Genomic DNA, 72089 nt, shown 5'->3' with positions numbered 1-72089 from the left:
GCTTCTATCAATATTTTGGACATGTGAAGGAATAAACAAAGCTCAAAAATTCTTGTACCTTGCCCATAAAATTATGGAAAAATATATGTCCAAGAAATTTTTCAAGTCTTCTGGTTTTTGATGAAAGAGTGAAGTTAAAATTGCATAATTCACAGTCATCAGGAAGGTCTTGAAAGATCGAAATTTCTTTATAACAAAAGGAGGACTGACATACTCTTTCTGTAGAGTCTCGGATGCATCAGGCAATTCAGAGGGAGAACATCATTAAACACTTATTTTCTTTTCTATTTGCATATGAATTAAGATATCCAACTTCTATTAACTGAAAAGAGTACATCCTGCTATTCTTGGAAAATGCATACATTTTGCCTAACAGTTTTGTAATAGCACTCTGAAAAAATACTGTTTGTGAAAAGCTATTTACTACCCTGTTTCAGAGATGATTTTGCATATGCAATGAACACAATAGGAATGTATTTACTGCAACAAGCAGCCATTAATTATATCTTATAGGACCTAAGGTCACCATTCAAGTTTTGAAAGCCTCGTTTGCTTTCTTCTTGTTGCATTTAATCAATGAATGAAACTGTCAGCACTGTTAAGATTAATGCTACATTTCTGCCTTAAACATCTTCTGCGAAGCCAAAGCATGCTCAAGATTTAGCAGACCCTGTGGTAAGCTTTCACAGGTACCCCTTGCCTGTATCCATAACATAAGGGCATCCAGGAGATGTGAACATACTTGGGAACTAGAGAGAAACAGGATGATGATTTATTCTTTCTGTTGAGAGAATTGCTGAAAGACAGAAACAGAAGAAATGATGCCAAGTCCTTTCCAAGTGTGGATTTCAACATGTTCGGGTGGTTCAGCTTATCAGAAATGAACTACTGTATAATGATCTGTCTCAAGCCCTCCCAGACAGGCCTATGCTTGTTTTTTTATTATTTTTTAATCTCATAACGTAGTGGGAATATGTAGACATTCTTATACAATGGTGACATTTTTGGCAAGAGACATACCTTAAATAAGAAACAAACCAGAAGCAGGATAGCTTTATAAGACCTAGCATGCACTTGATCTAATTTGGAGCATTCCCAGTTTCAGAGTGCTCAATTGAGAACTTCTATTTGTGAGCACTGGAATTGCAAGCCAGCTAAAATATCTGGGAAATGTTTCCCTTTATTGGAAAAGGAATACCCGATGATGGTGTTTTCCTCTTGTATACTTGTGTTGACAATGGGAAGAGCCCCTCTCAGTTTTTCATAGCTAGTCTATATGATTAACATCCTGCTTGTGACTGCTTGATCTCATCCAACATTAAAGAAAACTTTCCCTTTTTAAGATACAAACAGGCTGCATTAGAGACCCATGCCAACGCTATTAACAAGGAAGGATCAGTTGTGACACATACAAGTATTCTTTTAAATATTATCTCTTTTTTTGAAGCTTCTTGTATTAAAAAATGTTATTGCTGATTGTAAGAGAAAGCTCATCAGAAAGTCAGAAATAAGAAAACAACTTTTTCTCTTTTGAGGTTGCTTCATTCTTGCCAAATGACAGACTCAGCTGCTGATCTCTGCAACCTCGACTTCAGAAGCTGGAGAGTAATCCCATCTCTCTTGCATATGCACAAAACCTTTTACACAATCATGCCTCGTGTGCAAGGAGATGGCAGTTACACATTAAAAAGAAAACAATCCTGCTCATATGCATATGTAAAAACAGCTTAATAAGCCAGTAATGCAAAGCTGCAGCTTTCAGAGCTATGAAGGAAAGACAAGGTCTATACCTCCTTTTCAAATTTGGCTGAGTATGTCTGAAAATCTGACTTCAGGACAAAATTTCAGACAGGGTGGGTCTTATTTTTGAGAATCAATACTGTGAGAAAATGCAGAGGTAACACTTAAATGCAGACACGTGCATTATCAAGAACTGCAACTAAGAAAGTGTCCTTCCAAGTTTTCACCTGATATTTTCATTTTGACATTTCCTGTAAGGCAAGAAGACATTAAATAATGCAAGTCCCTCTAATACTGAATTTCATTACTAAAAAAATTCTATTATATTTCATAATTAAAAGCAGCAGCAATTTTTCTTCTTGATGCCCTATATGGATGATGTGGCATCTATTCAAAAGAATTATTCAGGGGAAGGTTTGGCTGGGGAGATAAACATTACCAAGTGAGTTGAGTATTGTAGAAATCTCAGCCATGAACTTCTTTACCTGCTTTGCAATTTTGTGCTAGGAAGCTCTTTCATTTTTTGGTAATGCTATTTTAAAATACCTCCTCAGTGACATCAGTTCAGGAAAAAAAAAAACACAACACTTTGTGGTGAAGACTAATGGAAAAGGGAAAGGAGATTGGGAAGAATGAGGAAGGAGATTACAATGATTAGCAGGATACAGAACACAGCTAAAATTATGCTGTAACATTTTATATTAGAGAAATAATACCTGCAGGATGAAAGCTGCTAGAAATTAAGAGCTCCAAAGAATGGTTTCATTCAAAAATAAAGCTGGTCATTGCAGACTGCTGTCTTCCAGCTGACAAGAGAAATGTATTACGGATTGACAATTACAGAACGTTTTTGAGTGCAAGTTTGTGTTTGTGTGGGATAAACAGAAAAGAGCTTTTCATAAAACTAATGTGTCATTAGACCACAAGACTTCACTATTCTATTATTATATTAGATTGACACATTTTTCATGTCTTGACTAGACTCTCTTTCCTTGTGGAATAAATCCAAAAATCTTACAATAATAGGTTAATTATAAGACTCTGCTGAGGACAGACTAGATTTCATTGCCTGTGCACAGCTTTCCTTTAGCATGAGCAGTGCATAGGCATGTTCAGGCAGCACAATTTTCTGCAGGGCTGCAGCTGTGTTATTGAGACTGGTTTCTAAATAGATGTGCTCTCAGCACGTGCTGACATACAGGTCACGCAGACCAGGATGATTATTAGATATTATTCAAGAAGGAAGTTTTCAACTTGCAAACAGCTATGTTGGATGCTGTGTTTAGCTTCATTCTGTGAATAAGGAGCTTTCTCTGGTCTCCTCTATTACATGCTCATTTAAATAGACTAAAATTATCTGTCTAGATGCAATGAGTCTCATTGCTGCCAACATGACAAAATACTACAATCTATTCTTCCTACATTTGGGCTCACTGACTTTTCACAAGTGCAGGTAGAGGTGCCTTCTACATCTTTACTACCTTCCAACTCAATAATGACATTTGCCCTGCTCACACCTTCAGCTGAGGAGACATTGGGAAGAGACACTTGCCCAGAGATTTTACAAAGTCCAAAATAGCAAGAAGCTAGGTCTTTTTCATGAGTGAGGGGATCTTGAGGTTTCTTTTACAAGTTGGTGCCCAGACACAGCCAGTGAATTCAGCTATATATCCTGAAAATGCTTTACATGCATATATCTTTTTAAATCTGTAAACAGTTCCAGACACCAGACTTCAGGGTTCAGGCAGTACAGAAGTGTGGTCATTATAAGAAATAGTTGAAACTACACATCTTGTATATGTACATATATAGTTTTGAGGATGTCCAGGGTACTGTTCTAAATACAGATGTTTTCTGAAATCAGGCCTTTATTACTCTTATTCAGGAAGTACAAGAGCCCTAATATAGGAACTCCTACCCATACTTACAGTTCCTTTTAAATAATATATATAAAATAATCTATGCCACATGAACATATGCTGGCTGAAATAAAAGTGTATACAATAGTTACATGCCTCTATCACTGGCCTTTGGAAGCAGCCTCCACATAGGTTCTTACATATAGGCAAACTGTAAATTCTTTCTTTGTTCACAGGAGCAAAGTTAATTCCTAAAGTTCATAAAGAACAAATAAAACTAAAAATGTTAGAGACCTACCTCCTTTGTGAACTCTAGAAAGCTACATCTCCATTCTTTCTATAACCTGGTTGTTAGAAAAGGAAACACAGAAAAGGAAATTAGAAGATGCATATGTTACATTGTCTCTCTCTCATCCATTTGTCATGTCATGTACCTCCAGCTCACCTCTACTTCTTGGTATACAGGAAGTTCTGCATCTGATGTCTCTGCCTTCTTTATCTATAAAAATATGTAAGACACCAGTAATCAGAGAAAGGAGCAGTAACCTGCATTGTCACGGTTTTACAATAGTGGCATCTCTCCATGGTGCGGAAAACTCCATCTTTAAGAATTTTAAAAGCATTAAAGAATTTTGAGCCAAATTATTCAATTTCTTTTTGGGCCCAAACCAGTCAGTCTAAAACCAGTAGTGGAGTAACGGACTGCAATAAGCTCTCCAAAATGTAGATTAAGCATGACTACAGAAACTCTGTTTGAGCAAAGTAACTTCCCAATACACACACGGCCCAGGTGGCGATCAACATAGCCATTTGCTAAGCCATCTCCACCCAGATACCGGAGAAAAAGAAAGCAGAGAGACACAGGTATGCCAGGTCAGGGAGGCAAATCGAGATTAGTGTAAAGCACAGTGAGGCAGACTCAAGAACCACAGTACTGGAAGCTCATTTAGTCAGAAAAGGTTTACTTGGTAAACTGCAAATATACACATCCAGCTCGTTATCTAATCTATGTTCAGGTGGAAGAAAGGAAGCCCTTTGCACAGCTCTATCTTGTTTTCCTGAATATATCCTGAGGAGCATTCTTATCGCTGCAGGTTGGAGAAATCTTCCCTTGTGCTCTCATCTGCCTATTCAGAAATCTTTTGAGTTTGTTGTTGCGAAAGAGACTAATATCTGTTTCAATCCAATCCTCTATCTCTCTGACTGGTCCTGCAAACTACTTAATTAGAAGACCATGCAGTTCAAACTCCAGCAATGGTAGAATTTAGTTGCATTTTAGCCTAGAAATGAGGACACTCAAATTAGAGCAATTGTCTGAATAATAATTTTTTTTTGTTTGTTCCACTTAATATTCAAAATCAAAGTGAAGTGGCCTTTAAAAGACAATCTAATATTTATAGCGTGTATGATTATAAAGCACTTATGATCAAAATTATGTTGCAGATGTTCATGTGGGAACTCAGCAATGCTGAAAAAGTCCAAAAGGAAGCAGAAAAATTGAATATAAATTGGACACTGACCAGAAGATCCTTTATATGTAAAAACCTTTTATGCAACTATGTTTTTTTGTCAGAATGTGCTGACTCTAATTTCAGTTCTCCAAATCTGAATATTAAAGTGCCTCAAAGAGAACAGTTACTCATTTATATGAAATGCAAAGGAAAAACAGAGTCTAAACTAACTGCAAATTCAGTAGGGCACATCTCCATGTCAATCAAAGATTAAGGGAAAGCTTAATCAGGATGTAACCACACAGTACTGTTGAAGGAATGTCCAGTAACACCTGAGCTGTGGAACAAGGTACATATACGTATACAGAAGAAAGTTATTCTGGCTCAATCAAGAGCAATGCTTTTCAGGCCTTTTTGACAGAATGATGTGAAAATGCCTTCAGCTCCTGGCAGCAGTGCACCACATCAGGAGAACTGAGAGGACCATATCAGTGAGTGGAGGATGGAGCTAGTTATCCCCTTCCTGCTCAGCCACAGGTTTCCTTGGCCTCAAAAACCACTGCAAATTTCTATATAAGAATCTGAGCACAAAATGCATAACAGCACATACTTGTGAAATGCTCCTTGAAAATATAAAATCCCTTCTTAGAAATACTGAGATTCCCTTCAATCCTCTTTTTTCTTTCTGTGCTCTCCTCCTCCCATAGGGTGCAACAAGGATGCACAATTTTTGCAATGAATTAAACTACATAGATAAAATAATACAACAGAAACCATTTTATAAGACCACAAAAAAGTATAGTATGGAAGTTCACTTGCTGACAGCATATTTCCCCCCAGCCCCATATAAAAAAGAACTTAAATCACCAAAATTTACAATGTGCCAAGTCATATCTAGTTTTCCTAGAAAGGTACCTAACAACCTGATTTAATCTATCTCATTTCCTCTATGATGTTTCTCTTTCTTCCGTTTGACAGGTCACAGATATATAACATTAACCTTAGGAAAAGCCACCTTGATAGGCAGCCAGCTTGGTCAGCACTGACAGGGGAATGTGGTAGAGGACTGAGGGAGTAAAGGCTGCTCCACTCACACTGCAAATTATTACAGGTGACTACAACCAGTTAATCTATTCTGGCTCTGTAGCCAGTGGCCTACAGGCAATGTTCCATGGAAACGAAAGATTATGTTTATACTGCAAGGTGACTCAAGCAATACCTTTTGCAAGGGAGCAGTGACTATTACATAATCTTGGGAAACTTCACATCTTATTCCATCAGAAAAATGTATACCCAAAGCAAGAGAAATTAACCTTGTCACTTCAAAAAGTATGTATTTACAGTATATCGGATGCACTGCAGCACAGAGACTCAAAAGTAAATTCAAAAAGTGAGCTCTACAAAAAATTCAGAAAAATGGATTTTATTCCAGTTCTCAGGCTGCATGTGAAGAAAATAGTGATTAGATTTAAATACCAGCACTATTACACAGAACTGGCATGGACCTGATGAAACACCTCTTTGTTATTTAGCGGTGCAGTTATTTTACAAAATTAGGCAAGGAAAAGACTTGCCAAGAAAAATAGGCTGATGGGAAGCATAAAGCTGTAACACTCCATGCTGTGACTATTTTGGGCCCAACAGAGATAGTTATCATAACTGAGCATCTCCTCATTCTGGGGTACAGATACTTCCTTTCCAGAATCTCTCAGAAGCACAAACACAGAGTTCAAACTTCCTCTCCCAATCTATGTTCAAACTCTATGTTTCTAGCAAGGTTTATCATAAAACCTTTAGTTAACAGTGAGCTTCAGCAAATTCTTTTTTCTGGTCTGAATCTTCATATGAAACCTGAAGGTAAAAAGCAAACACATGCATCTGCTAGCCTGAAGAGTCCCTAGGTTTGCTTTTCTTGTTGCTTTGCATCTTGTGCAGTCATTATTGTGAATACAAAATCAGCATGATAATGAGCAATCAGTTGAGTGATTCCAAAAATTAAGCAGCAGAATGGAATAAAAGTGATAGTAGAACAGCCAGTGTTAACACTGAAATAAAAAGGAATTTAAGGAATTAGTTCCAAACCTGAACTTCACTTGGTGCTCATTACAACATCTGAGACCATATTATCATAACCTGTATTGTTAATTACTACCTAGCCAATGGAAATGAAGAAATTTTAATTCTGCTGAAGATTGCTTAAGTCTGAAACATACCTTTAAAGCAGAATGATAAGTATCAGACTGTGAAAATATTCTGAAGAGTTATCTTAAATGATGACACCACTTCCCCTTTTCTGCTATGATTGTTTCAATTTCTAAAATATCCAAGAAACTGTTTAAGAACTTAAATCTTAATGCATGAAAAGCTGCTTTGTTCACCCACCCTGAGGCCTATTTGTGGTACACAAGAACTTTCTACTATCATAAACACTAGCACAAAATGCAGGGTTTAATTGCAAAGTAATTAAAGAGTAGAACATGAAATATGTAGTCACTCTGATGATTTATAGCTTGTTTCAACAAAACACCAAATATTTTTTTTCTTGCCTTGAAAATATGATGGTGGCTGATTTCTGATGCAAATTGAAAGACTGTTAATTCAAAGCACTCTGTTTATTTCTCTATAACCTAAAGCAGATGACATTCAAAGTCAAACATAACAAGAAGTGTTAGTAAGCATAAACGCAGTTTGAGTCTGATGTGTAAATAACTTCACTTCTAGGTTGACTTTTCATATACAATAGTTTCCACTGAAATGTATTAGGTCATGAATCTGTTTTTGAGCCAAAGGAAAACAGTTATCATCCTCTTGCTCACACTGTTGGCATAAGAGAGACTTGCAGCCAACATTTCCTAACTAAATCTGGAGTGTTACAATTGGTCCCACAGTGTGTGAAAGAGCTTCTCTTCCACTACATCCAAAGACCATGCTTTTGTCAAAGCAGTCTACTTGTGTGCTACTACAATGATTTCAGGCTTTTCTGATTTTAAAAGCTGATTGTAATTTATATCTTCACACTGAAGTTGATTACAACCTGCTGTTACACATGGTACTCAACTCAGTCATCTTCTCCAATCATTAACTGAGCTAGGTTTAGCTATAACCCTGAAGTGGATGATGGAAACCATAATTGTTTAACAGCTTTGTTTTGAACAGACGATACTAAGAGCCTGTGAAGTAGTCAGCTTCCTGGAACTTTGTTCGTTTATTAGCTATCTTATGTAAGCTCAGCTGACCTACTGAAAGCAATGGAATTTCTGCTCCTTTAAACTCAGAGAGACAGATTCAAACCCTTAAATTGTGCTCTTTTTTTTCTATTTCTTAAATATTTTCTTAACTTGAGCACCCTGGGTGTTGATCCTGCTGTCACTTCTCATTGTATTAGCCCATAGCAAAGCTACAAACATCATAGGAGTTACAGCTGCTGCAATAAAGGTGCCAAAGTTGTAGGCTGCTTGTAATAACTTTTAACTGCCACCATTGCTTCCATGGGTAAAGGTTATTGCACAACCACTGCAATCTGTAGTTACTATTACCCCAGTGTGAACTAGAAGCTACTGCACAGCAAATTTACCATCTTCCTTAGCAGATACAAGACAAAGTCTTTTGGTAAAATCACGTATTTGTAGCTAGTATACCATCTTTTCATACATCAGTCCACTGCAACACCTCAAGACATCATTTGTTATGGTATCATGTGGATTCCATAAAATTATTTTCAGGGGCATATTCCCCTTGGAGAAAAAAATGGAAGTTGAGTTTGTCAATCTTCCCATTACGCAATAGTCTGACTAATCTGTAATATCTGAGCACCTTTTTCAGGAAACAGTAGTATGAAAGGCAATATATACACTTTAGGAAACTTATCTGTAAGAGCTAATAGTGCAGTCTATCAAGGAGTTGTATTTCCACTGGTAAGAGAAAAGCGAGCTATTTTAAAACTGGATAGTCAAGATTCCTCGTTTTGTAGCTGTCTGAGGTATGAGACTGCCTAGCCTGATTTCCTATTAACACTGGCCAATACTTCTATCAAATTGTTCTTGTACTGAGTCTGCACAAGTCTGTGCTTGATGGAATTCTTGATTTGATAACACCAAGAAATAAAATAGGTGTCTCTCCTAAAATGAATTTTCCTTAATTTCATGAAATATAGGTATGTAGACTATAGACACATTCACAGGGATTTCCTCCAGTAATTTGAAAGGAACAAATAAAATTTCAAGACTGTTATATAGAAGTTCCACCTTTTGCTGACAACAGACTAAGAGCATTGCAGCTGGTGTTAATGGTTTTCGGGATCTATTAGTGATGCAATGTGAGGTCGTTCTCTTCAAGAGATCTGTCACATGCTACACTGTATGTAGATGTTTGCCCAAAGAAGAGCAGCACAAATGCTAAGACTACAGAAGAAAATGTGTTTTAGTGTTTTTTCAGTGGAGAGGAAATAGGAAGGGTATGTGCAACCCTAATTAATTACCCAGGACCTTTTTGCCACACCTTGGAGAAGGTTCTGCAGAGTCAAGTCTGCTTTGCCCTCAAACCTCACAGCTGGAAAGTGCTTTTGGTTATTTCTGTTCAAATGAAGCCCCTGAGACAGTGTTACTGTATTGGAGCTGAAAGTGCACAACTGAACTGGTAACTACTGACAGCTTCAATAGACAGGCAGGGTGTTCAAATATTAAATGATGTTGTATCTAATGGATTACAGCACTGATCAACATAAGAAGGGGATAAGAAATAGTCTACAACTTACTCTAAAGCCCTCTGTTTTGAAAACATTAACTAGGTAGCCATTGTAAAGAGCTGGTGATGTAAATGAACATATCCATTTTGCAAATAGGATAACAGCTGCTAGTGCCACAGCAAGGACAAAAGCTCAGGAACAATTCTCTCAGCGTTACACTCCATTTCAACAGGATTTCTCCACACAGAGAGAGCTAGAAAGAAATTGCCTGCATAAATGTAGCATTGTGCAGAGTCAACCCACATCATCTGGTTAACTTGTAAGTCAGGGCCTGGCAAATTCACAGCAGTATTTTTATCAGGCACAATACTTCAAAGGCAAACAGCAGGCAGAGAATGTGGATTCAGGGCTCTATTTCCTATATATTTTTTATTATGTTTATATGTTCTGGCTTTGCAAGCTACTCCCATTTTTAAAGAAAGATTAACACGTTATTTTGTCCCAATTACACATGCAACAGCATTAAAGTAGGTCGGTGACACTTATTAGAAACAAATGAATGTTTGAGTGTAAACAAATACTTCCATTTCTGGTGGTGCCCCTAGGAAAAAATATCTACGGGTTTTAAAAGAAAAAAGGCACTTCTCTACTGACTTACATTTTGAACATAAATTTGTCAAAATCTTTCCTTTTTTCTCAATGAACCTAGAAAGAGCCCTTCCTGAACTACAGAACCTAAATTCATTTCCTCTCTGAGCTATATGGTGTTAAGAAACAAATTAGAAGCAGTAAGACTATTTGTTTTTATACAGTGTGTAGGAGTAGAAATAGAATTAGATATGTTTTTTATAAATTTACTAGTTGCTTACAGCCCAGATTTAATTTTTTATTCATTCCGCAGCACTGCAGAGATTAACAGAACAGGCACAATGGTGGTTTATGACTGACATGGCACACTGAAGATAAGCAGATTTGTCTAAGAAAAAACTGACAGTCAGTTCTACTGAAAACTTCTCCACTCAGTCAGTATTGGGCAAGTGAGGCATAAACAGAGCAAAACCAACTCTTTAAGTAGCCATGTATTTATTTTACAACCTGCTCACCCTGCCTGCCTGCTTCCTCTATTAGAGCACTTTGCTGCACACATGAAGAGCTCTCCTGGAGGCAGTTACATTTATGGACTGCTCTCTGCTCGCCTTGCAGCCAGCAGTGGCACAACCATCATTCATTCCTAGGAAAAGGGAACCAGATGAAGAAAAACTACTCTCCCTGAATGCCCCCATAAATTCACATGGAGAAATAACTGTGCAGCACTACCCAAACCCCTTAGTTTTATTAATGGCCAGAAGACAGTATTTCTATCGGATAAATCTTCCTAGCTTCACCTACTGGTCAAAATGGGACATGCACCATTTTGGCCAGTTCCACCAGCCTCCTTATTACACATCTTGCAAAATACTAAATCACATAGTCTGCTTCACAAGACTGCTTCCTGACAGAAATAACACTTTCTGAGAACAAATAAGTAATGTGGGAGGCTGAGCACCAGCACTTCTTCCCATACTTAAGTACAAGTCCAATGGCCCTGAAGAAGCAGTAGGATAAACGGCAGGGGTGAGGGGGGGAATCCAAACATAACCTGAAACTTGAATGAAATGTGAAGTAGGGTGGGCTCTAGTTAAATGACAGCGCACTTGACCAGAATACGGGTTGTAATATATATAGACTGAATGAGTACCATAACATATACTGTTACTTTCTTGTTGGACAGTTTTCCCTGTCTGTAGTATGGTGGAAACATTTACCATCCCACATATGTGCTCTGAGGCTACCAACATTAAAACAACTGGATTTAAGTGTTACAAGAACTGTAGGCAGATCAGACTGGTGGCTATTTGCTTGTAGCTGAACTGATTTGGATGCAAGTGTTTCATCATGATGGAAATGAGCTGAACTCATCACATTTAAAAAACAATAAACCCCTTAGCAGCTGTACCAGAGTCCTAAGTGCAGAGCTGAAAAAGCTAGGCGTCAGGTCTATGGGAGACCATGCATGGTCATTAGTGTGTGTGTTTTGCAGGTAGGAAATGACTGACACAAACTTCTGTGTCAGGAGCGAGGGAGAGCACAGCCACTGTCTTCTGCAGGTTATCTAAAGAAAAAAGAATATAACACATTCAAACTGAAGGCGAACCAATTCATGAGCCAAGTGCATGACTTAGGTGTCCCAAATGTATTTCAAGATATATTAAATATAACAGGGTTGCTTTCCAAAAATGAGCACAGATGCAGCAGTGATTTCCCATCTTTTCTGCCACTGCATTTTCCTGGGCTTCCAGTGTCACTGCTCAAGCAAAATCAGCTGTGCTTTTGAACTAACCTGCATTGTAAAGGGGCTAGTGGTGGAGGGGCTCCTCATAACAATCATGGGAGTAGACAGAATCAGCTTTACTGCTCAGCTTTGCAAGGTTATGCTGTAGGTAACATGTTTCTTTCCAGCCTCGATGCAAAGGGAAGCATGTGCAGTTGTGGTAACAGTCCATTGATCATTCCCCTCTTTCCTTCCTCAGCAAGAAATTCTGAATCAGCTAAGTTCAATTTCAAAGACACCAACACCCCACAACTTTGGGGAAAACAGGGAGCCAGACTACAGAGAGACACCCCAGGGAGTCTCCCCCAGATGAAGGGCTGTGGTTCAAATGCAGCTGTGATACTCTTCAGTGGCTGATCCATCCAGGAGAGTTACACCTCCCCTAAACCAGGCTTTAAAAGTTGCACTGCTCAAACAACTCCTTGTTTGTTTTTATGAAGCCTGCAGAGCATGAACGCTGTGAGGGTATTATCCAGGTTACTGAAATGTGATGTTATTAGCAGGAACATTATAGATTCATTATTTTTACTACAGATTTTTAAGTGGAAGGCTCATTATGGTATTGTTTTCAAAAGCTGAGAACAAGTTTGCAACTCTCCAATGTGCTCCACAGGCTTTGATCCATTTTCTTTTCTTTGCCAGTGAGCAACATATTCTCCTAAACTGAGATATATTTTTTTTTCTTTTTTAGAGGAAGCTGTGGGAGACAGGTTGGAAATGGCATCAAAACACATTTTCCACAAGAATAATGTGAAGTCTATCTTGCACAGCTTAACATTTTTAATCTCTTACATGCATATACCTTACGCCAGGAATAAAGTTAAAATTATTTGTTTACCAAATGGTGGCAAGCCTAAAAAAGCACAAATAGATGAACAGATACTCAAGTGTCTCCTTAATTACAGTTAAATATAGGAGAACAAGTATAATTTCAGCCTTCAATACCTGCACCTGGCACTAGCCACTTCAGAGCTTTGTACGATAAGCACTTTGAGCATCAGCTTTCAAATGATCCTGGAAATGGAATTCACGCATAATGTGGATGTCCCAACCACTGCACTGACAAAATCCCTTGTGCTACTGAAGGCTCTGACAATGATCTACCTACTTCTCTACTACTTCTTTATGTCTGATTAGATGTTCTGACTGAAAATTATGGCCAGATTCAGGAAGAGAAGAAGCTTCTACAGAGCAAATAATCTCTTCTTACCACTGAGTTTCAGGTCGTTTTGACCACAGGGGACACAGGCCAGTGATGCCTTGCATATAGCGATAAAATGATAAATTACAAGAGAAATGTAACAGACTTCCTGCCAAAGCAGCAAAATGTAACTGTACGATAGAAGAATGGATGGTTCTAGGTAAACCAGAGATGACTACTTTACAAGTACCCTTTGCAGAAATATATCATTGGGATCAGTGCAGCTGGGATGAAAAGTACATGAAAACCTACATTTTTTACATGGATTTGCAATTTATAATGGGGACACCAACAATACATATCAGGTCATCTCACTTGTCACTGAAATGAAGTCACCTGTAGAGTGGAAGGTAGTTACCAATTAGGAGCAAATAATGACATTATAATAACAGCTTTGAACAATGAATTTCGAAAAGCCATAAGGGGAATTTTAGGTAGCCAAAATGTAATTATCCATTTGGAATTCAGCCAGATACACACAACTCTCTGAACTCTGTGTTTGCTGCCAATCTAAGTAACATCACATCCCCACAATTTGCAGCGGCAGGACTGCTAGGTAGATCACAGATTAAGCACTAGGTACCTCATGAGCTATTTGTAGGATGGTTATAGCAAACCCTGCTGTATGGGAAGAAAAAAGCCAGAAGAGTATCAGGCAGTGTGACAAATTCTCTGATACTTTGAAGTCAAGGGCAAAACCTTTATCACACATTAGAGATGTAAAAAGTTACTTGGCATATCAACCTTCTTGCAAGCAACTGCAGCCATCTGGCTTTCTTTCAAACCTCCTGCCCAGACAGCTCCTTTATTTATATAGCCCCTGGGGAACCTCACACATTTCTGACAGCTCCAGCAGACGGGTACTTTACCCTTTCTGTTCCTATCTGCCTGTATCTGTGCTTTGGCTCACAGTAGCTTTCTGTTTCCAGACAAGCTGAAGCTGGAAACAAGTGCCAACTGAATCAGATCATTTCAACAAGACACACTTGAAGCTATGTTCTCCGCACTTAGCAGGCCATCTACAGTCCTCTGGGCACATGCTCTCATTCTGTTTTCCTGCTACTACTGGGTTTTCCACACTGTGCTATTCATTTGAGGAGACAAGCATATAACCCATGTTAGCAACACTCATTGGAAAGAGGCCCTCAGAGTCCATCCAGATCACTTCACCTAGTTAGTGCTGTAGTCTATGATGCTGTTTTCATCCAGCCTGTTCAAGCACCTTTTAAGAGAGCAGCATAGTAGACAGTAGAGCAAATAAAACGTTCCTCAGATCCTGAATTCTTTTCCCTACTGACTTATTAGATAGAGAACAAGAGATTTTTTTACTAGTTTCTCAGCATTCTCAGCATTTCTCAGCATTAGAGAGCAGACTTTGGCCTCTTCAGGAGCCTGCTTAGTAAGGTTCCATGGGATATAGCCCTAGAGGGCAGGGGGGGCCCAATACTGTTGGCTGATATTCAAGGAACACCTGCTACAGACTCAGGAATGTTGCATCCAAACTAGAAGGAAGTGCAGCAGAAGGGCCAGGAGACCTCCTTGGATGGATAAGGAACTGCTGAGGAAACTTTGAAGGAAAAAAGAGGTATATAAAAGGTGAAAGCAAGGACAGGTGGCCTGGGAAGAATACAGGGATATTGTCCAGGAAGCCAGGGAACAGGTTAGGAAAGCTAAGGCCCAGTTAGAATTAAACTTGGCTAGGGATGTGAAAGACAACAGGAAGGAATTCTATAGTTACACTGCAAATAAAAGATTAGGGACAACATGGGCCCCCTCCGGAAGCTATCAGGAGAGCTGGCTACCCTGGATTTGGAGAAGGCTGAGGTTCTGAATGACTTTGCCTTGGTCTTCACTGGCAAAAGCCCTGACCACACCACTCAAGTCTTGGAAGCAGACTCAGGGACTGTGAGAATGAAGACCTTGGGCCCACTGTAGCAGAGGATCTGGTTCGAGATCGTCTTAAGAACCTGAATGTACACAAGTCCTTGGGACCTGAGGAAACCCATCTGCGGGTCCTGAAGGAGCTGGTGAATGAAGTTGTTAAGCCACTGTCTGTCATTTTGAAAAATCATGGCAGTCAGGTGAAGTTCCTGATGACTGGAAAAAGGGAAATATAACCCACATTTTTTAAGAAGGGGAAAATGGATGACCCAGGGAACTACAGACCAGTCAGTCTCACCTCTGTGCCTGGAAAAATCTTGGAGCAGATTCTCCTGGAAGGCATGCTAGGCCACATGAAAAAGAGCAAGGTGCCTGGTGACAGCCAGCATGGCTTCACTAAGGGGAAATCCTGCCTGACCACTTTGGTGGCCTTCTATGACGGGGCTACAAAAGTGATGGACAGGGGTGGAGCAGTTGGTGTCATCTACCTGGACTTGTGCAAAGCATTCGACACTGTCCCACACGACATCCTTGTCTCTAAATTGGAGAGACATCAATTTGATACATGGATCACTCGGTGGGTAAAGAACTGGCTGGATGACTACATGCAAAGAGTTGTGGTCAATGACTCAATGTCCAGCTGGAGACCAGTAACAAGTGGTGTCCCTCAGGGATCAGTAGTGGGACCAGCCTTAACATCTTTGTCAGTGACATGGACAGTGGGATTGAGTGTGCCCTCAGCAAGTTCGCTGATGACACCAAGCTGTGTGGTTTGACTGATAGGCTAGAGGGAAGGAATGCCATCCAGAGGGACCTTGACACACTTGTGAGGTGGGCTGATGCCAACCTCATAAAGTTTAACCATGACAAGTGCAAGGTCCTACACCTGGGTTGGAGCAATCCCAGGCACAGCTACAGGTTGGGCAGAGAAGAGATTCAGAGCAGCCCTGCGGAGAAGGACTTGGGGGTGTTGGTCAATGAGAAAATGAACATGAGCCGGCTTCAGTGTGTGCTTGCAGCCCAGAAAGCCAACCGTATTCTGGGCTGCATCAAAAGAAGTGTGACCAGCAGGTCAAAGGAGGTGATCCTGCCCCTCTACTCTGCTCTCATGAGACCTCACTTGGAGTATTGTGTGCAGTTCTGGTGCCCTCAACATAAAAAGGACATGGAACTGTTGGAACAAGTCCAGAGAAGGGCCATGAGGATGATCAGGGGACTGGAGCACCTCCTGTATGAAGACAGGCTGAGAAAGTTGGGGCTGTTCAGCCTGGAGAAGAGAAGGCTGCATGGAGACCTCATAGCAGCCTTCCAGTATCTGAAGGGGGCCTATAGGGGTGCTGAGGAGGGACTCTTCATTAGGGACTGTAGTGACAGGACAAGGGGTAACGGGTTAAAACTTAAACAGCAGAGGTTTGGACTGGATATAAGGAAGAAATTCTTTACTGTTAGGTGCTGGGGCACTGGAATGGGTTGCCCAGGGAAGTTGTGAATGCTTCAGCCCTGGCAGTGTTCAAGGCCAGGTTGGACAGAGCCTTGGGTGCCATGGTTTAGTGTGAGGTGTCCCTGCCCATGGCAGGGGGATTGGAACTGGATGATCTTAAGGTCCTTTCCAATCCTAACTATTCTATGGTCCTATGATTCCTTTCAAGGAACAGTTTGGGCTTGAAGAGTAGTAGTGAAAGACAGAGATTCAGAAGGGAAAATATTTCACTGGGAACATATTTCCTGCTATCAAGATTAGAATAATAGTTGTATCATTTATCACCATATAAGATTTATGGATCCTTCTTAATTTTCCTGCTTGAAGGGATGAAGATTTGGATTACAAACAACACTTAAAGATTCAGCCCCCTCCCACCACAGCACAGCCAGCTTCAGAGTTAGAGCAGATTGCTCAGGGCATCATCCACTCAAGTTCTGCATATGTTCAAGGACAGAAGCACCACAAATACCTCTTTAAGAAATTCAGAGACATGTAGACCAGAGGTCTGACAAGGATAAAAATTCTTGTCTGTGACTGCAATAGCTCTAGGGAGATACCCACAGCCAAAATACCTATATTCAGATTCTAATCTTCCTTTAGCTGGAAGAAAAGGTGAGAGTCCTACAAAGGCTGATTTGAGAGAATATGAGATAATGCAAGGAGCTTGTCTTTTCTAATTATGTGCACTGTCTAGTAAAATGTTCCTACCAGGTCAGTGCTTTAAATTAAATATCTATATTTAGGAAGTGTAAATATCTGGCAAAGGATAACTAACAATTTTCTAAATATCAGGATAACCTAGGAAAACCAGCACCATCCACTGTCACTATAGCACTATTGTTGCTCAGAGATGACACTGATGAATGTATTTAGAAAACTCCCCCATTTCATATTGCTTCCCTTGCTTTAAACATCCAAGACAGTCACACATAGAAACATAGAATAGTTAGGGTTGGAAAGGGCCTTAAGATCATCTAGTTCCAATACAAACTGCAAAATATAGGTGCTTTGGGAGAGCTGGACATGACCTGAAAGCTACAGTTTTTTATTCATTTCACTAAACTTTTAAAGTAACTCATTAATAGAGCCACTTGAAATTGGACAAGGTAGTAGAAAAAGGATAGGAAAAGAAATCGGGTATTCTTCTCTCTGCACTATAGAATCCATCCATGTTCCAGAAAGGCACAGATTAAAGGGCAAACTTTTCTGCAGCCATGTTGCAATATGACTGTAGTTTGTTATGGGTAGGGTGCCCTTATTTTTAATTACTAATGCAATACATATTTTTAGGGCTGTTAACCTTAACAGAATGTCTCTAATTAGCTACCGCATCAGAAGTAGGACACTTAGATTATTTCCAACACAAAGTACTTAAGCTGTAGTAGAATGATTCAGCACAGTTTTGTTGGATTCAAGGATTTACTCAGTCAAAATTTAACATTCAGAAAAGTATGATACTTGTTTTGATTCAGCAATTAGCTACATCTTTAAGGCAACTCTTTTGACAACAAAGTTTTCATTACGTTTATCTAAAACCAGCCTTTTTGAAGCAGACTGCCAAATTTTTGAGATTTATTGAAAGCTGAGCTACTGAACACAGCCAATATGAAATATGAAATTGTATACTGGGGTCAGGACATGATCTGAATCAGCTTGAAACAGACTTCAGGCCTGATAAAACTGATAAAAAATGGTCAGAAAAATCAAGACTATAATTTTTTCATTAAAAACAACAAGCATTTGAAAAGTATGTAAGAAAGCTTTGAGGTTTAATCATTACCTATTATAACACATCTGTGAAGCTCTACAAAGGATTGGTGACCTCAGGCCTGATGGGAGAAGACTCTGAGGGATCCAGTCATCCCAGCTCCGTCCCCCTTTGGCAGAAGCAGAGTACACGTTACAACATAGACACCAAAGCTCTGAAGGGAGTTTAGAATTTAAGTTTCTAAGCTGCATTACAGAGGGTGACTTGTTCCTACATGATTGGTAGTAAGGGTAAGGATTAGAAGCAAAGTTAACCCCCCACACCCTAGTAAGTGCCAAATAAATAGTTTGAGGGTTTTTAAGCTATTATTTTATTGTCGGCAAACAAGAATCAAAGCTACACTCAGGAACAGTGGGTGGACTATTCAAACTACAGCAGCACAACACTCATCATTTCCTGGTAGAAACCTTTTCCCCTCCTCCTTGAACAGTCCAAGCTAATCAAGCAGAAACCAGACATGGCCATCTCAGCATATTCTGTACTTTGCCTCCGCACTGCCCAGCATATCACTGATGAAAATAAACCAATATTTTTGAGAAACACCATATTTAAGAGATGTGATGGCAGAGTTATGTTAAGGAGAGCAAGAAGTTGCAATGCAGTTATGCTGCATCGTTTACTTGAAAAAACTGCCTTCAAGTCCACTAAAACTAATGGTGTCTGTGCCACTAAAAGACAAACAATAAATACAGAATGTTACACTGTGTGGTTTTCTGCATCAATTATTCCAGCTGGGGTTTATTATTAGATTTTATTTAAAGGATGGCACAAGTCTTTGAAAAAGCTAAATGGCAAGGAAGCAAGACATTATAGAATATTTTCACTTCCAGGAGCCTGATTGCAAAGCAGTATGTTCTTTCAGCAGTCAACACTGCAGAGAAGTCAGTTTATACATCTTCGATTTTTATGTGGGCTTTCAAATGGGAAGGATGACTTGTGTTAAATTTGAACAAGAGATTGCTAGTAGCATTGCTAAAAGAAAACACCCAGACAAAGCTCTACATTTGCACTTGTCATCTAGTGTCCTAAAGGTCAAATCCTGCTTAGGTCTCTCAGAGAGCATGGCTGGATAGGTGCTCCTGTCTAAGTACCCAGGGAATCCGAGTTTCTGTCCTACAGTGGCAGCAGCATTCAGCATGGTTGGTAATCTGTGCTGTGGATGAGCTCCAGATGCTACAGGTCAACCTCAGAGCTGCATGGGAAGTTCACAGGGCATCTGTAAGCCTGTCTGGCTGCTGCACAGGTTATGGTGAATCAGGTTTCAGCAGAGTTTACTGCCAGGCATTTCAGGAGATTAGGAAACTATAACTGAAGCTATATTTTCAAGTGTTCTTGGCAGTGTGTGGCTCTTGCTGAGAAACCCCTAGGAAGATTTGCAGCAGAGCCTGAAGCGGCATCTCAAGCAAGTTCCTGACAATATGCTACCTTCCCAAAGAAGAAAGATTTTCTGGATAACTCTGTCATGCCTTAATCACTGACTGTCATTCACCTGACAGCACCCCAAAATACAGTTAGATGGAAGTTAAAGAAACGAGGTTGAGTTTTCAGCAACATTTCTAGGTAACACATTGAGAAAACTGCTTCGGAATACACTTCCTTCTTCCTTCTCCAAAGAGACCAGAAAACTGAACAGATATGAGAAGCTAAGATACAGAACAGCAACACCACCTTTCCTGACCTTTTGCTGCTTTCTCTATGTAATATATACTCCTTAATAGTCCTTTTAGTTCTCAAGCTCTCCAGATGGAGAAGACTAGAGGAAGAAGATGCTTCTGAGTAATGAAAGCAAACTTGCAAGCAGGCTAATCTTAGGAGCTGCTGCCACTACATTTTCCTGGGCATCTGTCAGTGTATTCATCCATGCTTCTCTATTGCACAGAACTTTCTGTGCTCTGAGGAGTGTTAAGATGAGGCACAGTAATGGCCCTTTTAAGCAAAATGCCATTGCACATGCCTGGGTAAAAAGGAAGATGACAGCAGTGACACCTATTTGGTTTTCTGACATGAAGGTTCATGTCTCAGTGGATTTGTGCCATACATGGACACCGTTTATATTTCTGGGGGTAAAAAATATAAAATAATCTTTTTCCACATTATCCACTAGGACTGAACTCAAGCTCTCTGACTGAAATAACTTGAAAAACACATTCACAGTTTTACAGATACAGCTGGAAAATGGCACTGAACAAAAATGCCAGGTTAAATGACAGATTGAGTAGCTTGGAGAGGGTGCAGACATGGATGTTTCAACATTACATTTCTCTTGATTTTTAAGAGAAAGTCAGTAATTTTTAAGTAGCAAACTGAAAACTTGTGGATGGAATCAGAAGGAAAATCTCAGTCTCTCTGTTCATCCTTCCTGTTCACCATTTAGGAAATTAAGTATTTCAAAATCCATTTCATATTCTCAGTCCTCATCTATGAAAATTCTCTGCAAAACATCCTGCAACAGAAAGAGGCTTCAGGGTCTTTGTGCCTATTTGGCAGGCAGTGAACTTTTCAACACAGGGAGATTTACCATTACAGTTTCAGCAGCATAACCACTTCTGGCATAATTGTTGCATAATGATTTTGTCTATTCCATATGAAAAACCAGCATGCTTGTAGTTAATAAAATTCTAGCCTTCATTTCAGTCAAAACTACCAAACTAAGAACAAGCTAAGGTAAAATTCAAGTTAACATTTTCTAAAACTGTTATACAACCTTTCTACCTTTTAGTGAAAGTAGGATGTTTTGATAATGCCTCCTCTTATGATTTAATAGCCCTCTTCTGCATTTGTACAAGCCATATGCAGTATAATAGATGTCAACATTAGGGACTAGATTGCCTTTCCTATATAACACACATCTAGGAGGTACCAATGTACTGTGCCATTTTCACTTTCAAATCTCCTCCCTTTTTCCAGCATCCAGAGAAATCAGCCTTGTAGCATGCTCCAAAAGCCACTAAACTTTGGTTCCAACAATTCTGTCATAGCAGTAGGAGGAATGTAGTCTCCAAGGTTACTGGGACACAAGTAATTTAGAAATTTCAAGCAGCTCATTGAATTGCACAGGGAAGAGATGTTCCCTGCAGGAAGCAACACTGTGAAAGCAGACAGACATTGTCTGCATTAAACGAAATTTCTGAGTGCTCTGCAGAGTCAGCCCAGTTCAGCAGCACAGGCTGGGGTCCGAATGCCTGGGCTCCCACAGCAGGGTCCTGCAGACCTCTTGACTGTGTGGATGGAAAAAGCTTTGCAATCCCCACGCCTGGGGCTCAGAGCTGTTTCTGAATGTCCAATCAGACACAGTGCAGACACCAATGATGCTGTACTCGTGCTTGTCATTGCAGGATAGCATTTGCAATTAGATGCAGCAGCAAAGGGGACTAGCTCCTTTCTATTCCAGTCATACAGCTCTCCCGTGCAAGAGATCAATTGGTTGATCATTTTCTCTGATGCATGCAGCAGGGGCAGGCTTGAAGATGTTTTCTGACCTTTCCTGTCTCCAGAAAATACTTTAGGGTGCAGCCCAAATATCAGAATTAGTGTATATTCCTCCATTTGTAACAGAATGAGGCAGGTAAAGGTCTGATCTCAGTTACCCAGGCAACTGCAAACAGCACAGCCTGCTCATGCTCATTAGACATCTTTTTTTCAAAAGCATTCAATCCTGGACTCTGCAGTGCTTCCAAGTAATTATATTCATACGGTGCATATATGCCGCAAAAATAGCTTCTTCATTTTCTGCCAGCCAAATTAACCATGAAAACAGACCAGTTTAAGGATGTAATTATTATAGACTAATTTGGCAATCTGGGCAGTCACTATTACCTCAACCTGGGCAGCTCCATCTCCTGGGATTTCACTTGCCTGAGGCATTTTACAAAGAGTAAAACAGCTTGGAGCTTACACTAGGCAAGGCAGGGAGGAAGGGAAAGTTACAATGGAATGGGCCCTTCTTTGAGCCTCATTTCTGCAAACATACTGCTGTAAATTTTCAGCAGAAGCTCAGAAAATTACTGGTACTGCAACTGGGAAAGATAATCAGCCCCACACCAGGAGCTGGGATCAAATGTCTTCAGAGCTTAAACAGCTAATTAAATGATCTGGACAGTCCCAGCTGAACTGCATTTTAAGGAGGAATTGTCTACAATGTAGACAATGTCACTCACCCCAGCAGTAGTAGTCAGACTTCAAACACTGGCATCATAGCTGAGAAGCTATTTTGCTACTCAGCAAGTTGCCCTCTTTGCTTTCCCTTACAACTTTTCTTCCTCCAAAGGGCCTACCTTCAGCATCCTCACCTGCCCACCTCAACTGGACCACAAGCATTCCTGCTTTTCCCTCAGCCTCTGAGGACCTGCTTAGGCACTTCAGAAGAAAACCAGTTAAAAAAGGTTTTTCTCACTTTTTGCAACATGCAGTTAGGAGAGTAACAGACCTGCTGGAGTTGGCTGGGAGCAGCCCCAAATGTAAAGGCAAAAATTATACCTTGATTAAGTGTAACAGTTGCACTGCAGCTTGTAATGTTTGAAAATTAATTGCTTTGAACACTAGAGGCTAAGGATGCTAAATTCATAAAGACTTACAGTGTAGTTGTGAAGAAACATCCAGGACAAGCACCTAACTTAGGCAAGGTTACAGTGTTCAGCAAAGCAATGATCCTCTCTCTTTCCATGGGCTGTGGGAGGCACTTAGCCCCTATGTCTTGGTGGCGTAAATTCCCTATTAAATTCCAGTACTACTTAGCTTTAACAAGAAAATTTGATTTTCTTTTTTTTCTCTCTCTGTTAATGACAGGCACAGAAAGGAAGGCATATTATATATGCTGCTTAAATACAGTAGGTAAAATTTAGTAAAAATATAGCATTCGGAAAGAGCACGTATGGATTGACAGGTTAATGCCTTGGTTGGATAACCTCACATGCAAAATCTCAGCAACTGAAAAAAAAACCAATGAGCCTCCACTATTGCACCATATTATGGCAGTGATGCACTGTTGAGGACTACTATAACTTTAAGGACACTGTTATGAAAAGAATGGATATCAATAATTAGACAAGATTATTTTTAAAGGCAGGTATTGGTAACCCATTTCGGCTCCTCTATCATCGAAAGCAGCAATAAACGTTAAGGCACAAGGAGGTCTACAAACATTAATTCGTTCTTTAGGTTAGACCTGAAAGACAGTAACATTGAAAGCCATCAAGACCATTTTTGGATGGCCCAAAAATGAGGACAAACGTGGATTTTAAGATTTGAAAGAAAAAAAAGACACCTTAAGAGATAATAGTGATGATAAGTCAATGTATATAAAGCAGAAAACCAAGAATAGACAGAGCAGACAGAAAATGTGAATAGCAGCTACGGCGAGTGTTAGCCAACTGATTCTCCACTTTTTGTCTGTCATCCAGAGTAATTGTCACAGTAGTTGGTCGCTATTATCTCAACATTAGACACTTTCTCTATGGGAGATTTACCAAGATGGACATTTTTATGAAATGCTTTTAGAAACAAAATGCTCTTTTTTATCACTGTTTTATAAAAAGATAACTTGATAAAGATCTTTCAAAGTGTCTGTTTTCTGATATAACACATGTATTAGTTGTAAAATCTTTAATATAAGATCAATTTGTAAAAAGAGTTTATTATAAATCCATAGGAAAACCTTTGCACTATTTTAATGGTTAAGAACCTGTCATTTCCTGTGAAATTGGCTTAGTTGGCAATTATTAAGTGCTTACATTTTATCCATTTTTTATCTTTAATGTAATATGAACTAGGTGGGAAAAAAGTTTCTTACATCAAAGAACAAATGTAAAAATAGGTTTTAAAAGCTTTGCAAAAAGGGTGCTTTAGAGAGCACATCAGATGCCATTCCAGTACCTGAGCAAAGTAGAAGTTATAAACCATACATCTAGAGTCAGAAAAGAATGGTTCACCCTGCAGGAAGAAGATGAAAGCCCCCTAGCTGTTAACAAAGACAAATAATAAGTAGCTTTTATCTGTATGGATATGAACAGTTACAAATGAATGGCTGTAATTGCTACTGTGTGCTGGCTAAAAACCGCTCACCTTGTTATGTTCACCACCTCTTTTCCATCATTTTTCTTGACCTATTTTCAGTTGCTGCTAATCCCATGGACTAAAGTTGCACAGAACACCTCTGGGTAAATACTTGGTTCTGAGATTGCAGCTTTCATGGTTCAGGGAAGATTCAGAGAAGACAGCTTTTACTTCTAGGAAAACACGATTCATATTCCTTTCAGTGTGCTGGCTGCACTCTCTCAGGCCAATTCCACTCACTTTTGATGTGGCTTTAGCTATCAACCCGGCATCTTCAAGAACATGAAGGGTGAATTGCAGATGCTTTTCAGTAAAGCAGAAGGGTTTTACTACCTTGCACACCGTTTTTGTGTTTAGATCAGACATGTGAATCAAGCATTTATGTATTTAACTTCTGTCTGTACTGCAGGCATTTCTGCCCATTCAAAAGAAGTCCTTGAAGAGAATGAATGTTCTTTTTACTTTTAAATTGAATGTAGGCTTTCACTCAAATCAAAAACAACATTTAAAAATTCATTGGCAGGGTCATTGAAGAAAATATTTCAACACCAGAAAACTTTTATAGCATGAAGATGTTTAGTCCAGTTCAAGAACTGAAGCACAGGGGTCTCTACCTTTGGAACTGTATGCAGCATTGCCCATTTGAAAACAAACTTTTTACTTACTTTTAACCAATCCAGAAACACACAACCAACTATTTTCAACTTTCATCTCAAATTTTCACTCTTGTAAGAACAAGCTGCATAGTACACAGAACATCTAAAATTGTCTTTATGTCCCTTCAAATCCCAAAGTCAGGCTCTTTAAGTAAAGCTGGACTGAAATCTTTATTTATTCATTAAATCTCTGAATTGATTTAATATCCCAGAAAATAAAAGCCTACTGAACTTTCCATTTATTCAAGTCTAGCTCTGACCCATAACTCTATTTGACATAAGCAATTCATCTTGTTGAAGCCCCTGTTTAAAGTTTATGACAGTTTGCACAGAACACGATAGAACTTGTAATGTCATCACTGACAAGGCTACAACCTTCACATGTTGACATCTTATCAAGTAGCCCCATTCTTGTTCAAATCTTGGCGTGAGTTACTTAAAATGACACTTTTCCATTGCCAGCAACTGAGTCAGCCAGTAATTGCTACCCAAAATAATACAAATTCATAAAAATAAATGATAGGAGATAGTTATTTTTAACATGTTTGACTTTGTTCCTGAAATATCACAGTGACACAGAATAACAACTCATGCAAGGGTGAACCAGCTAGAAAGCTGGAGTGGATTTACTCATGGGATTGACAGCACTGTAACAACAGTGGAGGCTCTGCCACCTCCTACCCAGCTTTGCACAGGACCTATTAATACAATCAACTGTGCAGGTCATATGACTGTCAATCTCTGCCCAAACATCTGCAGACCTATAACTGCTTGGTCAGGGACACATGAGATGAGATGGCAAATTTCTGGGGTCAGTCAAGCTAGTTTTCATTTGTCATCTAGCCAGGGTTTTAAAACAAGCCTTTACAGGAAAAAGAGTTTAACATTTCAATTGCTCAGTGTCTTCTCTCCAAAGCAGAAGCTTGCCGATACACCTTAGTAACACTCAGATGTAGCTCATGAAAAACACAAGCTGAATTTCAGTATCAAAAGAACCACAAGTCCCAAGTCAAATCCAGGTTTATAGCTGTAAAATGTATGTTATGTTGGCTAATTCCATAAATGAACTTTTCATTACTGGTAGCCAGAGGTTTAGCACATTCTCACATTAACATACAGCATAGATCAATGATCCTGTGGAAAAATCACTGTCCCCCAGGCACTCAGCTGTCTGGCCAGTTGTTTTACAGCAGCCATGACCCTTCACAGCCACCACTAACCCTGAGGGTGACAAAAGTGCAGCCTTACAGGAGCTGAAGGAAACCAGAGGCCATCAAAGCTGCTAGTGACGCTGAAGCTGACACTAGCTACAAGTCTGCATTTAGTCTGGGAAAGGCAGACTCCCTCGGGGAGGCATAATATCACAGAAGCTAGAAGTATAGTCTTTAAAATGAAATGCTAAACACGTTAATGAAGTTTCTGAGCAGAACTGATAGAATAGGAAACATAAAACACCCAAACCCAAACAAAAAAGACCCAAACCAACCAACAAACAAAAACCCTCAAACTTCAAAACCCCAAGAACAACAAAATGAGAGAAATCTAAAAGATCAAGACATGAAACATTAGCAAGAATTGACTTGTTTACTCACCACACAGCCATTGATTTAACATCACCTGTGTCCAACTAATTTCTTTTTCTGGAATAGTTCTGTCAATGGAAGGGAAAGGCAATTCATGTCTAATTTGAAGACTTTTATTAATATAATATGAAAAAAAAAGAGTAAGTTTAAAGATCTGGAGATGAATATATGTTTCCTACATCTTTTCTGTTCCCAAGGTGGTAATCTAATCATGAAGCCATGTGCCCTTGTTTGTTAACAGTGTCTTTTTCTCATGGATGGTTGCTGCCAATAGTGGGAAGTCAGTGTAAGACTGTGATGTCTGCACCTGGTTGTATTTGGGAAACCTTTTCTCATTTTCATGCTGCTACAGGCTTGTTGTGTGACCTGCATCCCTTTGTGATACTTTTTAAACTACTTGTTTGGATTGGAAGATATCTGAAGCAAGACTGAAATACAACACTGGGGACTAATAACAGATATTTATTGCAGTATGTCTCCTAAAAATTTAGAATAAAAAAAAAACAAACAAACAAAAAAGAAGAGAAATAATTTAATTAATCATTCTAATCGTTGACTGCTGAGCATCTGTTCTGAATTTATCATGACCTATAGAAGGATTCTTCTTTTTTGCTTTTCTTTCTCTTATCACTGACAATGAGACTTGTTTATGACAACTCTCCTAGTAAATAAAACATTTATTTCTGAACTACAGTTCTCATTCACTACTGTGTTGAGCATTTACCTAGCATGTTGTTCTAAAGTTAAGTGAGTTGTTTCTCAAGCTGATTGATTTTCGAACCTGGTTAAATCATGCTTTACATTTGTCTGCACTGGTTTGGAAGACCTCACCTACACTAACATATCCTACTGAACTGAGCAAATCTTTCAAAAAAATCTTTATGTCATGAACCAGATCAACCCCCTAACTCTGATACTTTTAAGCTAGTTTAACTTTATTGCGTCATTAAGCTGTTAAATTATCAACCTGGTATCCCTAGAAGCTGCAAGTCAAGGCAAAAGAATGCGTTACTATGTTCTACTATCGTGCTGCTTCTTGCTTTGTGTAAGAAGCAGTCTCTGTATACAAGATGAAAATCTAGCTGTGTCCGCATTGCTGGGATAAAACTTTCTGCTCCTTCCCTTCTCAGATGTCCAAGATGCAGGTTTGCCATTTCACTGATGGCACAGCAAAGCACTTTGAATATCTTCAGTGCTAACTGGAACATAAAAAGGCAATTTTTCCAAGTAGTAGCTGTCCACGATTCCACCATCATTTATCTTTAATTAATATCCTGTTATTGTAGACAGTGTTATATTGCAATATGCAGATATCAGGGAGTGGTTTTGCTTAGTAGCACTTTACTTGCTTTGGCAACACTATACTGCATTTCTAATTAAAGAACAGCTGTTTCTCTTCATTAATCAATTGTTTAATCAATAAATGTGATATGCTAAGAAGGAGTTACAACTGAAAGATGGTTCTGAAACGCTTTGCTTGTGCATGTGTGGCTCTGGCTTACAGTGCTAGGTTTGGCAGAAACTGAAGCCCAGTTCTGTGTTAACAGATGAGAAATCAATGGGTAAAACTAATAGAATGAGACATGTTTCACTTTGCACTCTTACATCTACCTCTGCTCTTTCCAGACAGATCCAGAAAATGAGTTGACTGACCTAGTTAGAGCTGCCCAATTAGCTGAATGAATGACACAGTATTGAGGGAACTGAAGAGAGCAATACTCTAGGGAGGGAGCTGTCAGAGACTGCTGTATGGAGGATCATCTTACTTATGATGAGTCCATACTTAAGTTTTTAATTCTGTTACTCCTACTTCTTCCAGTTATAGGAAACTTAATAAGGTAGGTCAGAAGAGGTATTATTTTCCTATGCATGAGACAGTTTGTACTCATCCTCAAAGAAAGGTCAACAATTTTTTATAACACTACTATAAACTATACTAACTGGGAAATAAAATAGTAAAAACAAAAACAGAGCTCAAATTATTTTATCATATTTTTGAGTAACAAAATACTACATTTCTCAGCAATAGGTTTAAAAGTCTTATTTGCCAAATGGTAGCAGATTCTATGTTACTAGGAAAACAGACACATGTTCCTTTTATTTCCCATTATTATCCTTAAAGACATAGAGGTCTCACCTTAAGCTAACAGAGGAAAAAAATTGTGAAAATACAGAAATAACAGCAAGAGGCTTTAGGCCAGGAGAATGGACCAAATCTAATTATGCCAATTTCCTTTGACAGAAGCTCCACAAAGGCAGCAGAACATGGTGGACTTGACTCACAGAACACGTTAAAGCAAAGCCTCTCCTATCATGCCAGCCAAGTAAGCCTCTCTATTCTGTTACCACAAGAATAGTGGTCTTCAGGATTTGCAGGCCACTGAGAAAAAGCCTTATCATGACACAGTAATACATTCAGAGTAATCAGAGTGTCTCATTCTCTTGACAGAAGGGCCAAAAATGGAAAAGAAATAGTACTCAGAAATTGAATCAAATGTCAGAGATTGCACAAGGGGCAAAAAGCCCCAAACCCACCTTTAAAAATACCATCTGGTGCAACCCCTCTTTTCTACTATTAAATTCTTCCCTAGTCAAAGAAAATTAGCAGAGTGAGTGCAATGTCACTCAGCTATGTCTGGTCATTAAACAGCGTGGCAAGATTTCCTTATTACCAGCACTAAAGATGTAGCATTTATTTGTGTAATTAACTATCATTATAGTGAAAGGCTGCATAATATATCACAGTGATAGTGTTGCCAAATGAGCAAATAAGAAGCAAGATCTAAGTCATTGCTTTTGACCAGAAGTAAAAGTAGATCATAGCTGCTGGGATGGTAATCTTCAGGAAAGAATATGCTCTGGTCCCTCCGAATCATTCCTCTGTGTTTTGCATGGAGGTGATGCTGTTCAAATAAAGCATTTTCTCCTATTCCAGTCCCATAGAAATTTCTCTAACCCACAGAAATTTCTATATGCTCATGATTTTTTTGATTCACCTCATCTGCCTAGCCAAATTATTTCAAGAGTGACAAACTCATGACCCTACTACAGTATGTGCTGTATTGGTTTTTTTTTTTTCAAGCAAACTATAAGAGTCTGTAAGTGGAATGGATTTTTTTTTCCTGATAGACTCTCAGAAAGCAAGAATAGTGGGAATCAGGTATAAATTCTAGATGGTACAATGCTATAAGATGGGCTATACATCTGATCTCCAGACATACACTTTTGTGCCCTGAAAGTCCTTGTATCAGATGCCTATAGACTGACAAATAAACATTCACTGTCTAGGTCAGATATTAAGACCTAAAGTAGGATGGCTTCAACTCCCTCCTTCCCAGCAGCAATATGTGACAATTTTTCATACCAGCAGGGAAAAGGTCTTGCAAGTGTGAGTGACACATCTTCAGCATGGCTGCAGCTTACATGGATAAATCCCTTCCTCATGTGTTGCTGGAATAGCTGAAGGGGAAGCACTAGTGACTTCATGCTGCATCCTTGAGATTAGTGGATGTGAAAAGGAAGCTTGCAAGGGCAAGCATTATCTCAAACAAATAGCTTAAGAAGCAGAGCATGTAGCATTTCTGGGAATATAACCACTTTTCATTATTGTAATTAAATTCTCTCACACATTTTTTGTTTCACCCTTTTCCTCTACCTGAAAACAACAGAACTATAATCAAATGAGAACACATACACGTAATTTAAGACAGGAGAAGCCACCAACACAAAACACAGGTCTTGTTTCCAATCCTCATTTCCCAAGAAAGACCTTTCCCTATAGGGGACAGCAGTACAGAATTAAGTGAATCATGCACTCTGGAACATAAAATTTCAACAGAGCTATGGAAAATTGTTAATGTGGCCCTTAACTTCAAGATTTTTCAGTCATTTCTTTCCGTATTTAAAGGTAAGATAAAACAGTTATTTTGCAAAGGCATAGGAACACTTCCTAGTTTAAAGTCTGTGAATAAAAACTTAACTAAAAACTAAACTCCAGAACAAAGTCATTACAGTAATAATTATGAATGTTGAGTGAACTTTTCTGTCCTCTGACTGTTTGATGTGAGATTCCTCATGCACATCTTAACCAAAATGAACTTGCTGTCCAATGTATTCTCTTCATGGATAACCATTTTGGTCATTTGTAAGTCTTGAATGATATTGCAAAGTAAGGTGGGTTTCAACAAAACCTTTCCCAAAGATTTTAATACTGTCAAGATTATTCCTTCACCTTTCAATCAATTATGAAAATCAACAGAAGGGGAAAGCTTTGTTTATGTAATGAAAAGCTTTTAAATACATAGAAACTACATGGCATACAAATTTTACACTACTTCTAAATTCAGTGCATTCTGCGCAATTGCTATATTAAATGAAATCACTAAACTCCATCTGCAGACAAATTTTCCAGACACTTTGGTTTTCTTCATATCAAATAGCCTGCAGGTATGGAAATAAGCATTCATAGTCCATACCAGATGTTAATGTCTAATTGAAATACATAATTTTAAAGACTATGCTTCTGATACTATCTACAATCTGTGATTTTCTGTACAGCACATTGCTGTTTTTCACTATCAGTATGGAACAAAGAGATGTATTGACAGAAACTGGTGAAACACACAATTCAATTACTAATAAATCAAATTCTACTTAGAAGTATAATGAAAACATTAAATTAGATCCAAAGATTGCCACTACTTTCTCAAGTACCAAAAGGAGCTAAAACTTCTTTTCCTATCCTCTCTCACTATGAAAAATGAAGGACCAATTAGTACCTAGTTCATTCACACAATTAAAAGGATGACCACTGTCTTGGACAGTGGGACAAAAGGAAGTTGCATCAGTCTGCATCTTCCACTTCTGATGGAATGGGCCTACAGAATTGCCTAACAATGGTGATTTATGAAAATTGCAATGTTTAAAAAAGAGACACCCCCAGCATAAATGTTTCTTGGGAGAGAGGGTTGCTTTAATAAAGCAACAGTGCTCCAAGTTCTAACCAGCCAGGTATTTTAACGGAGGACATCTTGAGAAATTATACAATTTATAGGCTTTTTTATTCTCTTATCTTTCAACAACTTAGGCTGAAAAATACATTAGAAATTCTTAAAAAGTTAGCAGAAAAATTGTGGCAGAGTGTTGTGGCAGAAATTGCTTGCTGTGGTAATTGACTTGAGCAAGACAGTGAATAGTTTTCTTTCAGATAGTGTTTTTAGGTACAAATTGTTCCAAAGTGATTTACGAAGTACCAAGTTTTACAGCAGCCTGGCAGAGCAGACACAGTGAACTGAAAGATACATTATACACTCAAAGGCTCCAGCATGTTTTTAAAATAAGTCATGGGAAACTAGCTGCAAGGCTGGAAATGCTCAGCTGGAGATGGAAAACAAGTTAAAATAGTGGAGAGCATTACCAAAGGCCTACAACAGGGTCTGATGGATGAAGGATCATCCAAACGTCAGGATAAAAGAGGAGATGAACTCTTAGGTTTAATGTTTGCCCGATCACCTCATTATGTTGACTGATATGCCATATTCAATTGAACCATCAGACCCTGAATAAATACCATTAGGATTATAACATTAGCCTTGACATGATGCCAAGGTGTTCATCAGTCTCAGCCTGTCACTGGAGACCACAGGGAAACTGCTAACTCCATCCTGGCCACTGAGGAGTGCATTCATTACTTCCATTTAACAGTAAATGGAAGTCTGTGGCTAACCTAAAGATAGCTTCTCTTGACTCAATATAAAAAATAATAATAATATGCATATTGCTAATCAAATCTGAACTCCCTTAGAATCCAGATCCTGCTCAAACTTTCCATAATGAAAAAAAAAAGTATGTTGATACTTATTGGTACATACATACACAACCTCTCCCACTATTTTTAATTGTGCTTCTATTTTTCTCATGTAGGCCTTGAAATATGAAAACGAGAGCACGTATCTACACATTTGAGATGCGACCATACGTTGTAGTTCCAAACCAAAAAACTCTGTCTTTGCTTGAATAACCAATCCCAGAGATCTCCCCATGTCAAAAATCAGCTATTCTCAAAATTAATCTATTTTGATGGTCATACAGTGGTAGGCATGGAAGAGACTGCAGGAATTACCTTCTGTTCATTAATGAGACACCCTTTTCACTCACAGCCCCTAAATCTTTCCACACAAAGCCTCCATGGCTGGACCAAGGCAGCAGCCAAGCACACCTTTCAGAGCGAGGTCTGTCTTTGCAGCCAACTCCACACTGTCTTTATGGCATGAAATTTAAGTTGAAGAATCATTAATAAAATTGATATCATATGGTAATAGGTTTAGAAACTAAAAAAAATAACTTTGTCCATTTTCTGATAACCATTCCCAAATCAATGCTGTGCTATAGAAAAAAATCTGCTAAAATAAAAAAGTAATCATGTTAAAAATGAAAAAGTGATAAAACCGATAAAACACCATTCACTAAAGTTCATTTTTGTAAAGAAGAGGAAATTGCTGTCTCAGCTTGGACTTTCAGCATTTAAAAACCTTTTTTGTGCTTTTAATAAAAGATATACAATACAATAAGAATGGAAAACTTTTCACAGGAAGGGAACTTCCTGTTCTGATCCAAGTGGTCAAAACAGTGACTAAATCCTGTGGAGTTTCGCAGGTGGAGCTGAAACAAGCCGTCAGATGGGAAGGTTATTTTACAGAGAGTAATTAATAATCTAAATGTATGTACAGGTCTCACTTCTTTGTATTTGTCATAAGAAACCAGTAATAAATCAGATCATCACTGATACCTTTTGTTGCAAATTGTTCCCCCTTGCAATCAATGGTTTATCATTCAGATAAAATAAGTGCCCTTTTTCTATCAAACCAAGGAAAAGCAAATAAGTCAATTTGAAAACAAAAAAAAAAAGCAGCAGCTTGTTAGAAACTGGTTGCAATAAATTTTTACTTAAAATATTAGATCATTGGTGGAGAAACGTTTCTTTCATAACATCCTTTTTTTTTTCTCATGAAGTTTCAAGTGAAAACTTAGCAGAGAGTAACAGAGGCATTTAAATCATCTGGTTTTATTTACTGAAACCAAATGCAAATTATATTTTCTAAGAAGCCACAGTAGTCACCAGTCCAAAGCCAACAAAATCCATAGCTGATTTTCTCCCAATGAATCCCACTGCCAATCACTGAAATTATTAACTTTCTTTTTCCTTAAAAAATGAATATTTTGGGATGTATTGCTCGTGGTTAAGCCTACAGAAATAAATAGGACAATGAACTCAGAGTGAAAAAAATAAGGTTTTCTAAGAAAAGAAATGTCACTGTTAAGCTTCCAAACAGCATTCCAGCCCCCTTCAGTGTCATTGGAGAAAGGATTTAGGAAGTTCTAAAAAGACACTGGAAAAATTTGAATCCTTAAGCTTTCCTATTTGGAATCTTATTAGTATGGTCTCCAACAAACAACATTTTGGGAACAATTTTCTGGTTAAAAAGCCAAGAAGCATCAGCCTGTTCTTTTAGTTCTCCACTGAGATATAAGCATTCTTAGTGCTGGCAGATATAAATAAATATTGAAATAGCCTCTCACTTTTAGAATTAACTTTTGGTTGCATAGCTAGCAGCAGGGACTTATCAGATAATGAGAATTATGACAACTTGTCCCATTCATTTGGTTACTTATTTTCAGTTCAAAATATTCCATGTACAGAAGTAGAATCGCAAATGAGCACTTTCACTTTTTCTTACTGAAGTCAGCAGAGCATCACAGTCTCAAAGACGAATACATATGCCAACGCGATGCTGTGGTTTGTCTACTTATTATTTTGTGTGCAGATGTAAGTTCACTCACCCATATTTTAAGTTCACAAGAGGTGAAACAACTCCAGAGCAGAAAGATGTGTATCCGTGCTTAAAAGTGTTGAGCCCAGGCTAATGAGCCCCTTTGAGACACAAGATATAATGGCCTGCTAACAGGGCTACGGTGCAGCCCCTGCCTCCAAGAGCACTTGTGTTGAGGAGATGGAGCAAACTCTGTCAGTGAAGACATACCAGCATCCCCATATGAGCCTGTGCCATTGGTTTCATTGAGAGACAAAGTCCTAAATCACACAGGTACTTTTGATAATTCTGCGTCCATTTCTTAGCTCAGGACTGGTTGAAGGCAGCTGGTAAATCTTGCAGTAGCAATTCAGCAGGTCATGTCCCTGAGCTCTCTGCCCAGCTCCTCTGCTCCAAGGGTCACCACTCCTCATCACTGAACACATGCCCATGCACACACCTCCAGCTCCTCAGGGCTCCAGTTCCCAGCTTGGTTCTGACCAGGACACTGCTCTGGGACAGCAACTATGAACCTTCCAGCTGATTCCTCTGCATGGCAGTGACCCAGAGCTGAGGTTAGCAATTTCTAAAACTGCTGTAACAAGGCTCACTTGTGCTCACCTATCAAGAATAACTGCAAAACTGTGAGCAATGTGGTAAGTAGGCTGTGTTTTTAAATTATGGCCGAATTACCTGGTTGCTGTGGACAGCACTGAGAATCCAACTTTTTTCAGGACCTGGAGCTTCAGAAATCTGCCTGCTCTTTGAAAAACACCACAAGTAGTAAAGGCAGATGATAGGGATGTACAGACTGGACAAAAAAATCCATGCTTTTCATGTTAAATATGAATACCTCCAGCTGCTAAGAGCTTCATTTACAAAGAGGCAGAAAGCTTGGCATGTAGGTCCATGTTAAAATGGGAGCTGGTGGTAGATTTAGTCTCCATAAGACTAGTGATATTGCAGGAGTCTGGGGCAGCTTTTTGTGGTCCACTTCCCACCACTCCTCTTGGTTTTGTTCATTAGCTTGATTTGGGTTCTGCTATGCAGGATGAGAGAGCAAGGCATCTTTTGTGTTAAAGTAAATGTTTTAGTGAGAGTTGAATTGATTTAAAGAACATTTTAGCTCCATCTATTACCAAAGAAGGAAATCCTCACTCTTTACTGTAATTCAAAATGTTTATTTTGAGATTGTAATGGATTTTAAGATAAAAAGCTACAAATCCATTTTGGAGCAGTAGTAACTGATCAGTCTTTGCTTAGGAGTCTTATTCCCTCTCTCAGCACTGCAATACAAATCAAAAAAAAAAAATAAATCAAGATGTAAACTTAGAGTAAAATCAATCTTTCCAATAATCCTCTGGGTCAGATTGCACTACCAAAGACCTCTTTAATACTTTATTGAGCTGACCATTTGCCTGATATTGCTTTGGTCTCAAAAACATGCAGACAATAAACACTGACAAAAGATCAGGACTAGACTGCTGCTACAACACTGCTTTCCTCATAAATATAGTCAAAAAATGCAATATCTTCTTACAGATCCCGTGTCTCTTGAGATTATCATAATACAAAGAGACAAGAAAGGGAAAACATTCGTTTCCCAAGTGGTTTTATTTTGACAGCATTTCCTACTTAGTGGATATCACTGCTTTTCTTGTATTCTCACTTTCTGTGTCTACATCAACTTATTTAATTTCCTGACACTCTGACACGACTGGTGGGAGTAACACAGCTGTCACATCACCTACATTTATTCTGAGGTCTGGGTAAAATGGTGGCAATGCCAGTTGCCAGTCAACTTCAGATGTAATGCAGAAGGAGAATGAAGGAGAAGAGACCACTGCAGGTAAGACCAAAACATGCCAGCTTCTGTCCTGGGCAGGTTTGCCACATAAAAAAAGATACAACTCAAAAAGACACCAAGGAGGAACAATTTTCAAGCAAGTACAGAACCTGCACCGACCTTCCGAGAGGTGAGAAGTTCAATTAATGCTTATAAATAAATGAGAGCTTCTGTCAAGACATCTTGTAAGTGTGAAGAACAAATGAGCAATGGCAAATCAAATAATAAAATCTGTGATCCTGCAAAACTACAGTAAGAACACATACAGCATCTATATGATTTATGTACTTTAAGAACTACTTAAGGTCAAATTTCCAGCTGTAACTACTATGGCTGCTTCCCAAAGGTGTTTGAAAGCAGTGATTCACGTCCTCAATTGCTTTGATAGAAGCTTACTCAATGTGCCAATAAGCTAATTAAGAGCAGAGAGGTGCGTGTACCTAATAGGATATTTGGCCTTAATATTTGCAAAACCTGCCAACTCCCTTCTTTATAACCAGAAGGAGGGGCAAAATACTTAACAAATCGGACTAGACTGAAATCAGAGGGGAGTTTGTCCTGCAAGCATAAACACACACACAGAGGCCCACACTCTACTGGCCACATGGCTCAGAAAGCCTCAGAGCTTCCCAGACCTCTCATGGCTAATTACATTTCACACAAGATGGAAAATCGTTGTATTTGCTCTCTCTGTGCTGGCTGGTTTTAGAAGCAACTCCTAACAGAACTACCTGAGCAGCCTTTTAGCAAAAATAATGTAATGAGTTGGTAAAAAGTAATAAGAAGGAGCACCCACACCCCTACCCACTTCTTATTTCACAAACAGCAAGCTGCACACCATGTGGAAAGGCCAATTCTGAGGACAGCCGTGTATCATCTCCCAGAAGATGCTAATGAAGAAGACTTTCCCTGCACACAGCAACAGGAGGAGAGATACAGAGATGGAACACAGGGAGAAGAGCTTGTGAGAAGGACTCCATCCTTGCATGCTCCCCAAATACCTCTTAAGTAAGCACTGGCGGTTTGCTGTCCAGTCCTCAACATACTATTTACATGTTTGCTGCAAGTCTCAAACCCATTAATTAATTTTAAATAAGAGGCTGTAAAATTGTTTCAGTGTGACAGGAACAGTGTATGCAATACTAACTTTCTGAATTTCTGCTTTTCAAGTGTACTTTTAGCTGTTCAAGGCTAAAAATATGTATGCTGCATGCTCAGGCAAACCTCCAGCTACATAGAAATGAAATATTACTGAAAGAGGTTGTTTACAAGAGCCAGCTGGAGCAGCTAATACATATTATAATATGCTAAGCTCTGATAGTCCCATATCACTTGCAATTACTTAAAAATGCAGTAGCTCTAAGATTGAGGCAAATTAAATTCTCGTTATTCATGAAGTAACTAAAACAATGGGCAGGGAAATAAAAGAGTATCTGTGCTAAAAGGTAACAACTGGTAACAGACAGGCTGCAGGCAGCAAAATATGCTTGTTGACTGCACCCTGGAGAATGCTAAAGAAAACACCCAGTTTTGTTTAATTGTTTCTTACTTACATTTTTTGATCCAGGCACTTATGCTCTATTAAACCACTGAAAACAAGCACCTTGGGTTTACTCATTACAGAAAGTTTATTTCAAAATGAAACTCTGTGTGCCCAGCAAGGACTCTCAGCTTTTCCAAAGAGTTTTTCTGAGAGCAGCATAGACATGCATGAGCCCAGCCAGCACAGAGAGGCAGGCCCAGGTCTGCCTCTCCAAACAACTGGACCCACTCCATCAATAATCAAAAAGCTTACTAAAAGCAAGAAGAGGGGAGAAACCATGGTGTTGATTGGTTTGTTCAGACTGATGCTGCACAGAACTGAAGGCAGGAACAAAAGTGGCTCAGCCAAAGAACAAACATGCACCATTCTGCAAATTTAAGGGTTGCACTTTTTGCTTACATGTGTATACTATCAGTTTCATCCACTTTGGTTACCCCTTGTAAACTGAGAATAAAAATGAATGTTGGGTTATTTTCAATTTTGTGATTGATGAAGAAACTACTAAAAGCATGTTCCTAGAGTGACTGAGAGCATTTACAATTAGATAACCTCAAATCAGGAGGGGTCTGCCTGTAACACCACATAGAAGAAAAATCTGTTCAAATGCAGAATAACTCAAGGGTATTTGTAATCAGAGGTGTGTGAGGGCAGGAGAGTGAGCACTGGCTGCTGAACCTGATGTTGGCACAAGCTGAAGAGATGAGAACAGGCAAATCCCAGAACAACATTATCTAAACGTGATGCATCTCTGAAACAGGAAGAAATATTTGTTCAGCAGAAAATAGCACAAAACCATAAGTATGCATGCCTATTAACAAGTAAATAAAACCTTACTCTTCAGTAGAACCCAGAGGTCTCTAATATGAAATATAATAGCAGTAATTAACCAAAATTAGCTTTGTTTCAGAATGGCAAGGGGTATAGGGACAATGGGGTACAAGGTCTTGGTCTGTAAAATACAGGGGACACAGAGAGACTTACAAAAGGATATGGCTATTAGCAACATTAAATCATTTAGAAAATGGCTTTCAGGGTCAGGAAGTTTGGTAGCCCCTGCCCTGCAGCTTCACTAGCTGCATTAACTAACACTCAAGTGCTGAGAAGCTTAAAGCCAATCAAGTTTTGCATAGAACTTTATCCACAAAAGGTGGGAAGAACAAGCAGATGAACTAGTAGTCAAAATTAAGCCTCAGAAATACAACAGAATTCCACCATTGGCATGTGCTCCTAGTCTGCACCTTCCTAATCCTCCTGAAATTACTATACAAAGTGTGGTTGCAGATTAAGCCACTTAGTGATCACTTGCAGATAAACCCCATTACTGGCTACAACGATAGGAAGACTGCAAACAGATAGGAAATACAAAGACAAGGAGATTTTGTATCTCCCACAGTTTTGTAAAAAGAGTATTTAAAAGGTACCTTTCTGAAATCTTAATGCAAATATTACTGCACAGGTGGGCAAAAAATGGCATTATTGCTCTTACCTTTCTGAAACAAATTACTAATAGCTATCACAACCACTCCCACATACGCTACCCATACCCATGGAGAAGACTGACAGAGATTGATTTTTCAACTTGTCTAATTGGCCTGAGGATAGAGGAAATTAACTGCATCCTGCTCTGTCTGAGCTAGCAGCTTTTCTGTTTGCTAGGAAAACAAGCAAGATTACATATTACTTATTGCTCTGTCATTTTCTTGCTAGAAAAAAATTAGAGGTAGTTTTCTCTGCTGGGGTAATTATTTCTTTTACATAGCAGCTTATGCTTTCTGGGTTTTTTCTTTGCTTGATACTTGTTTGTTTGCTTGATGCTCACTTTATTTGATTTCTGAAAGCTTATTTAAAGGATTGGAATTAAGCAGATTATTGCTCTGGAATGGCGAATGGTGAAGGATGAGTCAAAATGCTCACAGAGGTAAATGTAAACACATCACTGCTTCTCTTAAAGTTCACACAATAGCCCTGCAATGAAATACCTGAGGGCGAAGGATCATGCAGAGCACTGACTCACCAGCATTGCTAACATACCACACAGCCTTTTGAACTCTTATTTTAGGTTCTCTGAGCAGTCCATCTCTGCTACTTTTTTCCTTAATTTGTCTTTCAGTACTTGAACCAGGCTCAGCAGGCAATTTCTGAGAAACACTGCTCTGTGCATCACCACCATGAAACTGTTTCCTGTGGCTGCCTCCCAGTTAGACTTCTTAGCACCTAACATTGTGACTGAATTTACTCTGCAGCTTTAGCATTAGTGGGGTCACACTCTCCACTTTGTTTGCACAAAACATGTCAAACTTACTTAGTATATGTAGAAGCTGAAGCTTTTACAAAAGTTACATCAGGATAAAGGGGACAATAGTTTTCATCAGTGCGTAAAATTCCCTAACTGCTCCCCAAACCAGTCTTTAAAACATGAACCAGCCTTAGAGAAGGCTGCGTGGAGACCTCATAGCAGCCTTCCAGTATCTGAAGGGGGCCTACAGGGATGCTGGAGAGGGACTATTCATTAGGGACTGTAGTGATAGGACAAGGGGTAATGAGTTAAAAAGGGGAAGTTTAGATTGGATATAAGGAAGAAATTCTTTACTGTAAGGGTGGTGAGGCACTGGAATGGGTTGCCCAGGGAGGTTGTGAATGCTCCATCCTTGGCAGTGTTCAAGGCCAGGTTGGATGAAGCCTTGGGTATTATGGTTTAGTGTGAAGTGTCCCTGCCCATGGCAGGGGGGTTGGAATTAGATGATCTTAAGGTCCTTTCCAACCCTAACTATTCTATGATTCTATAATGCTCACCAAAGTTCCCAATGCAGTATTCTCCTTTTATTAACAAAAGGATTCTTCATTATTCCTGTTTCCTTGAGAATTCTTTCATTTTAAATTTAAACTTCTATATTTCTTCCCTGAATCTCTCTGGAAAGAGTTCTTCTGCAGCCTTCTGTGAAGTATTATCGATATTAGTATTCTGCTGCTAATTCAGCTCCTCTGCTCCACAGCTACACAGCAGAGTACCCTAACATAATCGTATTGTCTGCAATCCATGGCAATAATCTTTTCTGAACCCCCTCACATGGCAGTCTGTGGTTAATGGAATATTCTTTGGAAGAGTTCAAGACTATATCTATAATGTACAATAAAACTTTACCAGAAACAGATTCAAAAGTCAACAAGACAACTTTATATTAAAACTGAAAGTTTCATTTTGATGTTTCATTTCTTTCCAATATGGATTACTTTGTTACAGAAAAAGTCTTTCTTTTGCTTGTTCTAAAACATGGGTGGTTTTAAAGACCCTGGAAAAATTAAAAAGTCAAATGAGCAATGCATATTAATGTTGCTTTTTGTATTACTGAATTCTGCAGTAATGTTTACTGTTTCGAGGGGAGTTTATAATTATGCAAATTACTAAGCAGTCTGCATAATGTACAACATGTTTGGGTTCACTGACTAGAAGCCAAGATACATTTCTTTAATGCTGCTTGTACGCTATGCAATTCAGTTTGCATTTCTTACGCTCCACTGCGCTGTACCTGTCTCCAGCAGTATCCCTTGTGTTTCAGAATTTATATGCAATTCCAGTACCTTTGCAGACATTTGGTTTTCAGAAATTACTTAAATAATTTATGTGTGCCAACTTCACATTTTGCAAAGTGAAGCAACATTTTGATAGCCCTATAGCTGCTGAAACCCTCGTGAAGAGACTTTCACCCTTTTCATTATAAGCTCAGTTACTGTCATCTTATAACTTAAACATTGTGAAAGCTGTTCTAACTGCATAGATGACGTTTAAGTGGGTGTTGGGTTTTGTTTCTTTTTTTCTTTTCCAAATCAAGTTTTCTTACATGTACTCCATTGCTTTAAACACTGCAGACCTCCTTATCATAAATATCCTGGCTGTAGCCACTAATAGACTGTTTCCTGATCCTGTTTCCAAATGCATACCTCATTTTCACCTGATTGTGTAAGGCAGTTCTGAATGGACACGTCTATGCTGCTCATGGTGTCTGGTCATAGTACATGTTACCAAAATGGTAACAGACTATTTGGAGGTGGGCTGGCAGGGCCAAACTACTTCCCAAGCCTCCATCACCCTGTGTAAACATTCTACCCTGTGTGAAAGGTTCATCCACTCAATCACCTTCTTATAATATCATCTAGGCCACCACAAGGACCCTGAAAGCTAAACAGAAGTGATTGAATACCCCTACAGACAAATGCAGGCAGTGATCAGGCTTTTCTGGTGTTCCCAGTTATGATCAGCTCTCTTACAACCTTGTGAATCCTATGATCATGAGTCAGATCTCCTTGGCTTTGAAAAGAAAAAAACAGCTTTTGGCTCTAGCCCAAGGCCTGGCTAAATACCCCAAACTGATTTGGTCAGCCCTGTGGCAGCACTTAACTCCTCACTGTATTCAGGCTTGTCTCACAGCAAGGGGTTGGGGAGAAGCATCAAGTCAAGCATAAAAACAGCTGGAAGGTTTTACTCTCTTCAATACCTGCTATTCACTGCTGTGGCAACACAGTGCTCACTGTCTCATGGGATCCACCAGTACTGACCAGCAAAGTGGGGTTTCCTATTTAAATGTTATCAGCAGCCTCTCAGGATCACAGTTAACATTGGCTTGGCACCCTTTCTGCGTACATCCCACCCATGCCATAACAACACAATTTTAGTAGGTGATTAATTAGGTCAGTTATTAACTGGCCCATCCTCAGGGTGTGGACCACGCAATGCAAACAGATAGACTCAAAGCCACAAAAGGTCTTGACTCAGCTCTGGCTATGCTTTTATATGGTCTCTGTGGGACAGTAACGCTCAATTAACTTATATTACTGTCTACAAAGTTAATAGAGTTTTTATAGCTAGAAAAAAAAATGTGACTTTTTTTTAAGCTCTCACATCTAAGTTTAGCTGAAAACAGCTTTTGTCCTGCTGGTACAAGCCTACAGTGGGTTAGATCTAACATGCTTAGGTCTAGGCATGGGAGAGGTTGTGCAATACCTGTCTTGTTTTTCCCTGTTCTCCCTATGAGTCAGTATAAAATCCAGTCTTGTTAACTGTTTCTGAAAGAGATAATATTCAATCCACATTTACCATTGGAATAAAAGGAAAAAACTGGGAAGATATTTTTTTCCATCTTGTGTCTGCTTCCCACAGTGTTTACAGTTCAGCCGAAAATGGATTTTATAATTTTCTTTATTTTCTTATATCCCTTTAAAAAAGGAATTTCTTTCAGCACTTTCTAAGTTCTCTTGTATAATTACATAAGGAATATAAAATATTCTCCCTTCAGGGAATAAGCCAGTTGATGCAGTTAAGAAGAAATTTCCCTTAGAGACAGATAATTTCTTAATTAGCCACTACAAGATTTCTTGTGGCTTCCAGCTATTATGGGACAAAAGATATTTGACCAGTCTGACTCACTGGCCTCAAACAACATCACTGTTACTGTGTTCTGACTGGATTGGAGTGGAGCTGACACAAAATCTGGTAAAAAATATCAGCCTGCCAATGCTAGTCATGTCTTCCTTTTCTATTTTTATTTTCTCCCCTTCCTTTCAGGTTTTAGTTAAGGTTAATCTTAATTTACCTACCGAGTTTATGTTTAGTAAATTGAACAGTAAATTGTTAGAATGCACACCTTCTACATCTCCTTCCTTTCTGGAAGACTTTGTGTTTGTTCACCTGCCAGATTAGATGACACTTTGCTATAGATTTGAAAAGTCTAATACTGAACATGGATGTGAAAGATTCAGTGACAAAGAGACACGTGATGTCACTACAATGCCTGCTGCTGTTTCTTTGTAAGACATCAAGAAGCTACTTTACAACAATCAGCTCTTTCTTGTGCCAAGACATGTAACTTATCAAAACATGCAGAAGTTCCTGCTTGAAGGAACACACAATTTCACTGAATGAGAAAAGAATATAGAGCTACAGCGAGAAAATTATTTGTCCAACATTATAAGATTAGATTATTAGATAGATTGAGAAATCTAGAGTACAAGTCCAGATCTTCAGTTAACAGATCACCTTTATTTCTCTTTCTAAAATATGCTCATTTTCTTCCAAATAGAACTATTTCCAAGCTATATTCTAGGTGCTACAGGGAAGTACAGACAACAGAGAATTTATTAGTGTTGTACCTTGGACTTCACTGATCACAGTAACTAAACCAAATATTTAATTCACATTGTTATTTGTGCATTAAGTGTCTTTCAGACACTACTTCCTGTTCCAAGAGAACTGCTCAAATCAGCCATACCCCTTAAAATGGCGTTCAGATGATTGTTGCCCAGTCAACCGCTAAGCTAACAGTGCTTAACTAGTCATGTCAGTGGGTCTAGGCAGCACGACAGCTTGAAAGAGCCCTGGAAAAGAGTAAATTACAATGTTATGTACTGAGATCTGGCCTGAGGGAAAATAATCAAAAAAGAGCTCTTAAAGGCTGAAAAGATGAAGCCAAATGATGGATGCAGGAAGAAGAAAAAGTTATCAACTGAAGCAGATTGAAAAGAGCCATAATTGAAATACATTAATTTTAATGCAAGTTATTTCCCTTATGTTTTTTATTTATTTTCTTATCTTACAGTTTGATGTTGCTAAAGTTAATGCTTTACATCTATTTCCCTTCTCTTCCCCCATCCATGCTTTATTCAACAGTCCAAGCTTTACCTCTTACATCTGCTTGGTTACATCTCCCTGACCAGGCTCACTTTGTCTATTAATTTCTGACTCATGTGTCTCATATTAAAAAAGAATCCTGAAGAAATGAACACCTAAACCAGTCTGACTAAGCAAAACAAAAGGGAAGAGTTGAAGCTTCCCAAGGAAAACAAATGTTTAGCAGGCACCTACACAGAGACCATATCAAGGACATCAAAAAGCGATAGTCAAATGGAAAAGAGATGAAAATGAGAGTTTAACTTTAATTCTATTTAAGCAAAATGCAACCTCAATATTGCGAAGCAGAAAATAAACTCCTGAAGGGATCAATTACTAATGCTGAGAATTTGCAGACTGTCACAATACCATCATGCTGTGGTATCTATACTTACACAGTTGCATGTCATGGCTATAAGGGTGAATATGTTTATGTAAAGGCTGTTCTAACACAAGTCTAGAAATTAAAATCAGTCAGGTTTGTGAAAGGCCTAGCTGGGTGCTCTGCTTTTTACTAAATAGAGAAACAGAAGTATTAAAAAAGGAGGCAAGACTTGTACCATGCTGGAAATAGAAATACAGTGGTTTATGGGTAAGGAGAGCACGATTTTCCTAAGTAGTGAAAGGAGACCTAAGCTGATAATGCATGTAATGTCCTATTTTAAAATGTTTGCAACTAAGCTATCATAGCTGCAAATGTTCTTATAGTTAGTTAAAAGAAAACAGACAGTAATTATCAAATAAATATTGTGACTTTGAGTGATGGAAGTGTAACTATCTGAAAAATCCGTTTGGAAGTTATTGTTAAGAACCTAATCAATGAATATTGCTTCTAAAAGCAGATTAACTGCTGAAAATTGTGTGACTGAGAGTTTAATTAGAATGTTTAGATCTTGTACATTTGCAGTCCTTTCTCTCACCTCCGGAAACAGGTATCCTAGCATTTTACTTTGCTGAAATGTTATTCAGTGTAAAACAGCTTAAAAGCGGTAATAATTTTTACATGATTGTATACAGTAATGAGCCTCTATAGATAACAAATATTTAACTGACTACTTTTTAACACATAGCCAGGTGCACAACAACTGCTCATTCCTCAAATGGCACTAACATTTGCTTTCTAGAGACTTATTAATTTTAAAAACCTGTACCTATGTTAAAATTGCTTTAGAGTGTTGTTTTTTTTCCATTTCAGAAAAAAATACTCTTTTAATTTCACTGCCATGTAGAAAGCTCTTTTGAGAAACACAGGAAATATTACAAGCAAAAGGAAAATAAAACATTCTGAGTTGTTTATAGGTAATAAGTTCTGTAAGACAAATGGTACAAAAGTAACTCCAGCCTAGTTTTTTTTTCTGAAAACAGATTTTAAATAGAGATGGGCTCTAATTTGTAACAGATATTTATAAAAGAAAATGGCCAGACCATTGTCTTTAATGAAACATTGTGCTCAGATTTTTCATCACAAAAAAAATCCTGAGAAACAGATCAAATGAAAGTACAACTACGAAAGTATCAGACATTTTTCATTAAACCTGGAGAATACAATATCTGCTTTATCTCTGCATACATTTCTATATTAGGTTTCGAGTGCTTGATGGTATTCATAATGATTTGCAATTCTAATATCATTTTGCTTGGGATGAGATCTGTACCTATTTCAAGGGGTGAAGGACTAATTCATATGCTATTTATTGTGACTTTGAGGGCACCAAAATATGAAGGACTAATCTTGCTCCAGTTACATTACATACATATTACCCAACAAAGCTACAGAAAACCTTGGTTTTGGTTTATTGATAAGTCTTGTGGTAGCACCTGGGTTATGGATATTGTAGGGGTACTCACCACAAAAGTCATCTCACTTGCTTTAGAGGACTATTTCATAATTCTATATTAATAAGAGCATGACAGAACCCATGCATAATTGGTGAGCTTTTCCTTGGTCTCCATGGAAATTAGTTACTCTCAAAGTGGGTAATACTTGCTTGAAGAAAAGCTTCCTTTCAGCTGTGGTAAGATGGGGCAAGGTCTGAACCAGGCAGCTCCATGTAGAGTAGACAAGAGAAACCATGGAAGCTCTCCAGTTCCAATAGGTGAACTCCCTTGCTGTCATGTTTCTCTGACCACTGATGCAAAACTTCTTGCTGTCTGATTTCACCCATCTTACACATGCCTTTTTTTTCCACCTATAATCTGAACCAATGCATCTCCCAAAGGCATTTCTCTCCTGTGAGAGCCTAACTCAGTCACATTTATTTTTGATGATCAACTTGATCTGAGCTCACAGCACAATAGCTTACAGTGACTTATCATCTTGCCTAACATTAAGAATGGGCTTGGAAGATTTTTACTTCTGGAAGAACAGAATCACTTTCCTAGTGCCAATGCCTTCTGTTGAAAAGGGAAAAATAAAATCACCTTCCATACCATAGGGCATGAGGCTCAAGCAAGTTCAAGTCCAGAGAAATGCAAGCGTACTGTTAATGTATATAAGGAAGCCAATGATAAAATATTGCTTTTCAACAGAAAGAAACTGCTTCCAATTCAGTTACATACAACATTTACTTTTTATGTTAAATAAACATAATTTTCCTTAGATAGAAGATTTGCAAGACTGATTTGTCTACGTTCCTACAAGATATACACACAACAATTAAATAACATTTATATGTCAACCAGGTATTAAAAATTGTAGTAGTATGAACCTACAAAATGATACTTGCTTAAAAATAGTTCCATTAGTTTCCACTGAACAAGAAAGAATCCAGAAACATGGGGGGGGGAAAACCCCACAAAGCCAACCAACCAACAAAACCGTATCAGAATTGCTTTCATCATGCATGCAAGCAAAGCTTGCAATATGATTTAGCAATTTTCAGCATCTTTTTAGGTCTCATATTATCTCATTAGACAAGAGTATAAACTAGATGCAAAACCACATGGGCACTATATAAAAAAAAAAGACAGCAAGCATAAAGTAATCACTGAAGCAATTTATAAGTGTTCACAAAATGGTAGGGAAGCAGAGTTTCTCTTAACTGAAGAAATGCACAGTTCTAAAGGCATATTAACAACCCTACCTGACATACTTCCTCATCTCCCAGACAAATAGTTTTAAATCTTTTCATAAAACTTCAGATTGAGACTGTATAAACACAGACAACAGCCACCTGCCAACCTGTTCATGAAAGGGATCCCCAAAGTTGGGGGTTTTTACATCTGTTGATCTCTGTTTGTGAAGGGACAACAGCAGCTATAAGAAATCTTCTAAAATACAGGCAATCCCTATAGCTCAGCTCCAGGCAAAATAAAGTTACGACAATCACCTATGATCACATCACAAATTTTGCCTGTGAAGTTTTCTGCAGTTCCTCTGAAGCACTACAGAATAGCTGGGGTTTGTATCCATGCTGCAGGTGTTTGCAGCTGGAGGAAAGCTGAGTTAAATGCTCCTGTCACAGGCTGGGAAGATAGACCCTTGAGAAGGGGCTCTTCAAAAGGTGGTTAAGGCACCTTGGCTCTCAAGGAAGTTCTTCGTATTTGTGCTTGAAGACAGACAGAAAAGAAAAATCAATAATGGGAATGCGTAAAAGAGAATGAATCACAGGGGTGCAACAGAGCAGTAGACAAACAGGCAGTCTGACAGTCTGCTTGGGGCTATCAGCCTGCAATTCTGAAAGAAGTTTTCACTGCAGCAGTTCATTTTACTTAAGAAGTGAATAGACCCAAAAAAATCAATGCATCTCTCAAAGAGGTACATCTACCATTCATTATATATGGTTAAGTTCTGCTACAAGTACCTAAACTAGGAACAGTCATACTCTTAGCCTGCTTATGCTACTGCCCAGGATGCTCAGAGCCACAGAAAAGTTCTGCAAGCTGTCTGGGGTCACTATTAAGAAATGGCCTCTCCCCAGTAAGCAATAACACCTATTTTTATTCAGAAAAGGCTTCATAGCACAGCCTGTGGGTAGCTGGAACTGGGAGGTAATTTTCAAGTTTTCCCTTGCAAAGCTGGGGCTTGTATTTCAATACACTTACGTCATTTTCCTCTTTCATTGAGGTTGTTTTGACCTACAACTTCCAGCACACTCTCTCCAAGTGAATGTTCCACCCCCCCAAGTTGAATCACACCCTGTGGTAAGATGCTCATTTGTGTCAACTCTTCAAACACCTTTTACCAGAACAGTGAAAGGAAGAGCACAAATAGAATTTATTCTGTCTTCCTCTCCCAGTTGACTCCTCACAATACTGATCACAGTCCTGAAACCGTACAAATCTGAGATTCTTTGCATCATTATAAAACACATTATTATAATGTTAGGCATAAAGTTATTCCTCTGAGAAAAAAAATACTAAAATGGAAGTATTTGAAACAAAAAGCATTTATAACAGCTGGGCACCACACAGCTAAAATTAATAGCCAGAAAGGCTATCTGATACCACTGAACTTAAAAAATGTATATAATCCAATATTTGAACACTAGATGGCAATGTTAGATTTTATTTAGTCATGTGATTGAAAGAATGATCAAATGCAATCTTGTACAAGAGGAAAATCCTTTTTTGGGTTAAAAAAAGATAAAGGATTGTTTAATTTGGCTAAGTTAGCATAAAGATCTGAATCACAGTGAAAAATTCATCTAAAAATCATTGAAAATGAGCAAAATAGTTTTCCGTGAGACACAGAATACAACCTGGATATGACCAAGCAGAACATTAAGAAAAAAAATACATTCTGTGGTAAAAGCACAGCAGGCAGTAAAACCATAAGGATACAGTTTCAGTGCCTCAAAGTAAGAAACAAAAGAAATATAAATTTATCAGTCCTTTACTATATTCTTCACTTCTCTGTTTTATAGGTGTTAAGATATTTGAGGGCACCAAGTTTCCTCCAGCCATGACAAATATAAGCTTAAATTTCACTACAGTCTTGAGCAGTCAGCTCTATTTTAGTAAGGAAAAGCAATATTTGCACCTAACTTAGACAACTGCAAAGAATAAATGTTTTTAGGGCTATTCCTGGGAGAAATGGTGATAGGAAAAAGTTAAAGGAGAGATGATAATGCAGTTTTATAATATGCACAAAGCCTAGATTTTTACCAAGACTGTCTTTCTAAACCTACTTCACAGAGACTTTAGGCTTGAGTCTGTCTCCCTACACAACAGAAAATGTGTGAAATAAAGGGTAATTTCTTTTATTTCACCAATCTGACAATCTGGTTTCAGTTTTTTTCAAATGAGAGTAAGTGCAAAGCACAGAGATGAGTCTCATTTCTGCTTCCCCAGCTGTTTCATCTGCCCCTGCTTGAAAAGCACCCTTCTATTCAAACTCCTTTCCAGTTGGATGTTCAAAAGATTCTTAAAATTATGTCTGTCTCTCTACTTTAGCAATCCTTACAACAAGTAATGAACAGGCAAATTAATAATATTTTATAAATTAAATCAACTGGTCTAGTTATGTTGCCTCACAGTCAAACACTCTTTATTCTGTGCTGCACAGGGAGTGTTAAACATGCGACCCCTTATGCTCTCTTTGGGAAACATACTCCAATTTCATAGGCAAACAGCTTTTAGAAATGATCCTAGTAATAAAGTGGTTGCTTTTGCTTATCATTATACTCAGGAAGAATCCCATTATTTAAAGAATATCCAAACCCAAACCACCCAAAAAATATCTTCCTTCAGCCGCAGTCATTCTTCTTTTCATAGGCTTTGATAAAACCACATTTACAAGAAAGATTTAATGTGCCAACAAACTTAGTCTTGTGACTAAGTGACAGTAATGATAATTTTAATGACTCTGACATCAGAGATCATTTTCTCAGAGAAAACTAAGCTCAAGGTCAAATAATTTCAGAAAGAGGACAGGAGCACCAATTTAAATTTTACAACAAAATTTAAAGCTTTCTTGTCTTACGGTTTGCTAACCTAAGAATAGTGATCAAATCCAACCTGTCTGGTGGGATGCTATGCTGCTTCTTTTTCAAAGCCACAGGGACAAAAATGCTTGTATGCTAATCTAATTATCTGGTGGAAACACTTTAGGCAGTGTGGTTAAAAGGAAGAAAGCACAGCAGGAGATGCAATACAATTGCACAACTGAAATCAATCATAGATGTTTTTTACCTGTCTTGGCCAAATTCATCTGTCATCTCTCCTTCCACCAGCTCAGTGATGGTTCAGATTTTGACTCATTTCCCTACCTACAACCATACAAGACACACAGCAGGAAGACAAGGAAAGAGGAAAGATAGCTTAGATTTTGTTTTTAAATTATATTTGAGATTAAAAACATGGCAGATGAACAGATGTTCAGAGCAACTTGGCCTTTGAAATCCAAATAAGTCACAGAATTTGTGTTTTGTACTTATATATTTGTAAAATAGTCCCTATGTACCGGTTGAAGGAGATAAATAAAGTTGAGAAGTACATTTCTGTGGCTATGTGGCACAACTATCTCCCATCTGATAATTTGTTGTTTTTTCGTGGTTCAGCAGTGCCTTGAGGTCTCAGTAAATTCCTGACTCCCTAGAGCAAGAAGTGATAATTCTTGTCCTAGAAGAGAGAAACCAAGTGGTGAAGGAATGGAGAACCAAAGGGCTGGCAAAGTTAAAGGATGGTACTAAATAACACGGTATATCAGTGCAGAAAGAGAAACAGATTAAGGTTTCTGGAACCCTGGTCTTGTGCACTGACCTCAGATGGCCTAGTCCCAGCACTTGTTCCCATTGTTTTGTTTACTTAGGATGTACTAAAGCCTGCCATCCCCAGGTTCTTGGCTCTCCATTAAAATCTCAATGTTTCATTAACTGGTGGTTTACAGTTCAGCTAGCTGGGCTGGCAATGGACATGGATCAAAAACTGTGGGCAAAACTACAACTAGAAACACAGGCAGTAATGCATTTCATCATTTGCATCAGTCCAGATGACAGCTCTGCATGAACAACTAATGTAACCACCCTGAGCAACCAGAATACAACACTGAGACATGGCTCACTTGAGCTAAATGAGCCTGAAAATAATTCAGGTGTATAAACTAAAGCTTGCTTGGCAAGAAGCAGCACCTGGTTTCACTGTAAGGAGAGGACTTATGATGCTGGTTGCCATTATCTTTTCCAATATACTTGTTTCGTATAGAGTAGTGGAAAAGGGCACAAAGAGGGGTCAAAGCATTTCATTTAGTAAAGCATTTCAAAGGAGTAACTTTTTTACCTGTTGCAAAGGGACCTCAGATATAAAACAGCTTTTCTAGGGATTTGATGCTGCCCTTTTGTCTAAGCACAGCTTCTGAGGGAGGTATGAGCTTTAGTTCTATAAGGGCAGCAAGTTCAAACTCTTCTGCATAAATAGAATGATGTTGTTTTGTTACGATGTTGAGATGTAACAGCAAAATGCATCAAGAAAATCTACACCCTGCATGAAAGTTACTTTTTCTACATTTAAAGGCTGCACATATCACAGTGGCAGAAACATACATCTGAACATAATGCAAGTTTTCCTAATGTGCTCCATAACTCTATTAAAAGTTACAATAATTCACTCACTTCTAAGTTTTCCTGAAATGGAAGTGAAATCTATGAAGCCCCAAAACCTGAATTAGTTTAGATCATCTCTCTACAATGAAGACCGCAGAATTTACTTCTACGAGCTGAAGGTCTCCAAAATACTAAGTTACTTGATTAGCTTAAAAGAAATAGTCAAATACTTTTCATATTGAAATATAAACAGATTGACCTTATAAAGATTAAAAAAAAGTGTATTAGTATATAAGAGATGACTGTGTTGCTCCTCCAGAACAACACATTTTCTATAGATCAATAAGGAAATACCCCAAAATACTGTCTGTGTTCTTTTGTAGAGACATCTCTGCTCTGAGCTGCTTGCCCAAGAAATAGCAAGAGATTTTGTCCAAATAAAGACTGCATTACAAAACAACTACACAGCCTTCCTTCTTATACAAGTGTTTGAGTTTTGCCTCCAAGGCTTCTTCTTGGCTCCTTTTTGCTGCAGTTAAAGATAGCACCACACCATGCACTGCTGGGTGTATATCAGTGGGCATTCTGGCTTCATCTGTAGGAGTCAAGTCCTTCAGTTTCTAACACAATAATTCATCTTGGATTTTACATTCTGACTATGACATGCCAAAACAGTCTATATTAAGTTTCTCTACCACAGATTTCAAAAAAGTTCAGTGAAAACAAATTAAAACAAAGCAAGGGCCAAAGATTTAACTTATCCTTTCCACTTAATATCAAGGCATAATTCTTAACATGTTTCTTTGGTGGTGGTGGTGTTTGTTTTTGTTTGAGGGGGTTTGGTTTTGTTTGTTTCTTTGGGTTGGGTTTTTTATTAAATGAAGGAAAGGTTTAAAAACCTAAGCCAATCAAAACAAAGCACAGACCAAAACCATAACCAACAGATTGTGATATTCCACTGCTACAGGCTACATCACTCCTAAGACATAATCTTTCCTAAAAGATCTAGTACTTACAATATACTTACAATAAATCTATAGTTCCAGTATTCATATAAGTTTACTGACTTAAGAATTTAAATGAGGCCATGCTTATAGGGAGTTATATGGCTTTTATTAAACCAAATGTTGGAGCTGGGGAAAAAAAGTAGATAAGCTTTAAGGCACTTGTAAACTGAAGTGAGTCAGACCCTTTTGCTACTTAGAGCAGAATAAATCAGAAATGCAATATGATAATTTATTTCTGCTTATCAAAACAGTATAAGACAGCATATTTATTTGCTTTTTTTCATATGCATTCTTGGGGTTTACTATTTTATTATTCAGAGGGTTAAATCGGGATGATTAAATACTCTCCTGGTTTTGTTCTATTTGTCAGATACAAGCGAGTTTCCAGGAGACTTTAATAATGAGAATTTAAAAATTACAAGGAAAAAGTCCTTGGAAGGCAATCAGAGCCATGGGGCACAGACACCTTTGATCGTGGTTGTAGTAGATCTTGGAGAGGGCTTTAGAAATTCCCTCTGCTCCTGCTCTGTACTGCACCCAAAATCTGATACCTGAATTATATGTGTTCAAGGCATCTGGTAGGTCAGATTTCCCAAAGGGCATATAAGTAACACAACAGTTTTGTGGGGCCCTTTAAGTTCAAGGTCTAGCAATTTAACAGACTCATGTAAGAAGAGCTCAAGTGGATTTTTTCTCCTTAGTGAAATAGCTTGGTTAAGGGGACTGTGGGGATAGGATGCTTATCACGGTAAGTAAAAGAGCAGAGGAAGATATTGAAAGGCCTGCAGGATGTTTCAGTGGATGTGAGAACCATTATTTGTGTTGCATAGCAAGATCTGAGTTACTCTGCAAATACAGATTTGCAAATGCCTGCCTTTACAGTAACACATACTGCTGCCCACACTATGGTACAGACACAAGGCACAGTTATTTGTTCAGTTGACACACCCAGTTAATCCCAACAAGAGCTTTATAGGTACTGGGACTTCACATTAAGATATTTTCTGTAAAACATATTGAAAAGTTGAACTGCACCAGTATTCATAATTTAAGATATCAATGCTTTATCACAGCAAATGCTCCCTGAAAACCCTGTACATAAGACAAAGTACATTTCCAAAAAGCTCTGAACCACCATGAAAGCAGCACAACTAACAACAGCTTGAGAAGAATCGGTATGTTAAACACCAGTTATTGAAAACATAAGCTTGTGTGCTCCAAGCAATAGCATTCCAAAACATTCTATTAAAAACCAATAAAACTCCAAGAATACTGAAAACAAAACAGACGTCTGGTAAGTCTTCTGTCTATTGAATTAAAACAGGCTTTCTTGAAGACATCACATGCATTGTTAATGACAGCTGTTTGGATGACTAAGGTTTTTAAATGTGGTATTATATGGCTGCAGTGAAGGTACCAGATCTCAGGCTAAGCTGAATTATGTTCAGCCAAGGTAGCACAGAGGTAAAGTCACCTTTTCTCTGAGTGACAACTGCTCTCTTTGAAACAGTCTTGTCCAAGACATACAGCAGCCTTTAAACTCCACTTCAATTTGTTCTGAAGTCTTGCTTTACAATTGTTGCAAAGCTCTTTCAAATGGCAGAGTGCTAGGGCTCAGGTCTGTAATAGATGGGGCTGATATAATACATAGCTCAGAACTGCATGGTTTTATTTGCATTTTGAGATAAAAAAATTTAATACATTAAATACCAATTGATTATCCAAACCATTAATTTAGGATTAAGGAATATTAGAAAAGCACATCATGCATAACTGCTAATCAGCAACAAATCCAGGCTTAATAAACTGATATTTAATTGTATCTTGTTAAATTTAGCAGTTGTCTTAATCATAATTAAAAGTAATTCCAAGATGCAATTTTAATCATTACTAAAACCTCTTGTGAGTCCATTTCAAAACAAAAAAAAAAAATAAGATTACCTGAAGTTGCTACTGATATTTTTCCCTCCTCCAAGCTGACCACATTAATTTCTACACAAGCCTGTGTCTGCCCCAGTAACCATGATTAAGCCACATCAGCCAGAGCCAGAAAAGCTGTCCAAGGTGACAGCCAACACAGACAGGAAAATAAAATATAACTACCCTATCAACAGCAATAAAATGCTTTGCTTCACTGCACTGATTTCTTTGGAGTCTCACCTGGCTGGCAGCACTGCAGTGCTACAGTGTTGTGTGAGATGATGTGTTTGTACATTTGTACATGACTGTACAATGTTCCTATGTGTTCTTGTGCGAAAATGAGGCATGTAACTCACAGAACTGAGCTGCAACAAAAGGGACACGGACCTTGGATTTACACATTCTTTCATCTCAGCAACAAAGCAAGGCCCAATTCTGTTCTGTTTGTCAGATTCAGGTAGCAGGAAGTTTATATTTACTCTGTTGTCTTTTCATCAGAGGAGGAGAAGAGCTTTTCAGCCAATACCCACTGCCCCAACACCTGACCGTGTTCTGTTGTCCCCAAGAATGGTCTGAACACTGTCCATGCATGAGAAGAAGGGATGAGGCTGCATGTAAATAATGTACCTATGCATAGCTGAGGACAGAGCTAGGAAATGTTGCCCCATCCCACGAAGAGGGTCCACCTTCCTCTAGTATGGCAGCAGAAGCTGCACCAACTTGACTCATACCTCCCATACTTCCAGCAACTCTGGTACATATAAGCCTGTTTATGGAGTCCACCTTAAAGTTTTTTGGACACACAGTCTACAACTGGATGGGCAGCATCTGGTAATACATTTACATTATATCTGTATATGGGAGAAATAGAGATGCAGTGCATTAGTGTAACAGAGGGACACTTTGCTACCTCTGTAGATGCCATTTGAAGACAGTGGGGTTAGAAAAAAGGGGGACCCATTCCACAAATAGCACAACACGTTTTTTTCCAGAGGACTGTGGGTTTATATAAGCACAATGCCAGAAAGGTCAAACTTAACATCAACTTTGCTGAAAACCACAGTACGCATAAAACCCAAGTAAATAAATAAAATTGTTCTCCTACTTTTAATCTAATAGCCCAACAGTTCATTTTTCTCCATATATCTCAATTCTATAGATGGAAAAGTGGCTCACAAGACAGTTTTTACTCAAACTGTTCTTACTGCTTTGAAAATCTGTGATTAGAATTGCCTTGCAAGCCAATTCTTCAATACTTTGAAACAGTTTCAGGAAAAAGACTGGGAATAATCCTCCATGGGGCAAAAAATCAGGTATGTAAATACAGAAGAAATCAAGTACTGAAATGAACCAATTAGTTCAATGGGAAACATGTTTTCTGTTTGTTCTTTGTGTCTTTCTACTTAGTCTATAGAAGCTACAGCCCTTGAGCTTTATTCTTTTACAGGTTTAAATAAAGTTTTTCTCTTTCAAAAACTTTTCCTGTTTGCTGCATTGTGGTATATGTCTGTCTATATTAAAGCTCATTTGATATACCAAGGCTCATACTTCAGTCTGGAATCCTTTCAAGTCTCCCTTCTTGTTTGTTCCACAGCCTCTGCTGCTCCAAATTTAGTTTCATCAGCAACTAACTAGTTCACTCATCCTGTCAGTCACATATATAAATTAGACACCGTCTATGTTCAAGGACTACCCCTTTGGGAACCCTGCTTAATATTTCTCTCCAATTTAGAAGAGCTTTTCTGACAAGCATTTGCTTGTTCCCATTTTTTTTTGCCAGTCTTTATCCTCTGTATCCACTCTTATGTCCTCCCTTGGCTAGCTGCAGCTTAAGCAGAAGTCTGTGAAGCGGAACTTTTGCAAAGACTTTTCTCCAAATCCGTAAATTAAGCTGCACTATGAAGGCTATTGCTGTGTCTTCAAAAGAAACAGCAAGAAAACTTGGATTAGCAGAAGCCACACTGTTCCTGCAATGTTGCTTCTGCACTCATGCTGGCTAGTTCCTCTGCTGTTAATGTAAAAGATGAGTGTCTCTTTCTAGCATGATGTAGAGAGAGATTCTGCTGTGGGTGACATCAAATTATCTGTGGAGTAACTTCACAGATTTCAGAGATTTGGTGTCTCCTGCACCTTTCCCCTAGAAAAACTCAACATCTGGCTGTTGTGGCTTAAGCCCAGCCTGTAACCCAGAACCACATAGCTGCTTGCTCATCCCCCCGCTCCTTCCCCCCACTCCCAGAGGGATGTGAAGGAGAATCAAAAGAATGTAACTCCCACAGGTTGAGGTAAGAGCAGTGCAGTAACTAAGGTATAACACAAACCAGTACTGCTATCACCAGTAATAATAATGATAAGGGAAATAACAAGGGAAGAGAATACAACTGCTCACCACCTGCCAACCAATACCCAGCCTGACCCGAGCAGTGATCTAGCCCTTCCGGGTAACTGCCCCCAGTTCTACACCCTAGGCATGATGTGCTGTGGTATGGAATACCTCTTTGGTCAGTTTGGGTCAGGTGTCCTGTCTCTGCTTCCTTCCGGCTTCCCCTCCATGCTGGCAGAGCATGAGACTCACAAAGTCCTTGGTCAGAGTAAACATTATTGAGCAACAACTAAAAATATCGGTGTTATCAGTGCTGTTCACAGGCTGAAAGTCAAAAACTCAGCACTGCATCAGCTACTAAGGAGAAAAATGACTGCTACTGCTGAACCCAGGACACTGGTATTATAGGTTTGAACACTTAGTACAGTTACAAACCCATATTCCTCCTAACTGGTTCAAGGAGTCAGGCTTTTCTTAAAAAATATCCGCAAATCAACCACAAAAAAAAAACCCAAAAAACAAACAAACAAAAAAATCCCAACCAAAACCAAACAAACCAAAAAAACACAATCCAAACCACTCTGAGATTAATACAAGTCCTGTGCATGGAAGGGAATGACACACTTGGGACTTGCTTTGTAGAGAAGAGTTCAAGTTGAGAATTAAGGGCCAGCTACTTCCCTTAATCTGTGCTTTCAGCTTCCACCTCAACACTATGTTATAAAGCAGTTAGACTTCTAATAAGGCCAACCTTCATGACTATTTAAAGACTCCATAAGGATTCTCTTATGATTTGTAATCAGAACATCTGCCATCTCTTGTTCAGTTGTACATCTTTTCTACAGTCTCAGAGAGCATCCTGATCCTCTGCAAATACTGAGCCTAAGTGCATATATAAAGATGCTGAAAACTGTTCCCTGAACTACCCCACACTTAACTCACTCCACTCCCTGTGCATCTTAATGGTGTTACAAGAAACTAGACATGTGTTTGCTACTATTTTCCATGGAAGTTAAGCGACATGGAAGTAATAACCTAGCACAGCCAATGCATCAGCATTTGGGAAAGTGTTTTCAGCACACTGTTTCACTACACTGGGAGCCGAAATAAAATCCTTCCCCCTCTGTGAAACCCTAGGAGTATACTTGGAAAAACAACATGAATACATCTGAGAGTGAAATGACAGAAGGAAAGAATAGGAACAAAACTGAATTGGAAGTATAAGACCAATTCTTCCTTGCCTCTTGCTTTGGACTTCGTGATGTAGTCGCAATCATGTCACTTTAGGCTGAAGAATGGAATTTGATACAAGGAGTATGTATCAGGTCATATAATCTGACTGAGGAAAATCTTGTCAAAGGAAATTTAAAAAGAAACAAAACAGGCATGGATCTTACCAAGCTTATTAAGCTAAGGTGTCCTTAATTTAACTGTTGCATAAGAATTCTTTCTTTTCCTCCAGTAAACATTCATGCAATATCCCCTCAAATCCAAGGAATTAATCCCCTTCACTTTGCATTCAGCAACTGAACAAGAGAAAAAATGCAAATCAATAGAGGTCTCTGTGACATTAACAGGTCTGTTACAACTTTTATATTAAAACAAAAAGTGACTCAAATCAAGACTGCCAGCAGAAGGTGCATGTTAGCTGTTATAAGTGGACAGATGGGGAATAAGGCCAATAAAATAAGACAGCTCCTCACTGGAAAAGGTGGAAGAGGTCCTTTATCTGCATTCAGTTCCAAATCTCACCTCCATAACAGTAAAGTAAGTGCCTTTGGTGAAGATGAAGGAACAATGTGCAGATGTCCATCCTCGGGCTGAGATGAATGCCTAGGTTCAGATTTCCAGCCCAGGGCTGAAACATCCCCTCATTATAGTATGTTTAAAAATAAAAGTTGAAACTACACCTTCTGTTACAGTAAACACCAAATAGTGAATATGCATTACTCTGGCAAACAAGGGCATGGAAAGTGTGGGCTGCCAAGCAGCCACTATACTTTCAAGGTGGACTGACCTAGATTAAGGGTTCTACCCATGCCAGGACTCCCTGGCAGATTACGAACACAATAGGAAATTGTAGCTTTCCAGACATTGTGCAAAACCATTTTAAAAAAAAGAAGAAAGTTCAAAGATGAAATAAAATGTCACAAGCTCTTCTGAAGCCAGAGAACTGTTCCAAATTCTCCAGTGAAGTTTCAGTGTAAATGTAATTTTACAACTTCCTATAGAGGTTTTAATTCAATTTTTTAAGTGACATTGTTACTTTACTTCAGTAACACATGAGCATAAGGACCATTTCTAAAAATCCTGCTTAAAGGCCCTAACTAATGGAAAAGTCCTACTGTGCTATGCATCATAAAGCAGATCATTTCTCCAAAGAAATCACAGCTACCTAGTGGTAGCTACCTGTTGGTAGCTGTTAACTTTGCTATAGAAACAGAGGTAGGAATTTGCCCAAATCCCACAACTTTTGGACTACTAACAGAAATCAAATCTCCTTTGTCTAAAGACTGTTCTTGTGCTGTCCTTCACAAGGCCTCTTTTTCCCCTAGTTCTATCACTCTCTTTCATGCATCTCCAACAGAAAATGAGCTCATTTAGTTCTTTCATTCTTTACTACACAGGGAGCCTGAAGGATTTTTATTCTAAAAATCTTGAATGAAATACAAAATGTAATTCCTTCATCACGATATAATTTTATGTGAAAAGAAGCTTTCTGTCTTGGTTTAATGGCTACAAGCAATCAGATATTCAGTGGGCTATTCCAATAGCTCCCGTTTCATTTTTTTTCTGTAAAACTATTTTGCAATTGAGAAAATATATTTCCTTCATGCAATGCATTCAAAGGATCATATTTATATTAGCACCAATAATAACCTTTCTATAATTGCACACGGAAATAATATGATTCAGTAAAGAATCCACCGCACAATAAACATATTTAGTGAGTTGCTTACTAGCTATTTTTCAAGTCTATCACTTCTGTACATACTGTTAAGGCCAGGTGTTACACAGCTCATCCCTTGGCCTTAAAGCCAATTTCCTACGATCACACTCTTTTCCTTCTCAATGATTTATTGTCACACAGATCAGTGCTGATGCAGCATGTGGGTAAACTACAGAAAGTTTGCTGGACCACAAGCATAAGGAGGAGCAACTACTGAAATTTTGTAAGACAGCATAAGGAAAACTGAAATATTTAAAGGATATTTCCCTATTAATACAGAAAACAGCTAGCTCAGAACAGTCATGCTTTACAGTAAGCTTTTTAGCTTATGTTCAGGACTAGCTGAATATATTGGATATGCACCATTATGTCCATCACAGCCTTTTTTCTACCATTTTCTAAAGTTTCTCTTTTTACATTTGCTTTTATAAATATGCCACTTACAAGCACATCTCTTGTGTACGGAGGTGTGTGTTAAACATACCTCTGTACCTGCAACTGTAACAGAAGAGGTTAAAATCCTATTTCTTTATTAAAAAAACAAAAAAAAAACAAAAAAAAATCCTTTTGATGTATCTGATCTCACCAGTCAATAGTCTCCATAAAACAAATGAAACAAAGAAATTTCACCAGTACCACAGGGGAGAATTGCCACATCTATGCTTTTGCACCCAACATGACCAAAGAAGTCCTCCTATACTGAGATATAAATGTCATTGACAAGCATCATACAAAAACATATCTCCCACACATCATAAAAAAATCCCATTCAAATATGATAAAAAGCTCAATTGCTGGAGGGAGAGCCTTAAACAGCTACTCAGCAATTGACAAAATGATTATGTAGAGGTTTACTATCTCTTTATGGAATATAATACACAACAAGAGACATCTTGCACACAGCTTCATGTGGGGAAAAAAAAATAAGGGTCAGTATTCACATGATATAAAAGCCTGATCTCTTTGCCTTCTGTCCTCTCTGCTCTCCCTCCTTCTCTCCTAGCTATACATATACCTCCTGCAGAGTTATAATCTATATATTCCTTAGCAATGTAGCCATGTTTGATTGAATTTTCTGGAATGCTCAGTTATAACATGACACTTGCTTGGTAGTTGGAGACAAAATACTTCATGTCGTAAAGTAAGGTACTAGCAATTCAAGAAAGAAACAAGATGTAACAGAGACTTGGTCTGCTGAGCTTATTTATATCAGACATTGGAAACCACTATCCTAAAAAAGTCTAGTGACATATCATTCAAAAGCATTGCTAGAGCCTTAAACTTGAAGGATAGGACTAAAACACAGATGAATTTACCTCTGAACAAAGTGTAATGACATGAAGAAGCACCAAAGCATACATCATTTTCTAATCTCACACTGACATTTTTAACACAGTACTTCTATGGGTTGAAAGTTTTAGGAAGGTAGATAGTACCACCTGTGTCATCATTCCAGACTCCCACTAAAGCAGACACAACAGAGTACTGCTGCAGGGAAGACTGCTCTAGGAGCACCTGGAGCCAGGATTTAACCCACTGAACGTCATCTTTTGCTGGGGACAAACCATGCAGCATATGCAGCATGTAAGGTTTTTTCCATCCTGTACATAAGTGCATTTGGAGTGGTTATACTGATTCTTTTGTGGTTTGTATCTGTTTTTATAAACAAAATAAGTCCCACACACATTAAAAATTCTTCAGGCTCCTGAAACATGGAGTGCTTGCAAAACTCATTGTGCAATGGGTGCCAGATTTGTTTCGATTTAGTGAGAAAGCAGGATCTAAGGAGCCTGTTTGGATTTACCTGCTTTGCTAGCTAATTAGAAATCTTTAAGGGAAACTGCTAATCATGTCCATGTACACCATACTAGATTACTGACTGTCTCAAGTATAGAGAAGTATAGATATCTTCCTGGGGAAATGAAATAGAAACAGAGAAAAATAACATGAAAAAGAAAATTACTTTTAAATAAGTGTTTTGAAGCTAGAGTAGAGAAATATTCATGAAGCTTCTAATGAGCATTTACACATGAAGAGAGTAGCAACCATTGGAACAAATGCTATCCAATATTTGTAACATGGTATAGCTACAGTAACAGCTGAGGGCTGACAAAATCCCCAGTTGTGACCATGAAGCTCTGTAATGAGTCAGTCACATGCTTGACCCCAGAAAAGGTATTTGTGAAAAATGAATATGTATTAAAATGAAAAGGAAATATTTATGTTCTTCCAGCTGCTTCTCTGGCAGGTAGCAATCACCAGTCCTTTTAGGCTAAATCATTACTATTAAATTCAGCGACAGCTGTTAAAAGGGTAAGCTTGAAGCTAACTAGGGAGAGTAGTCTACAAATGAAAGAGTTTGTTTGCATCTTGTTTATTACCAGCAATGAGCACGTGGACTGCCAGGTGCCAGCAATAACACACAGATGCTAAAAGTGAAATCTTGCTTCCCTTTAACCCCTGGAGAATCTGAAGAAATCAGTTGTATCCATGAAACCTAGTGACAAGCACATTCCCTTTCCCACCAGGTGCAAAAGGATTTAGTACAGTAGATGACAATCTCTTAAAACATATATTGTCAAATGAATTAATAAAACCAAAGAAAGAACTAGAGCTGCACACTAGACAGCAAATCCCTTAAGACACACACAGCATGTCACTGGGATATGAAACACTAATAAGGTGAAATTTGTATTACCTTTGCAGAAAGCTGTTTGTTCAACACAGCTGTTGCTCCAGACATGGACTTCGGCTGCCTTTTGCAACATCACTGTGGTTTATCTGAGAATCTATCACCCTTAAACTATGATGTCCTTTGTGCTGGGGACAGCTCTGGCTCTCCAGTGAAAACATTTCCCATTATATCTCACTTATCTGTTCTGAAACAAGCATCCTCCTCCTACAGGAAAGTGATTTAGGAATTGTTGTTGTTAGATTGCAGGAAAACAGTAGCAAGGTTCCTATTTTCACTGCTCTATTTCTTTCCATTTCCACTCTACTTCACGGTTTGCCCCTTGCTTTCTACTTTCCTGTTTTTTCCCCAGATTACATCCTAAATGTCAGCTGCCAGAACTCCAACCTACTTAGAGCCCATCTGGTGGGAAGCAATTGCTACAGATACTCAAATTATCATCACATCCAACACATATCAGTACTTTATTTGATATAACTTTTTTTTCCCATCTAGAAACTGCCACAGAATATAAATCTTTACAGTTACCTTCAGTTTAACTAAAATAGCTACTAACCTGAAAATGCTGGTTGAGTTGTCTGTTGTGGTGGAATTTTAGCAAATCCTCTGGAACCTTGGAAATTAAATGTTTATCACTCTTCAGATGAGAAGAGGTGACAGAGCAGTGAGACTTTAACAAGTGCTATCAGTAACTGCAGAAGCACACTACACTACACCTCTTGTGTACATAGGCTGGCTGCTCACCAATTCAAGACCTATATTGCCTCAACTTTAAGCCATTCTGGAATGACACTACAACCAAACCATTAATTCCTTGTGTTATAATCCTGGAAGAGGAAAAATTCATTCAGACAGGGAAATTTAGGACTGGTATCTTAGGTGTCATGCTTTCCCCCAGTTGGTGTTTTGTATCTTATCTGCAAGCAGAGGTATTTCTATAGAGAAGTCTGAACAATCCACAGCAACTCCCCATGGTACTTAAATGGAAGCAGGAGAGAAGGAAGCAGAAGAGGGGAGGGAAATCATTTGTTTTCCCCCTGTGTGTTAAAACTCAGTTCAGTGTGTCCCTAGTAGTGGAATATACACTCACTATCCCAAAGGATATAAAAATCACTGGAGAAATAAAAGGTTTATTAACCACGTTTTGATGAGGCAACAGATAGTAAAGTAAGAAGAAATATTTACAAATTAGAATAAAAGCAGAATTTAAAGTAATTCATACATGTAAAGAGAAAAAAAAAGACCATCAATTCAAATGAGATGAAACATTCACTAGATGCTATTATGGGTAATTATAATAAAATTCTGAAAGGAAAGAAAATATATGATTTGCCTGATTAGTAACTTGTTAATAACCTAGAATCACCTGTTAATCATGGATATATAGTTTTAATACTTGAAAACAGTGGCAGCTTAGACACAGAGCAATGCTTTAAGCATCATCTGCAGAAAACTTCAACTTCCTTACCTCAAAAAAGTTCATATTTATAATTTCAGAGGAAAATCTTAATTTTAAGATTATAACAATGAGTCAAATAATAGGTTTAAACAGATCCAAATATAGAGTGGTAACAAATAATGTATAATTATGTTCATAAATATTAGTACTTTCTGAAGGCTTTGGCTACAAATACACTCTTGGTGAAATGCCTCTACTATCAGATAGAGATAGAATGCAATTCATTTGCTGCTGCATAGATGCAATTTTGACTAAACCCATTCTTAAATTTCAGTTAGTAAACTACCTCCAACGGGAGGATTAACATAACAGCAATTTGCCAACAATGTACTTCAGAGTATCAAAAAGGAAGGAAACACTGGAACTATTCTCCCACGGTGTACTTGCCTCCCACCTGAGGAGTCAAAATGAAACTTCAACAAAATATGTCAAAATATCATCATACCTGTCAAACATAATTCTGGGAAAAGTAGAGGCTCCAGGTACATTGTATGAACCCTAATTTATTTTGGTTTATTAAAATGCACAAAGCTGGGCTAAGAATATATTTAAAAGCATAGCAATTGCTGTTTTCCCAGATAGATCATGCATCTCCTGTCTTTGAGAATGTACAGATTTGTCCCTAACCCTTACCTACATTGCAAGTCTAAACCGCAGCTAACATTTTTGCAGATGAAGTTGAAGAAGCGAGAATCTGTTTTTAACTGTTACTATTGCGGAGTATCTCCTCAACTGTACATATTAAGAGTTAGAGATCAGTTGGGATTCCAGAAGGGAGATTCCTCTAAGATAATAAGAATAGCTAGCAAATAAAGACAGGATAAGTGGATATGGCAGTATCAACTTGAGTCTGCAGACAGGCTGAAAAAATAGACCCAAGAAAAATGGATCTTTTCATTATGTGTTTGACTATGAAGTCAGGCAATGCTAAATTAAGAAGCTTAACTTTTCCACTATTATTTAAACCAAGGGTAGACAAATTTAAAGTCACGGAAACTACATAATTTACAAGTTACTCTAGGCATGTCAAACTGCAAGGTGGTGTTGCAATGTACAAAACACTGCAATAAAGGGTGAATACAGCATGCAGAGTTAGGGAATCAGTTTACTCTGAGCAGATGTCTTCAAGCCCCTTTTTTGCTCTTGACCCATTACAACGCAAGAGCTAAACCACTACGGGACAAGACATCCTAAATGAAGAAATGCTAAAAGTCATATTTTGCTTACATAGTTCTAAAAATGCAGACTAGCCATGTTTCCAGCATGATATGGGTGGAAAAAGAAACCAGTTGCTGGATTGGTAAACCCATTTTCTCCCTCCAACTATTTGATTTAGTATTATTATGATTTAGTTTGTTTCGTAATATGGAATCCAATTAAGTTGCTATGCCTCAAGGAAACTTGAATGTAAAAGTAAAGCCTTCTCAAATTGATTTTTATGTGTATATTGGCTATTACACCACGACCAAGGTCTATAAATCTCTTACTTGAAAGAATAATAGCTCTTATTGATTATAATTTGAACGTGCAAGATAAAGCAAGTGGGAATAATAAATCACCTTTATGGATTATTTGTGTACATCAAGTAAATGGGATCAAATGCATGTTTCACATGTTTGCTGATGAATCTGATTTGTATGTAACCATGGATATTTCTGTGTATAGTCTCTTAATGAACTGTCACAAAGAAATGGAAGAAACTTTTTCAGGCAATTTAAACCATCAGTCATCTATCTCAAGAGCAAACACACTAGCAGTGCAGCACTGGGAAATCCTGGCACATAAATCATCTTATCAGTGGTCCTAAAAGCAGAGTATTACATTAACTTAATCAAAAGGCTGCATGAAAACACCAATGAAATTCACTAAATGGAAGTAGATATACCTGGAAAATTACCCATGCCTACTTTAATCGCACATACAACAGCTGTTCTCTGGTACTCTTAGGACTTAAACTCTTAAATTGCTATGACTTTACAATTTACCTAGATTATCTGAGTCACTCAGGAGATAGCTGTAACTTGCTATGAAGAATAGCTCATCACTGAATTCCCTGGTTTTGAAAAGTATGTCAAAATAGTCTGGATTTTTTCCCCACAAACATTACCATTTAGGCACTTGTCATTCTGCTGTGAATAACAGATTGTGTGAAGCTGAGAAACAGAAGAGAAACAAAAGTTTCTCCTACTTCCTAAGCTCTATTCCCATTACTCTCAGAGCTACAGGATAAATTCCATTTGCAAGAAGCATTCTAAAGTGATTAGCTGAAATTCTGAATTTTGCTGAAATGGAACACAGCACTACTTAACACAGCAGTCCTAAGTCTGCCTTGGAAGAAATGCAGTGTTACATACTCCAGTCTTCCGAATAGGCCTCCCCATCCATTAGCAACAAATCTAACAGTATTTCTCTCTTACATCCCTCTCTCTATTCTTCCTGCCCCTGCTTCCTCTTTTGTTCATCTGTTTCATTAAAAGAAAGAAATATGGGGCTTTAACTAGCCTGTACTTTTCTGGGAGCAATCAGAACTTAACTCTAGTTCCCATAAAAAAACCTCCAACATGTTGCTCAGAAAAAACAAAATCAAATAAATAAATGAAATATCTAAAACCTCAGTTATGAGCTCCCTAAAAGTGCTAGTGTGGTTAAGTGAATGTGGCTTTTTGAACTCATCACTATTGATCAAAGGCCCTTGCAACATTTCGGTTTTAGTTCTCATAATATTGGGTGTGTCAGATGAATGCTTCTCTCAGTTTAGAGAAGTGGAGGCACAACCCACCAAAGCAGCTGAATAGCTGAATTCACTCCTTCCAGCCACACACCATTTACTCCTGAATGACAATTTGCTATTTCATCTACTAGTGGAACAAAATCTTGTCTCAAGGAGAGTTGGCTGCACAAGGTTATATTTCTGTTACTTTACATACTTCAGAAAACAATGACCTGATTATGGTAAGTCATGTCTTCACAGAACACCAAAGCTATTCTATGTCTGGGAGATCTGAAGTTACATGAGCAGCAGAGCACAAGTGGGAAGGGCATTCTACAAGCTAGGAAAAGAGAAAAAATTGCCATCCACCCCCTGCAGCCCTCCATTGCCAGTTAAAACTGGATCCTGTGGCAGAAGGATATGTGTAGTATGTTTATATTTACCCAGAAAATCAGGTAAACTGTAAGCTAAACCATGCTAGTTCTTGACCTAACAAGGGCCTTTTAGAACCTTCTGAATACTGCTCTGGTCAAAATGTGAATTTGTTAAGGCATGGAAAACATAAATAAAACCCATCACCAGCAAACACAGATCTTTGATATTTAGAAAGAACAGCATGTTGAACAATATTTAACCAATTTTCTTTCTAGATGGTAACGGCTGTTGAAACTCCACATCTCTTGAATCATTAGAATTCAAAACAAGGGTGATAATGCATTGGTAAAAGTCATTGCATGGTCATAGGGAAGAGCTTGCAATCCCTAGAATAACAATTAATTCAAACCAATAAAGAAATTAGAAGGAAAGATTAGAAACTGCTGAAATTTACCCAGTGGTAACTAAGTTATGTTTTTAGCAAAACAAATCCTGATGCATGATCAGTAAAATTTCAATTAAGAGTCAAGCTGAAATTCTCCAAATTCTTTTGAAAGCAGAGTACTAGTATACTACCAACCTTCAGAAAGAAATGTGGCCATAGTTTGCAGTAAAAAGCTGTAAAGCTTTGGAACATGAACAACTCAAAGTCTGTGACAAAAAATGAAAATCTGGCAGAAGTAACCAAATGAGTGAGATTAGATTATTTAAGAGGTCTGAGCTGCAACAGGAAGATGGTACTGCAATATTTGAGCCTGATGGAAGAACCAGACACAGTGTGCTGGAAGGAATATATTTGTTTTCAGAGTGATCACTAAAAAACACAGTTTGGTGCCTTATGAACTCTGCAATGGCCAGCTCATTGTAGGCACAAATGCAGAGGAAAGGCACTATCTTGCTGTCCAAGCACTCCAAGTTTTGGTTACAGCTCAACATACATGCACACATTGAACCACTATTCATTCATTCAACAGAAACAGCACACTGTAAAATGCAATGCAAGAATTCAAAGCAATTTTCCCTCTGGATGTCTACCAACAGATTCTCATTATGTATCAAAGCTGACAGGAAAAGCTTTGCAACATTCTAGATAATTATCTGAACTTTCCCCTCAACAAATCAAATAAAGCATGACTCCGCACTCATGCTGCAGTCCTCCTCTCCTGTTTATTTTCCCTTCATTTGACAACAGAGAATGTTCTGATGCTTTTCTTTTTTGCCTTTCTGTGAAAAAGGGCAATAAAAACTGGAAAATACACATACACACCAGCAGATGACAGCCTGCCATGACTGTAAATTATCTGAGGAAAGAGCTGTTTCTCACAGGTCTCCTGAAAGCATTTGACATATTGTTGGTATTTTGAAAACCAGCAAGAAGTGATTGTAAGCAATGATAATAAACCATTTTCCTATAGCCTTTTTTAGAGCGGATGACATTACTGAATAGATTTCTTGCCTCTCCACTCATTACATTTGCCTAAAGCGTCACAACAGTGAATTAACAAACATCACGCTATCATCTCTGGTAATGTAACAGGTCACTGCTGAAAGTACTCCTCTGTCATGCCTGCAGCCTTCTGGAAAAAAAAAAAGAAAATCCTAAGGAAGCCATTCCTCTTTCTATTTCTAAAGGGTTTCATTATAAGAATAGAGCATTTGAAAGAAATGAGCTTTTACATTAGCAGTCTGCAGTTTTAAGAGGAAGGACAGTGTGTTCAAGTCAGGCTCTTCAAATGACTTTTGAGAAGCCATTTGCTTCCAACAAAAACATTGGTGCAAACATTAACATTAAGATAAGCTGGTCGACTCTTTCCCATTGCCGTAAGTTACCCTAGAGACAACACAGGAATGGTGGAGGCAGGAAAATATCTTTTCTTTCTTCCCAGCACAGGAATCGGAGTCAAACAGCAGGAGGTTTGCATAACTTGAAGAAATATTATATGTGATATGTGATGTCTGTGAAAGGGTTTGTCATTTCACAGGGAAAACAAGGGGAGGAACTGTCAAAAGTATTGACGATCTTTCAGGATGGTTCTCTTTCAAGACCAGCTGTTGCTAACCACAGCAACTGCTCCACCTCTGCTGTTCTTTCAAGGAGAAGTTTATACGTGTCACCTTGGACCACTTGCCTGATAACTATTGAGCAAACCAATGGAGAGGAGGAAGGGAAAATTAACCAGCAGCCAGACAAAACAAAGCTATTGTACAGAATATCTGCCTGAGACAAATTAATGGTAGGATACAGTGCGGGGTGGAGTGGGGGAAGTCTACAGAATATAACACAGTGAAACTTGAAACATCCTCCTACTCTGATAAAGTTCTTTGTGACATGGAAATAAATCATCCAGTTCTACCAGCCCAACAATGCCCACCATATGCGCACAGTATCATTTGACCAGCTAATAGTTTTCCTTTTCTTTTTAAACCATTTTCCAATTAATGATCTTGTCAAAGGACTTAATTTCTTTTCCCACTCTTGAAACTTTCATTAAACTTGGTGGAAAACTGTTTTCTTGTATGATAAGCCAGGAGAGCTAGACTACCTTGGAAAATGGGAAAACATTGTCAGCACATTAAGCCTCAAGCTACATTTACTTTCCAGTCAGCAATTTGAGAAATTAATAACCCCTCACTAGCAAATTTTCTAGAAATGAGTGAAAAGCTGCATGTAATCTTTGGTGTTAGTAACTCAGTGATGGGAGATGAGAATATCAGCATGGAGGTTGTATAATTATGAAACAAACAATGTGTAAAGTGGTGTTAATGATCCTAATATTTAATAAATACTAAACAATATGATATTAAAATAATATTTTAGTGTATTCCTATATTTAAGTGATTTTTAATATAAAATACACTAAAAAATAATTTCCTACTTTCTGTAAGGCCTAGATGTCTGAAAGAATACAGCATCTCAAGCACTGTGCAATGAAAGTCATTACCTTACACTTCCAGCTTTCTAGTAGGAAAACAGCTACAGGACTTTTTGACATAAATACTGCATTGCTAGCATACTTCCTTGCCTTCTGCAATGCACGTATGTTGCACTGGGAAGTCTGTAATATTTGGCAATGTGCTGTTATGAAGTGGCATCTGCAATGACCATAGAATCGTAATAGCCCACAAACCGTCAGATTCCAAAAGCCATAGATATGAACCTCTTGGTCAGCAAAAAGCTCATTCTAGGGTAAAGATGCACTTCTAGCCAACTAGTCTATCTCTGGAAAATTCTACAAGCCTCTGTCTACAGCCTTCCAGCTGAAAAAGCTTCAGAAAAAAAATGGAAAGATGGAAAACCAAGATATGCCTTGATTTTGGATAAAACTGATGACTCATGTAGAAATACACCTGAGACTTTAATCACTGCCTGCTTTCTCATCACACACTGGTGTAAGCTATTGAGAAATTAAGTGACTTGTAGCATCAGCTTCAGTATAGCCTCACAAAGAACAAAACTGCACAATAGAAAACAGATGTAATAGTTTGTTTTGATTTATATCAGCAAATAGCTTTATAAAATAACGGAAAACTGTGGAAAAATATCAAGTTAAATACACTTGTTAGCATGTATAAAATATCGGGGAGAGATGCAAAATGAAACAATAGCATCATATATCAGTGCTGGCATAACTAACTTAAGACCAGAGATTTTTGACACCGACAAAAAATATATTGCACTTTTTTGTGGTGCTTTTGTAACTGTTGGCTGAAACCTTAAGAGATTAGTTCAGCATGGCAGAGCTCACACATGAAATGTAAGTTAGGAGATTTCAAGAGAAGACCCACAAAATGCTGCCTGAACATGTAAAGCTAAAGAAAAAGGTTTGTGTGCAGAACTGAAATCTGAAGGAAAGGTTCTAATCAAGTTTTGAAAGCTGAAGGAATGTAAGGAATTTTGGTATGATTTACCTGTTCAAGACCCTCTCAAATTTTAATTAGGAAGATTTGTTAGCAGCTGTCCATTTGGATTCCCACCTCTGCTGAACTGGAACCACGTAGACTTGACACCAGCAGACAGGCTGAACAGCATCAAAGCATCAGCTGAGTCAATTGCATCAGAAGACCTGTGCTGAAATAAGGGAGAGAAGCCAGAGCAGATGTAAGCATGCCATCATGAGTATGCTAGAAGCAGTGATTAATTAGGAGATAAGAAAAATGTATTAATACAGGAAAAATAATGAGCTCATTACATTGAGTATGTTTGACAAAGAAGAATATTGGGGAGAATACCAAAGGTTAAAGGAGGAGCAATTGTAATTTCCAGTCTTAACTGTATTTAAGATTAAGATTTTTAAAAGCATTTTTGAAGCTCCTTTACTTAAAATTAAAAACAAAAGGCTTCTAAGAAGTTCAAGCTCTTTTATTATTCTTGACATGTGCACTTTGATTTTTCTGTTCATACTTTGCTAACAATGAAACTACAGCCCTGGCTGCCCCTATTCAAAATGAAATCTCTACTCTGAAAACAAACATTCTCTTGAATTCTTTTCACAAAGACACTTGTTTTGCTGTTCAGTACCTAAGTGTTACTCTGCACAGGTTGCTGCTCAGCAATCCACAAAGCAAAGGAAATGCTGTAGGGCCAG

This window comes from Melopsittacus undulatus, chromosome 10, assembly GCF_012275295.1.
Source record: "Melopsittacus undulatus isolate bMelUnd1 chromosome 10, bMelUnd1.mat.Z, whole genome shotgun sequence".
Lineage (NCBI taxonomy): Eukaryota > Metazoa > Chordata > Aves > Psittaciformes > Psittaculidae > Melopsittacus > Melopsittacus undulatus.
This window is presented reverse-complemented; position numbering follows the sequence as displayed.